This window comes from Tenrec ecaudatus, chromosome 10 (genome assembly GCF_050624435.1).
Source record: "Tenrec ecaudatus isolate mTenEca1 chromosome 10, mTenEca1.hap1, whole genome shotgun sequence".
In the NCBI taxonomy this organism is placed as follows: domain Eukaryota; kingdom Metazoa; phylum Chordata; class Mammalia; order Afrosoricida; family Tenrecidae; genus Tenrec; species Tenrec ecaudatus.
In genome coordinates, this window is record NC_134539.1 from 131,353,687 (window position 1) to 131,418,580 (window position 64,894).

The window sequence follows — 64,894 nt, forward strand, 5'->3', positions numbered from 1 at the left end:
AGTTCCAACTCACAGCCGCACTCCCTCATCATGCTGTGTGCACTCGCGTCTCCACGACCACAAGTCTTTCCCGGAGCAGACAGCCTCATGCCCCCCCTCCCCCTGCCTCCCCGCAGAGCAGTGGGAGGGTTTGAACTACTGACCTTATGGTGAGTAGTCCCACAGTGCTACCACACTGAAGCACATTAGAAGGTTCAAATCACAAATTAGCCTAGGGTTCTAGGCTGGTAGGCTAAACCTAGCTTACCAAAACAAAAAGTTTTTGTTGTCATAACTAACTACAAGGATATTTTCCTAAAAAAATGACACGCTTCTGCAGAAACACAACATTTTTATAGACAACCATTTGGCTGACAGTGTCACCTGATACAGTTTGAATCGCCCTATACCAGCAGTTCTCAAACTGTGGGTCGAGACCCATTTGGGGGTCAAACGACCCTTTCACAGAGGTTGCCTGATTCATAACTAGCAAAATTACAGTGATGAAGTAGCAACGGAAATAATTTTATGGTTGGGGACTCACCACCACATGAGGCACTGTATGAAAGGGTTTCAGCATGAGGAAGGTTGAGAACCGCTGACCTACACACACACACACGCACACACACACAGACACGCACGCACACACACATGCACGTGCACGCACGCATGCACGCACACACAGACACACACATGCACACACATGCACGCACAGATACACACACGCACGCGCATACACGCACGCGCATGCACGCACACACATAGATACACACACGCACGCGCACGCACGCACACAGATACACACGCGCACACACACACAGATACACACACGCATGCACACACACACATGCTCCCTAATAATGCCACCGCTCGGAAAACTGGAAGCAGGAAGCAATCTAAGACGATGGTGGATGAGGAGCTGACACCAAGGGCTCAAGTAGAAAGAAAATGTTCTGAAAATGATGATAGCAACAAATGTGCTGACACAAGGGATGATATGTATGTATGGAACGTGATAAGAGCTGTATGAGCCCCCAATAAAGCAATTTAAATAATAATAATACAATGGTGGGCCAAGTGATTCTGAAAACTCCCTGAATATAAGACTTCAAACAAATCTTTTAAAAATACAGTGTTCTCCTCGGTCAAGGGAGGCCCAGGAATCTGTATTCTTGGGAAGGCTCTGCAGAGGCAAGTCTGTCCCCTTCACTAACCAGACAAGCAAAGGGATCCTGGTGGAGGGCAGCATCTGGCCTCCACTCACACAGACTCCACCGCCCTGTGGCTGTGGCCCGTGTGTGACGGCAGCTCCTTGTTAACAAAACAGATTAAAAAAAAAAAACACACCCGACTTGAATATCTATAAGGTCTGGAGGTAGAACACCTGTGTAAGCATAAAAACGAAAAAATTTTAAAGTCACAAATCCAAAGAGAGACTCAAAAGTATTTGAAATTTCTAGAAAACGCACTTCCCCAAGAGTAAAAATCCAAGAGGAAAAGGATAGTGTACGGGGAGCAACGTTTGCAGTCCATGTGAGTAAAGGTGAATCTATTTGTATCGACTGTCTTGTCTGTGAAAGCAATCAACTCCACCAGGAAGTCCCCTGGTTCTAATCGGCTAACAAAGAGCTTAAACGTGGACCCAGCACAATGTTTTGTAGATAAATCGTTAACAGAAAATGTTTGACCTGGTCAGAAAGCTTGACGATGTAAATTAAAGCAACGTGCGACTGACACGTTTGTATAGTCTGTAATGCATATTTGCATCTGCACAAATACCCAGGGTAGGTCCAAAGGTATTGCGAACCGAACCGTCGAAACAAAAAACAGCAAAGCGTGAAGTCATTGTTTCTCCGTCTAGGTCGCTGCCCCTCTGAAGGCCGGGTCTCCATCTCTCCAGCCCAGAGGTCTGGCTACTTGGTCAGGGCTGTCGGGTGGAGCATGGAAGGAAGGCCTCCCAGTGTAATTCTGATGGACAGTCGGCTGCTGCTCAGAGTGTGAGTGGGGACACGGTCACGATGGAAACCTTCCTGGCGTGACTTCCCTGGCCTTTTTCTTTTTAAATTTAAAAAAATTATATTTATTATTTTTTCCTGACCTTTTTCTCACCAATACAGCTTTCAATTTTTCTTAAAACTTCTATCTAATAAGCCCCCCAAATCATCCTGTGCTTCAAGAAAATCTATCAAAATGACCCTTCGGCGACCCCCACCCCGTGAGCTGACCTTTCTGCCTTGAGTTGAACCGGCCCAGCAGACCCCCTCAGACCCTCCGGTTGTGACTGGGCCTTTCTTTTAAAGGGACCCTCACGAGACTCAAAGGCCCACTCCCTGCCACAAAGGCTGTCTCCTGCAGAGCTGCTGGTGGTTTCAAACTGCCACCAGGCCAATCGGAGCCCGACACCTAACCACTACATCACCAGGGCTCCTAATAAGACTGAGACCAATGTTTTACCAAAAGACCTCGTCTGCCGCCATCCACTGATCGCCGAGGCATGTTGAAACATGCTTTGCACGGAACAAACCTATGCGTGTGTGAACTGGGGCCCAAGGGGCAGTATGTCCTGACTACATTTGTAGAATATGATTCGGTATTCCCTCCCTTTTTTTACGAAGAAAAAGCAGCAAGGTGCTCAATTTAAAAACTATGCTTCTGAACGTCCCTCACAGCGACTTAGAAGTGAGCGGATGTCAAGTCACGGGCCGGGGACTGCGGGGGGGCGCTCTTTAGAGGGGATAACTCAGCCAGAAGCAGCGCAGTTGCCCCACCTCACCTTTCCCCAGGGGCCATGCTAGATCTTGGGCAGGCAGCCCCTCAGGATGGGAGCTGTGCACTAGCGATGGCAGGGTAAGGCTCTGAGCCCGTGTGATGGTGTGCCCACCAGACTGGCCCTAGAGCGCTAGGTCTGCATCTCTTTTACATGAAAGAAAAATAAACCCCGACCTTGTTTCAGTCAATGCTATATATATATAGTTGACCCCAAACTTACCTGAGACGTACGTCAAACCTCTGTGGAAGTGTGATGGGGAATTTTCACTTTCTGTTCTATGGTGTGGGGCCCTGGTGGGTTGTGGGTAAGAATTGGGCTGCTATCTGCAAGGCTGGAAGCTTGAAACCACCAGCTGCCTCCTGGGAGAAAGAGCGACAGTCTCAGAATCTCACAAGTGCTGCTATATCCTGTCCTAGGAGGTCACTATGAGTCGGCACCATTCAACGGCAGTGAGAGAGAGATGCTGTGGGGTGTGTGTGTATGTGTGTACCCATGCATTACCTATTTGGGCACTGCAGTGCCAGCCCCCACCCTCCTCACTAGCTATATGAGCTTGGGCCATCAATTAACTCCTGAGTCTGTTTTCTCATCTGTAAAATGGGCACGATAATTACAGAATTTATCTCATGGATTTGCTGGGGAGAGTAAATGAGCTAAAGCCAGTAAAATGCTTGGCAGGGTGCCTGGCTTACAGTGATTACTGTACTATTTCATGCTATCGTGCTGGCACTAGCGTGGCAGACCCAATTAGGAAGACCAGGACATGCTGTTGAATTAGAAAAATAAATAAACAAAGCATATTGAGAAATTGGCACGGGCGGCTGAGCCCTTTTGTGGAACATTGCTTTTAGTTCTACCGCCATATGCCTGTTTACGCACTCCCAGACTCGAGCGGGCCTGGCTATCGGAACATCAGTCGTCCTCGTTTCTGGGCAGCTGAAGAAGGGCCGGGATGGCTCTGTATTTGTGGCGAACAGTGTCCAAAAGGTAGCGGAAGAACCCTTCGGAGAGCAATGTGACTGTGCACACCCCAATTTCACGCAGCAGGCCTGCTCCTGGGAACTGCCCCAGGAAATCATTCAAATGGAGGGAAAATTGGGAGCCATAAAGACACACCTGGCAGCACTATTTATAACAGAGGTGCAAATGAGAACCACGCAAGTGATTTCCACGAGGGTGATGAGGATTAAATTATCCGCTCAGTGGAACATGGGGCAGCCATAATGAGCGAGATGATGGTCGTGCACACCATCAGCAACCACACAATCACAAGCTCGAGCCTGGTCTGAGAGGGAAAGAACTGCAGTAGGATGTAAAATCAGATGTGCACCCAATTCCAGCAGAGCAAGACCCTGACCTGCAATTGCAGGAGAACCATAAAGGGACAGCAGCTTCGTTTGGGGGGAGGGATGGGGAGACACTTTTTGTGGGCGTTTCCTCCGCTCCCCCGCTCTTTCATTTAAAATGCTGTTTAATGTTTATCAATAGAGCTGCTTGGGGGATTTTTTTTTCCTGCTTTAAAAATCAGGTCGGTAGAGAAGGAGGAAAAGAGAGGAAGAGAGAGAAGAAGGGACATGGGGCAAGAGAAAGTCACAAATGACGTGAAATGTACTGCAAACTGCTCCTGCGGGGCCACCCCAGGGCTTGCTCTGGGGCGCAGAGTGAGCTGCTGGACCCAAGGACTTGCCGGAGGTGGTGCGTGGGCTCCAATTCAGGGCGACTTTGGTAGCAGCGCAGGGGTTCCGCAGGGGGCCGCACTCTGCAAGTCAGCAGTCCGCCAGAGGGACATGAGTAACCGAAACCCCCAGGGGCTGTCCTACCCCGTCCTGTAGGGCTGCCACGAGTCCGCACACACTGGGCAGTGAGTCTGTTTATTACGGAGGCAGACAGGATCAGGAATGCCCTTGATTGACAGAAAACACAGAACAGAATTCCAAACTCTCACAGAATCCAGATTTTCTGGATCACGGAGGCTGGCTCCCCACGCAGCAGGACTGCTCTGAGGTCGTCCTAAGGTAAAAGCATCCCCCATGTTTTAAACCCACACCTTTCGCAACAAGGCCTTGGAGCACTGGGGGAACGGGGCCAGGGAGTGTGAGGGACCGCAGGGGAAGCCCTTCGAAATGGAGGGCGGGAAGAAGAATCCCACAAAGCGGAGAACACAGTCCTAGTCACTCCACTGATTGTGCAGCAACGACTGAGTCGGTGAGGTTCTGTTGTGGACACGAGCAGTCTCAACAAACAACTGGAGCAAGATGCATATTAAAAAACAAAAGGCCCTGCGCTCTGATCGGAGCCTCCTGGGAAAATGGATCGTGCTTGGTATGGATGAGTGCTGGCGGGCTGGCAGGGGTCAAGGCTGGGCAAGTTCCCCGAGGGCCGCGTGGCACAGGGTGGCCACACAAAGGGCAGTCCTCAGTCTCAGAGTCAGCAATTCCTCTTCTTGGTTCTATCCTAAACCGATGGGAATCATCGGTCCAGTGCATGGAAACATTTTCAGAAAAGGTTCACCACATCACCTTTACACCAATCAAGTTAGCCAGCTTCATCACACAGAAATCCCCCGCCAGCAGATGGTTGGCCCTGTGCAGGTGTGTCACTGTGATGGCGGACAGTGAAGTAAGGACCAAGCCCCAGAGCTGAGCCCCAGGACAGAGATAATCCCTTGGACGAAGATGAAGGTGCCCAGGGCAAGATACGGGTGACTGTGTTTGCTACAGATTAATAGGTAAGCACAAGTAAGCCCATACTTGCTTTGCTTATTGGGCAATCAGACACAGCCTAACCCATTCACACTGTTGTGACTGGAAGGAGCCATGTCCCCTTGTCCTTCATGACCCTGGGGAGTCAGAGGAAAGGCTGGCAAGCAGGTGGGACAAGATGACAGCAATCAGGGCTCCCCAAACTGGACTGATTGGGGGAAGCATTTAAAAACGAGATTCCTAGACTCTTCCTCTAGGAGCTTCTGAGTCACCTGGTGAGGGTGGGACCAGTCTGAGTCACCAAAGGTGATCTGTGCCACCCCCACTGGCCCTGGCTTCCGCCCAGCCCCTCTGCAGAGGCCTCGTGAGATGCCCAGCAGGGAGACCGGAGAGCTCAAGTGGCATGAGGGCTGGCAGCGGGGCGACACTTGAGTGGGCCTGGGCTTATCTGCTGGCACACCTGCCCCGGCTTGTGCTCACTTCTGGAATATCAAGATCGGGGAAGGCTTGGGCTAAGCCTGCCCCAGGGTCGCACAGGCCACCCTGCTAATGCCCCAGGGGTAGGGGGCATAATGCGGACAACTGCACCCCCTCTCTCCTGGCCCAGCTCTCCAGGGCCCGATCCTCTCCAGGCTCCTGCTTCTGCCCACAGTCCTATACTGCCAGCTCTGGGATCTCTCTCTACCCAGCTATCGACCCGGCACTGAGTGCAGGGCCGAGGCAGGTTTCATTGCTGTCTGTCTGCCCAGTGCAGGGTTTGGCAAACCGTTAGTGTTTGCTAAATATTTCACGAATAAAGGAGAGGTAGTAATGCTTACCATGTTACCACAGGGTCACAGAAGGACTGCCAGTCACACCCACTCGGCACACGGGGATTGCACGTGCTCACCCAGGGCAGAAGACTCATGCGGGGTCACCCAGCAATAAGGATTGCGGCAGTAAGCATCGCATGAATCTAGGCACCGTGATGCCTTCTGACACGCTAACAAACGCAAGTGATGGAGCCTCTTCCCAGGAAAATGCCCCTCCTGCGGGCGCGCACACACACGCGCACACACACACGCAGCCTATGATTCCCAGGTTAAGTGTATTCGCCCTTACCACGTAGATCAACCTTGGGAACATTATGGTGAGAGACATAAGCCAGACACAACAGGACCGGCCTTGTGTGATCCCACTTACAGGAAATCTCTAGAACAAGCAAATGCACAGAGAACCAGGGGCTGGTGGTCTCTCAAACAGCTCAGCAGACACCAGAGAGAGCAACATAAAGGTGGCCTTGGAAGCAGCAGTCAAGAAAAGGACGCGTTGCCGTGGGAAACCTGCTGCATTAGATCTCTTGAGAGTGTTAGGAACAACGACGTGACTTTGAGGACTAAGGGGCACCGACCCAAGCCCTGGTGCTTCCAATCATTTCATGAGCCTGGAAAAGGCGGATAATGGATGAGGGAAGCAGAAGGCGGATGCCTTTGAAGCACGGTGTGGTGAAGACGGAAGACACCAGGCAGCCTGGCGGGGTAGTGGCTATGCACGGGGCTAACTGCAAGGTCAGCAGTTTGAAACCACCAGCCGCTCCTCGGGAGGAAGACAAGCTTTCTACTCCCGTAGAAACCCCTGCGGTTAGTCTTGGAAACTCACAGGGACAGTCCTGCCCTCCCGAGAGGGTCGCTGAGTCAGCATCCACGCCAGGGCTGGGCTGCCAGAACAATCAGATCAGTCTCAGAAAAAGCACAGCCAGGACACTCCCTAGAAGCAAGCAGGCAAGGTTCACATACGTCGGGCATGTTCTCAGGGGCCCAGTCTCTGGAGAAGGGCATTATGCTTGGGAGAGGGTCAGTGAAAAATGGGAAGGCACCCTTCCCCAGCCCCCTGCATGCACACACACACACACACACCCTTCATGAGACACACACACACACACACACACCCTTCGTGAGACAGACTCACATGGTGGCCCCAACACACACACACACACACACACACACACACCCTTCATGAGACACACTCACATGGTGGCCCCAACAATGGGTTCAAATAGAATAGAAGGTATGGCACAGGCAAACCAATGGATTACCTAATGCGGCTCTTCTAGTCAACTCCCACCAAGTGACCTTTTCCTGATAGGGAAGAGGGGCCGGGGAGGTACTGCTAAGATTCAGTCGTGAAGGCTGAGCAGGACTCCTTATTGAGTGCCACCCTACTGCATCCTCTCAGAAGCCAGATGTGGGACACTCACAACCAGCTAGTTAGGAGTGGAACTCCGCCTCTGGCCCCCGAGATCTGTGCACAGGGCACCTCCATGACCTAGACGGCAGCTGTGGTATTGGAGCAGCGGCAGCAGAACCAGGAGCCAGGGCATGAGACCGAGTGGTGGCCTGCCCAGCCCAGAGTAAAACTCTGGGGCCAAGGGCGGCTTGTGGAGTGGGCACTTACTTGGGGGAGCTGGGCTTGAATGCCTTTGGGTGGGGGCTTATGGTGGAGTGGCATGCCCTTTGGGCATTTATTAGCAGCCCTGAAAGAACTGTGTAACCTGTCTGACCGAACAACTGCATCCTGAACATTTTTCACCCAGATAAGACAGACCAGTCAATCCAGGCTGCAGTTGGGTTTATTAAAAACATAAATAACACCTTGCCACTACTTGACAGGTCAAATGACAGAGGGTTGATTGCTGCGTCCACCTGAATCCCCCCTCCTTGTGCTCAATGGGTGGCCTGGGGGCAGAGAGTAGGGTGGCAGGGACTTGGGAGGATCGGTGGGGGTCCTGGCTGCCAGAAGAGAGGGGGTGAGGCTTGCTCTGATCTTCCCCACGGTTCTTGGCAGCAGGCTTCGGGGCTGGAGACACATGTGGCATTGCCAGCAGATGCTTCTCTGTGCTCTTGTGTACTGCAGGGACTAGAAGTCAGAGAACTACATTTCCCAGAGTCTCTTGCCAAGAAGGATCGGCTTTAGAGTCTGTGGATGCGATGCTAGCCACTGGCCAACTCTTGGCCTTTGGCAGACAGCAACCATGAGCTGTTGCTGCATGTTCTGCGCATTTCTCACTGGTCGCCGGCTTGAGTGTTGCTGGCATGAGAATCCTGCAACTTTCTGCGTCCTGACCACTGGGGATAGCTTTTCTTTCGCATGCCTCCACTCCCACCTCATTCCTGTGTTAAATCTCTTCCTGCAGGAGGTACCTAGAAGGGATTTGACTCATGACCCTCCAGAGGGTATTCCTTATGGAAAGATTTCCAAACACTATCCTTTATTCAGAACAACAACAACAAAAGGCTCACAGAAGGCTAGGCAGGGGCTAGGCTGACCCCAGCTGTGGGGTGCACCTGCCTCCTGGCCTTGAGTCTTGAGATACTGGGTGGACTCCAGTCTGCAGACCGTAAATGTGCTCCATGCATCTCACTGGTCCCCTCCGCCTGGGGATGCCAGGATCAGGTCAAGATCACCTAGGAAGAGGTGGCACCTGCTGGCGGTGGGGAGATGTGTGTAGTGGTCTACAGACCCCCAGGGCCTCTAGACCCTGCTTGGTACAGACACGGGGCAGGGGGTGGTGTCAACTTCCCGGCACACGGGAGGAGCTTTTCAGCTGCCAGGCCTCTTGGAGTCGAGGCAGGAGGGTCAGCAACAGGGAGTCCAGCACAGCCAGCCCATCCCAGGAGCAGCGGAGACCCCTGGAAATTCAAGAGGCCTGAATGTGACCGCTGTACCTTACCACTTCCAGTCCCTGCCCCTCCAGCAGTGCCAAGTCCCTGGCATCCAGAGCCCCGCTGTCCCCATATCCCCTCCCTTCCTCTGGTTTCCACCTGTAGCTGGGACTCTTAAGATCCCCATCCCCCACACCTGTGATCCAGCAGCAAGAAGCCCTGCTCTTGCATCTCCTGCACCTCCTTGCTTGTCCCAAACACATCCCACAGAGTCAGCTGGGCCTCAAACTGCTGCCAGTGCTGGGGAGACAAGAAGCGTCAGAGGGGCAAGGGACCTGAGGCCTGACAACTCATCTAGGGGTACGGTGGGAGGAGTGGGAGAGTCAAGTCCAGCATGGGGAGCTTGGCAGCTAACTCAGCGGTTCACGCACTGCTCCACCGGGCCTCCCAGCCATGGGGCCAGCAGTGGGGGGCAAAGTCCCCCCATTCCATGTCCACGCTCAGCTCCCAGCCAAGGTGTCTCCTCCACTCTTCCCCACTGTCCCCTGCCAGCCAGCTCTCCACGTTTCTGCACTTTCTACATGAGTTTCCGTGCTGCCTGCACCGGCTGTCAATCTCCCTCACACAGCTGAGAAAACGGAGCTCCAAGAGGGGAAAGGAGGCTAGGTGCCTGCCCAGTGGGGCAGCACAGCTGGGCCTTGAACCCGGCTCGCTGAAGTGCTAGCCCTGGCTTCTCACCATGCCCTCGCAGGCCTGTGGCTGACAGCCCCCAGCTGACTGGGAGTTGGGGGAGGGGGGCAGGGGTGGTGAGAGGAAGGAGGGAATGTGCCAGACTGAGGAGGAGAAGGTGGTGAGCCTGAGCCCCGCCCCCTTACCTGGTGGGTGAGCCCCACGTCTGTGCAGAGCCCCATGGCCAACACTTCCTCCAGCCTGGATGGAAAATCAGCAAGGTTTTGGGAGCGCCTGGGCTTCCCCCCTTCCAGTCCAGCACCAGATGTGGGTACGAGGAGCTTCTGGGGCCACATAGCAAAGGGGAACAAAGGTGGATGTACAAACGGGATGGTCCTGGAAGTGTGGAGGACCCTGGGTGAGGAAGCTGTCCTCAGATACTCACAGCTCCAGCTCACCCAGTGGGACCCGCTTCCGGGTGCCATGCCCAAACAGTTTGACTTCCTTCATCCAGTTGTCGGGCTCCAGGGTCTGGATCCGAGCCTCCCGGATGTGGCCTCCGGCCCCCTGGGGCAGGAATCGCCCATGGGCCCCTGACAACCAGGAGCAACTGTTAATAGCAGCCCACACTGGGCACTTCCCCCAAGGCGCTCAGTGGGGTCTAGGGACCCACAGGGTAAACATGTCATAAAGAAGAGACACGTCTGGAGTCAGGTGGGGCCTAGCCATTTGGACGACCCAAGCCCCCGGTGCCAGGCTCCGTGTTCAGCATTGTAATGAAGTGCCATCCTCTGAGGTAGGTATTATTTCTTGCTACACTGGGCATGAGGACATGGAGGCATGGGGAGATTAAGTATGTGCGAGACCACACAGCCAGCAAGTGACAGGCCCATGACACATCTCTCCATGTCACCCTTTAGTTGGTCCACTGCCTCGTGGGGGTGGGAGGAGGCGGGTAGACTCACCAGGCCCGATGCCAAGGTATTGAGCACACTGCCAGTATTGCCAATTGTGGGTGCTGAGCGCCCCCTGTCGGGAGGCAGGGGCCAGTCAGTGTAGCCCATCCTCCTCTCCCATTCCCGAAGAGCTAGCAGACAGCCCACCAGCCACACAGCTCAGTCCAGCACCCACATTGCGGGCGAAGTTGGAGACCTCATATTGGCGGAAGCCAGCTTCCCGAAGGATTACGCGTCCCTTGTGGTACATCTCAGCAGCGAGCTCGGGGTCAGGGGCGGGCAGGGCCCCCTGCTGCACCTGGGCAAAGAGTGCAGTGCCCCGCTCCAGGGTCAGCTGGTAGAGGGAGATGTGGTCATCACAGTGGCGCAGCAGCTCCTGCAGCTGTCCCAGCCATGGCCCCACACGCTGCACTGGGAGTCCCAGCATCAGGTCCACAGAGACACGCCCAGGGAAGAGGCGCCGGGCCTCCGCCAGGGTCCGCAGAGCATCGCAGGCTGTGTGAGTGCGCCCCAGCAGCCGGAGCTCGGCATCATCCAGGGACTGGGGAGAGACAGAGAGCAGGCTGGGTGCAAGCCAGGGACAGCTTAACAGGCTGAAGACTCAGAATCAGGGGAAAGAAGCGGCTGAGCGGGGGACAGGGAGGCAAGCAGACAGGCTGGTGTAGCCAGGATGAAGGGGCACCATGTGCCGAGCGACTTATTTAGTCCTGAATAATCCCGGATATCGTCCCATTCGACAGATGAGGCTGAGGCTCACAACCTGCCCACTGGCAAAGTCAGGGCTGGAATTTAGCACGGTCCTACTGATGCTGGTGACGCAGCAGTTAAAGCACTCAGTCGCTAACCCAAAGGCCAGTGGTTGGGACCCAGCAGCCTCTCGGAGGGAGAAATCAAATGATCTACTGCACCGAGTTAATTCTCGCTGCACAAGACCTTTGTAGACTATTGGAGCACTCGGAGGACTAAGGTGAGCCTGACCGGGGTCATGGTATCTTCAGTGGCCTCACATGCGTGTGAAAGCCAGTGAATAAGGAAGACTGCAGATGAATGGGTGGGTTCACGCGTGTGAATCATGGTGCTATCGAAGGCTACTGAAAGTACCAGGGACGGCCTGAAAAAACAAGTATGGAAGGACAGTCGGAATGCTCCTTAGAAGCAAGGGCGGCAAGACTCTGGGCACATTTCATCCAGAGAGACCAGCCTCCGGAGAAGGCCATCATGCTGGGTGAAAAAGATTCCACAGACGGGCAGTGGTGGCCACTAGGAGCTCGGGATAAATGGGAAGGTGGCGTGGGTGGAGCAGAGTTTCCCTCCAGTTTACACAGGCTTGTTATGAACTGGTTTGGCCTCAGCAGCGCCTAACAACACAGCACTGTGGAAACTCAGCAACTGTGACCCGAGGAAGACAGGCTGAGGTCTGGGTACACTGGGGCGGGGTGGGTGATGGCTACCTGGAGGCCGATGGACAGCCTGTTGACCCCTGCGGTCCCAAACGCTGCCAGTCTGGAGCCTGGGGACGAGGTGGGGTTAGCCTCCAAGGTGACCTCCGTGTCTGCAGGCAGGTGGGCTGCCTGTGCCACGGCCTCGAGGACCGCTCCCACAGTGTGGGGACTGGCCAGGCTGGGGGTGCCCCCACCGAAGAACACTGATTCCACCCTGGGGGGAGAGGTTGAAGATGACACCTGGGCTATCCACCCCCAAAGACTTCCCAAGGCCTCACTGCTCCTAGCACCTACCGCCGCACCCCGCTAATCCGCAGCAGTGTCTGAGCCTCGGTCACCAGACAGCTCCTGACCGCCGCCTCCTCCACTCCGCGGGCGATGTACTTGTTGAAGTTGCAGTAGCTGCAGCGCTTCTCGCAGTACGGCCACTGGGGGCAGTGTAGGCGCAGGGTGAGGGGCGCCCCCAGCCTTTCCACTCGCGCGATACGCCCCTCCCCATTTTACACCCAGCAGCAGGAGCTCCGACGCCAGCTTCGGGTCCGGTCACCAGGTTGCCAGGGCGCCGGGGCCCATGCCAATGCTCTGCAGGCACGTGGGCTCACGGCGCGATGCGCAGCCACCTGGCTTCCGGGCCGCCGCAACCGCAAGCCCCGCCCCAAACTCCGCCCCCATACTCACGTGCACGTACAGCGCCGCGCGCTGACCCGGGCTGAGCCCCGCCCCCACGCCCACGTGCGCGTACAGCGCCGCGCGCCGGCCCGGGCTGAGCCCCGCCCCCACGCTCACGTGCGCGTACAGCGCCGCGCGCTTGACGGGCCTGAGCCCCGCCCCCACGCTCACGTGCGCGTACAGCGCCGCGCGCCGGCCGGGCCTGAGCCCCGCCCCCACACTCACGTGCACGTACAGCGCCGCGCGCTGGCCCGGGGCTACGGGGCGCCGGCGTTCGCCCGCTCCGTCCGCTCGGTGGCGCCTCGGGGCAGCTCTGGCCGCTGCCCCCCAGCCGCGCGCCCGGACCCCGGGGAGCATCATGACCTTGGGTGCGGCGTGGGGAGGCCTGGTGCTCCGGGCAAAAGTCGAGTCCAAGTCGCGCCCAGGGCACGAGGGTGTCGCCGGGCTGGGCCGCACCGCGGAAGGAGGCCGGACGGCGTGACCGCGCGCGCTCCGCCCTTGGCGGCAGGAAGACGGAACAGGCCCAAGCCTCGGGATGCGGCGCCACCTCGTGGACACCGGCGTCCCCGCCGCAACCTCCGGCCCCTCCTCCCCTCCCCCTCCCCGCTCCAACCCACAGGCCTGCGGTGGGTGGACTCCCCTGCCTTTTAGCACCCTATCCCGAGCCAGTTCTGCGGCCCATCCAGGAACTCTGTTCCTTCAAAATGCCCGACGCAGAGCTGGAGACGCGGGTGAATAACCCGCACCTTGTGGGAGCTGAGTGCCCTGTGTTAAGAGCCCAGGGCAGGTTGGAGGGAAGAGGGCGCTTGCAGCAATACCGCTAGGGGACGAGTTTGGCCTGGGGCTGCGCCTGATGGAGGGGAGTGAGAGGTGCAAGCGGGAGGCTGGGAAAGTTGATCCCCAAAGAGCTGTCCGATGCAGTGACACGATGGACCATGGGATTCCGTTAGCATCCGCCAGCTAGGTTCTGATCTCAGCTGCACGGCCTTGGGGAAGTCACGGAGCTTGGGCTGGTTTCCTTATTTGTGACGTGGGGCTAATGTCTATAGGGCTGTTGGAAAGATTCCAAGGGAAAAATGTAATATTGAAGCATCTGTCATAGTGGCTGGCACCCGGAGTGCCCTGGATACATGGCATTCCTTAAACGTGAAGCAGAGGGGCAGAGACAAAAAGGAAGGCCCTCCACGAGATGGACTGGCACAGTAGCTGCCATGGGTTCGGGCCTAGGAACGATTGTCAGGATAGTGCAGGTTCTGGTCTGTTGTGCACAGGGTCGCTATAGGTCTGAACCACCTGATGGCACCTGACCACAACAAAGAGGTCTGCTGTGCTGGGGGCAGACAGGATAGTAGGTAAGGGCTGCAGGCAGGAGAGCAGTCCTCATCTCTGACCTGGAAACTCAACACATACGTGCCTCGTGGAACTCAGCTGTTTTCATTCCTGAACTCAAGCTGTCCCCACTGCCATCAAGTTGATGCCAACTCATATGGACCTTATAGGGCACTATACATCTTTATAGGAGACTGCCCCGTCTCTCCCCCTGGGGGAAGAAGCTGGTGGGTTTGAACTGTTCACCTAGTGGTTAGCAACCCAGCCACCAGAGGGGTCAAGCTAAAGCCTGCTCTACCTGCCCATCAGGGAAGCGCCAGGTACAGGGTTTCTTTTGAAGTTACTGAAAATGTTCTAAAATTGATGTAGAGACGATTGTGCATTAGAATGTGAATATACTAAAACCGCTGCATGGTACACTTTCAATAGGAAGGTCAAGTGGGATGTGCATTTCTCAAGTGGGATGTGCATCTCTCAGGCTGTTGCATAGTTTAAAAATACTTCTTGCCTAACTTACCTGCCAACAATATGAGAAAGAATTAAATGAGAACATCTGAGTCACTAACTTGTGGATTGTTAATTGTGGTCTTAACCAGGATCCTTGAGTTTGAATTGGTCATTAGAATGATAATGCTTTTTGAATTTAATTACCAAGAAAATCACTGGGGGGGGGGGGGTTAAGCCTAAACCTGACAGGTGTGAATTGTGGCCCTGCTTTGAGTATTGCCCCTTTGTATGGCCAGCACCCTTGCTTGACTTTGTAAACTTCTTTCAAATGAGAAAACATTAAAAAAACTTTTTTTTAATGAAAAAAAAAAAGAATTAAATGAGAATAGCTTAGCCTTTTTGAACATTGGGTGGACATCTCAAAGGGAAGGGAGCCCCAAATCAGTTGCTGCTCAGCCAGTGCATAGCAACCCCATGTGCCAGAATGGAACTGGGCTCCATAGGGGTCTTAATGGCTGGGATTTTTTTTGGGGGGGGGGTGGGTACAAATAGATCATCATGTCTTTCTTCCAAGACGCCTCTGGCTAGCGTTTGGTCACCATCTGAGTGCATTGACTATTTGACAACCAGAGACTCACAAAGGGATACAGTGATGATTAAACTGAGTAGGCTCAAGGCAGTCCAACTCGGCTCATGAAGGCAGCGTGGAGTCCTGCTTCAAAGCGGTGCTGGACCTTTGAGAAGGCACAATGAGCAAGGCTTCCCGACCCGGGTGGGAAATGTGTGTGGAGACCCTCAGTGGTGGAGACATTCAGGCATGTCTCCCAGGGATACTCTGGGGATTTGACCCTTATGAATCTTGTGAGAGATGAATGTGTAGACAACAGGATGGCACTGGACTGGCGGCAAGAGGCGGAAATCATATTGTGTTAGAAGCCTGGGAACGAGTGTAAGGAATGGGTATGTTCAGCAGAGGCATCGAATGCCTCCATGAGCCCTCTCACCAAAGGGCCTGCTTTACTGCCGTGCACAAAATAAGGCTACATACATCTTTAACATTCACTTTTGTTTTTGTTAAATCAACCTTTGTAACAGTCGAGAGAATAGAATAGATTTCACTACCAGGAGTCGAATTCTGAGCAGCCCGGTCATGACAGAGCAGACCGCTTCCACAGAGGGTTGCCTGGCTGGAGTCTCTGGAGTCAGTTTGCCAGGCCTTCCTCTTATAGCTGCGAGCTTCTGGGTTAGTGGTCAGTCGGGAACCCTTGGGACCAATGGGTACATCCAAGTGACTAATGCCCTCATCGACAAGAATATTGTTATTCGTGTGCAAGAACGGAGAAAGTGTTCTACAACTGAGTGTGCTAGGTGGCTCAATGATTGAAGTGTATGATCTGTGAATTAAATGCCAATAAACATTGGGGGCAGGGGCGATAAGAAGATTGTTATTAGGCGGCGTGGAGTCAGTCCTGATCATCCAACTCCATGTGCAGTTCTCTAGCCTGTAAACTTCATGAAGACAGCCAGCCTCTTTCCTGCGGAGCCGCTGGATGGCTTTGAACTGCCAACCTTTGGGTTCTCAGGCAAGGGCTTAACCATTGTCACCGGGGTGCCTCTGACAAGGAACAGGTCGTCTGGAGATGCCAGCTTCCCTTCCGTTCTCTTCCCATTTCCAGCACACCAGCAAGACCCGCCAAAGCCCACAGAGAAGCCCTTTATGCGGGATCCCAGAGCCCCGCCACCATCACTTTCCAGCCTTTACAACTTCAGGTGCCGCTCCATCTCCTCTCGGAGTTTGAATTTCTGGATCTGGAGGAGAGTGGGAGCAGTGAGAGCCAGGCTGGATATCTCTGCTAGAGCCAGAGTGAGAGCCACCTGCTCAATCCGGGCCCCGCAGTCAGCCTGGACCGATGGCTTTCTCTGGCTTTTAGGGCTAAAGCCATGGAAGTCCAGGGCAAAGGGGAATGGGTGGAGGAGCTGGTCACCCCCACCCGTTCCTGCCCATCCCTGAGGGAGTCATGGGCCTGGCTGGCCTTCTGTGTTCAGGGGCCCCGGCCCCCCTCCCCTCAGTCTCCTCTGCCTCACCCACCTTTCCTGAGATGGTGAGGGGGTATTGATTGACGAACACAATGTACCGGGGAATCTTGAAGTGAGAGATCTGCAGACAGAGTGGTGGTGGGGGGGCACCCATGAGGGTAGGCAGGGTCCCGGACATGGGGCGGGGCAGGAGGCTGGGCTAGGCTGGATTGAGAGTTGGACTGGAGATGGGAGAGCAGAAGCCCTGCTTCACTGTGCTTGGGTGTGGAGGAGAGATGGAAGAAGATCTGAGACCAGTGGGCAGGGTGTGAGGGTGGGGGGCAGGCAGAGGGTCCCACCTTCCCTTTGCAGAAGTTCCTGATCTCTTCCGCAGTGGCTTTCTCCCCACTCTTCAGCCGCAGGCAGGCACACACCTCCTCACCCAGCCTCGCGTCTTTCACGCCCACCACCTGCCAGATCAGACCCACACTCCTGCTCTGAGGTGGGGTGGAGGGGTTCCCCCAGGGCTGGGCACCTCAACACACCCACGGCTACTGCTCTGGCATGGGTGGCGGGGCTCCCCCTGGCTAAGCGTCTTACCTGTGCTTCTTGTACCTGAGGATGCTTGTGAAAGAAGTTCTCGATCTCAGCGGGGTAGATGTTCTCCCCGCCCCGAATGATCATGTCCTTGGAGCGGCCCACGATGCTGCAGAAGCCACCCTCGTCCATCGTAGCAATGTCTCTGCAAGGGAAGCTCGGACGTGGCTCCCTCCCTCTCGGCCTCAGCGGGCACGTGCACACAGGCGTGAGCCCGCTCTGCCAGGTGCAGCTGAACTAGCCATCTGCCCTTTAGAACTGAGTCTTGGTGAAACAGATCAACCCGTGCTGCTCCCACCCCCTCGATCTTGGTAAACCCTCTCCCTGCCATTGAGCCGATGCCCACTCACAGCCCCCCTGTAAGAACTGCCTTTGCGGCTTTACGAGGCTGTAGCTCTTTACAGGAGCGGAAAGCCCGCTTTCTCCCATCTCTGAGAACAGATCTCTAGTTTCTCATGGTCGGACCATTCAGGTCAAAGTTTCCCGTGGCCCCCTCCCTGCCACAGCCACGCCCTCTCCCATAACCACTGGCCAAACCCTAGCTTCTGGGAGTGATTGGGAGCATCCTGTTTAGAATCCTCCGCTTCCACCAGACCTGTGGAGGAGGAGCGGGGCCCACCTCCCCCTGCGGTGGATGGCGGCTGGGCGACCAGTGCCTGGAGATCACAATGACACTTCAGTCCCCACACACATGAAGTGTGATACTACAGTGGGGCCCCGGCCGTGTGTCCTGTCCCAGCGCTCAGCTGGGCTCTGTGCCCCCACCATGAGCCCTCCCTCTGAGACTAGCCCTGCCCCTGACTGACAATGAAACCCCCAGACATGCAGGGCCGGCCACTCGCTCTCCACACAGCTCTCCCTGCCCTCAAGTCATCTTCTCAGTTCAGCCCTGGGCCCCAGCCACCCCTCCAGCCCGGCCCACATCCTCACCCTGTCTGGTACCACTTATCCTGCCCGATGACCTCCTGGGTCTTCTGGGGCTCGTTCCAGTAGCCCAGCATGACACAGTAGCCGCGGACCCACAGTTCCCCCGGCGAGTTCAACCCCATCACTGCCCCGGTCTCAGGGTTCACAATCTGGGCCTGGGACAGGATGGTGTTGGTCAGGCCTCCCACCCTCTCCTGAGGGGACGGGCGGCCTTAGGAAGAGGAAGGAGGCCCAGGTTAGGGGTTCGGAGGCAGCAGAGCAGGTGGGGAATGAGCAAGGAGCTGCTGTGGAGGCAAGTCTGTGGAGGTCTGGTGTGGGAAACAAAGATTTCTCCCAAGTCGTCTCCCCCAAATATATGTTAGACTTAGGACACTGTTGGCAGCTGATGGTAAATGATTGTCAAGTTACCTCCCTGAAGGCAGTCACCGGTCAGACTACCCTCTGGTCCCACCACAGGTAGCACTGCCTCCTTGATGTTAATGACAATGGGCTACTTCTCCCTAAAGACTTAGGACCATTAGTCTGGTCCTTGTAGGTGGGGTTCACACCCTACTGATAATGGTTTCTATGGAGATCCAGAGAACAGGTCAAACCTGCTCAGTGACATCCAAAGTTAGGCTGCCATCCTGAATCTAGGATCCGCCCTTCTTGTCACATGTATACTCCCCCAATCCCTCCCCTTCCTATTGCGTGTATGTCCCTAGATTGTCCCCCTCTCGTTTCTGTATAACCTATAGTGCAATCCCTTCCTGTGACGTATATCTTTACCTGTCATTAGGGGGCTTGCATGCCCGCCAAGGTATATAAGCCTGGGTTAGCAATGCTCCCCTCTTGGCCTCTTCTTGGCTCCCTGGTCCCTCACTCCCCCAGTCCTTGCTCCCCTGTTGTCTTTCTCCTTGTCCTACCCCCCCCCCACGTGGCGCACCAAGCAGGGCTGAGGTGAGCCTGTGATCATGAGCTACGTCCGACTCCTTTATTTCCATCTCTATTTTACCTCTCATGCGCTCTATGACATTATAATATATATATATATATCTCAACCGTACAATTGTGACTATCGAACCTGCGATTAGTTGTGAGGGGCTGGCCCTCCCCTCACAGTCTGGGTCAGCCGAGGGATGGCAGTCTCCTGTCACTGCCCAGTAGGCAGGGGACAAGGAAGATGGAGAGGGTAGGTAGCATGGCAGCACTCATGGCCGCGAGAGAAAATCCCCAAACCCATACTCCCTGCCACCCCTTTAGGGCAGGGCAGACGCCCCTGTGAGTTTCTGGGACTGTGACTCTACTGGAACAGAAAGCCCCTTCTCTCCCCAGTGGGGAAAGTGGCTGGTGGCTTTGTGTGGTTGGCCTTTGGGATCACAACCCAAGACATAAGCGCTATACCACCAGAGCTCCAGGGAGGACACGGACACGGACACGGCCGCGTGTAACCTCCAGTGGGCCCAGAAAGGCTTAGCCTGTGACTCAGGGTCTGCAGCTGTGAAGTGGGGAGACCCATGCCCACCCTGCCTTCCTGACAGGTGGGCATCCTCCCAGGAGTGGCAAGGACAGGAGGGCAGCTGCCAGGGACTGGGGCCACCATACATTTAGTCCTCCCGGGACTGGGCAGCAAGGGCCAGGAGAGACTCTCACTAGGAGAGAGGGGGCCAGGGGACAAGAGGGTTGGGGCAGAACCCAGAGTGGGCCGGCAGAGACACACCTGTGTGCATGCAGACAGAGAGGTGCTCTGGGCCGGCCTTTGAGGAGTGAGAGACCCCCAAAGGGACAGGCTGGGCGTGAAACATTTGGTGATGAGCTGATACCTCAGCCAGGGCTGCTCTGGAGAGGGAGGCGGCCGGGTAGGGAAAATTGCCTCACTCTGCGAGGCTGCCCTGGCTGCCCCGAAACAGACAGTAGGCTTGGCAAAAACACACCCCAGACAGGAAGGGAAGCTGGGGAGAAGTTAGCTGGCGCTGGCTCAGGCCCACTGCTCCAACCTTCTCCCTGTCTGTCTGACGCCTTGGCCCAGAGAGAGGGGAGGCGAGGCTTGGCATCTCGAGAGAGCCGTGGGGACCCAGAGGTGGGGGTGGGGGGTGGGAGAGCTTACCCCCAGGCTTACCTCCGTGTGAGCCATGACCCGGCCCACACTCTTGGCCTTTTGCTCCACTGTGTCCTCAGGGAAGCTCATGAAGGTCACGGGACTATTCTCCGTTGTCCCATAGGCAACCTGGAGGGTGAGAGGAGGGCACGTGGAGGGAACTCAGAGGGAAGGGTGAGCCCCCTCCCCCCCCCATGGGGAGAAGGCAGAGGGGAGGGCAGCTTAATGGTGGACACAGAGATGCTAGTGGCTGAGGTCAAGGGCCAGGGGTCAGAGGAGTCAGGACATGGCAAAGGTCAGATCCCCGAGGGCCCAGAAGCCAGAGAGGAAACAGAACCAGGAAGCTGTTCCCTGGGGACTGGGCTCTCAGTGTCTGTGGCTCCCAGGCTTACTAACGCCCCCCCTGACCCCACCCCCATTCCAGCCCAGGCTTCCTGAGCCCCCTTCCCGATTTCAGAATTTCAGGCCACAACATCCCTCCTGCCCCTTCCAATCTGAAGGTCTTGTAACCTTGATGAGAAAACCAGCTTGCCTTGGCCCGGCTGGCGGCCAGCGGCAGGAACCCCCCACCTCCAACTCTGGGACAGATGCCTGACCTTGGGGGTGGTGCCTTCACCACAGTAGCTCTGGAGTGTTTCCTGAGAATTTATTTCCATCAAAATAAAAATACAGCCAAAGCGGGGATTTAAAAAGCTGGTGTCACCCCCGGACCTCGCCACCACCCACCCCACCCCCCACATATACCCCACCCCACCCCCCCACATGTACCCCACCCCACCCCCCAATATACACTTCTCGTGGTTGGAACATCCTGAGTAACAGAGAAGACAGAAGTCAACCCTGGAGGAGCCCAAGTACCACCGGGAATGCTCTGACCCCCCTGGGGAGGCAGGGGGCAAAGGGGCTTGGAAGGATAAGAGCAGCAGCAGCCTGTGGGGCCAGTCTCCACATCCCTGGGTCCTGGGGGGGAGGGCCTGGCTGCCCTGTGCTCTAACTTCCGGCCTCCTCCCCCTTCCATTCAACAAAAACACCAGACTCTTTGTCTGAGCCCCTCCGCCCCTGCCCAAGTCCCCCTGTGTCAGCTGGCATGGAGTTGGCACAGTCGGGTCAGGCTCTGCCTTTGAGTCTTGGTCTCACAACCCCAACACCGACAATACCCTGTACCAGGCATGCAGAGGTATGCCACCCTCCCCACCTTTCCACAGGAATCTGCACACTGGAGCTGACCAGTGGGCATAGAGGCCTGGCCGGCGGGGGCCGACTGCCCAGAACCTAGGTAGCCAGGACCCCACCCACTCACCCCTCCCACTGTCCTAGAGCCACTACCCGCTGCAGCCTCCGCCAAGCACACCTCGGCGCCACTGGAAACTCCACCTAGAGACCCCTCGGGGTGGGTCTGACCACTGGGGGTGGGGTGGGGGCGGCCAATTGCCCTGACTTGAGCCTGTGGTCTCCAGGTATATTTATGAATGATGGGGGTCACCCCCCCCCCTTCAGCCCTAAAGATAAAAAGGTGGGGTATGTAGGCGGTAGTGGAATCTGCAGCCACTGCTGGGAGAAGGCCAGGAGCTTGCCTGTGGTGGGGAAGGCGCTCCCCCTCATCTGATGGCTGACCTTGGGGTGCCTAGCCAGAGCACTGCCATCCTCAGCCGCCACACAAGAGCCCCATTAAAGTGGGCCCGGACAGGACTCTTGTCTCGCCCTACTTCCTCCCTCCCCTGGCCAGGGCATCTGGCCGAGGTTGGAGGGGGTGTGTGTGGGGGTGGTGGGGGTGGTAATGGAGGCTCAGACTTGAGCAAACAAATAAGTTCAGGCTCAGGGAACACCTCCCCCCCTCCGGTTTGAACTCAGGTTTCTAGACACACCCCTATCCCCCCCCCCCAGTCTATCCCTCTGCAGAAAGGGGAAAAAAAGGCAGGGGCAGGAGCGGGGGGGGGGGGAGAGAAACTGGACCTGAGTTGTTTGTGGGGCTCCAATCCTGCCTCGCCAGGCCAGCAGCTGGAGGAGGAAGGCTGCTCCCCACCCCTCGCCCCCCAAGGCCTGGGTGCATCTCTGGGCATGAGGGGGTTAAGCCCAGTGGCCCTGATGCTCCACGTAAGAGCTGGCTCGGGCGGCCGGCTGCGGTCAGGGCTGAGGTATAAGTAGAGCCAAAGACCCAAGGCTAAGGACTCGCCGCTGCCCACCAGGTCACTGTCCACTGCTGCCCCAGCCCCAAGCTGCGGCTATGGACCGTCCGGTGCTCCTGCTCAGCCTTGGCCTCCTGGCCAGCCTGCTGCCGGCGCTGGCCGCCTGCCCCCAGAACTGTCACTGCCACGGAGACTTGCAGCATGTCATCTGCGACAAGGTGGGGCTGCAGAAGATCCCTAAGGTGTCAGAGAAGACCAAGCTGCTGAACGTACAGCGCAACCACTTCCCCGTGCTGGCCGCCAACTCGTTCCGGGCCATGCCGAACCTGGTGTCCCTGCACCTGCAGCACTGCCAGGTCCGAGAGGTGGCCGCCGGCGCCTTCCGGGGCCTGAAGCAGCTCATCTACCTGTACCTGTCCCACAATGATATCCGGGTGCTACACGCCGGCGCCTTCGACGACCTGACGGAGCTCACCTACCTCTACCTGGACCACAATAAGGTGACCGAGCTGCCCCGGGGGCTGCTCTCCCCCCTCGTCAACCTCTTCATCCTGCAGCTCAACAACAACAAGATCCGAGACATACGGGCCGGCGCCTTCCAGGGCGCCAAGGACCTGCGCTGGCTCTACCTGTCTGAGAATGCCCTCAGCTCCCTGCAGCCCGGCACCCTGGACGACGTGGAGAACCTCGCCAAGTTCCACCTGGACCGGAACCAGCTGTCCAGCTACCCCTCCACTGCCCTCAGCAAGCTGCGGGTGGTGGAGGAGCTGAAGCTGTCGCACAACCCCCTGAAGACCATCCCCGACCACGCCTTCCAGTCCTTCGGCAGGTACCTGGAGACCCTCTGGCTGGACAACACCAACCTGGAAAAGGTAAGCTCTGCACAGCAGTGCTCTGCCTAGCTCCATGCCCCCCTGGAGCCAGGCACCCTGCCCCTCTGGTTATCTTTAAGGGGAGCAGAGAGCCCCTAGGGCAAAGGGCTCTGCCACCTCTGTTGCTCACCTTGTCACACCTCAGCAATCTCTGTCCTGACTGCCCTGCTTCTAGTCTCAGCACCCCGGCTCCCCCCACCTCCTACCACCAGGATTCACAACTTATCAAAGGAACCGGGTCTGTCCGGGCCCCACAAGGAGCCCCTCCAGGAGGGATCTATAGTGTTCCCAAGCCTCCACTATGGGCAGCGGCCACCTCTTCCTGTTAGGCCTTCTGCCCCTCCCCGCTGTTCCCACCCCCCACATCCCACCCCGTCTCCAGTAACCCTCCCATCCCATAAAGGAAGGTTTGTTTATTGAAGAGCCTTCCAGAGGCAACGGGCGAATCAGGGCCACAAAGAGACCCTGTTCCTTGTGGGGGCTGTGCATGTGTGTCCAGGTGGAGTCAGGGGGCTGGGGGAGGGGGGAGGAGGGCGCAGATAGCAGAGACAGATGCTCTTCCACGCTCCTTAGGGGCCTGGCAGTCTGATATTGCAGACCTCTGCCCTGCTCCCGGTGCTCCTTAGGGCCTTGTAAACAGAGGGGTGGAGTCAGGGCTTTGGGACACGGGTTCACCCAGGCTCCAGGCTCCAGGCCTGAGGGACCCATGAAGGAGCCAAGCAAGTCAAGACTCATTGTCAACCCAGGACCCCAGGTATCTCCCCAGGGAAGCCCAGCAGGCCCTCCCATTCCCCCGACCCCTGTCTGGCCTCTGTTCACCCCAGTCAGTCACTGGACCATCTCCTAGCTGTATCCTCAACCCCAGCAGCTAACAGGTCAGTCTACCTACTGTAGGGCAGAGCCCTCCTTGGGACTGGAAAATTTTCCCTTGTACCAGAGACTCTGACCAGGACGTCTAGGTAGGGGCCAGGGCCAGGTGGCAGGCACAGTCTGCGGACTGTCTGTTACCCATGGAAGCTCCCACAGCAAGGGCACAGGCATGGTAATGGGCACCACCAACCTTGGTTTGGGTGGGGAACCTGCCTGGCCTGCCTTTCTTCATCCCTGGCCCCCTCCCTATGGAAGCCAGAGACCCCTGTTTCCCTCCAGTGTCAGAGTGGTCTTCCAGGAGGCAGCAGAGTTGGGGATCTGGAGCAGGGGGACGGTCGGGCAGGAACTGTGGCGCCAGAGCCAAGAAGCGGGCACCAATGGAATATTTCCTCTGGAGCAGTCCATCCAACGTGACCCAAATCTCCACCAGGGGGGTTCCACAAATAGCGGCTGGCAGGCAGTGAGGGGAAGTCCCAGCCCCTGGGGCTGTGGGGAGCCCGGGCCCACTGCCCACTCTACCCAACACTGACCAGGTTCTCCATGTGCCAGCCGGGGCGGCTGGAGCCAAGCCCTGGCTGCCTCCCAGGGTGTGTGTGGGTGGGTGCCCAGGGAAGAACACTGACTGCTGGTGGCAGCGACTGTTGACTGACTGGTGGGATGCTAGGGACTTAGCTTCTGAGAGCCTCCAGTCTAGCTTCTGAGGCTCTGCCTGTGGGCCATTTCGAAGGGGCGAGTCCCTGAGTAGTGGGGCAGACAGTCAGCGTGTCCGGCTGCCAACCGGAAGGTTGGAGGGTGGAGCCTGCCAAGAAGCACCTCAGAGGAAAGCCCTGGCATTCTACTGCCCCAAAGTCAGCCATGGAAAAGCCCCGTTCCACTCTGAGACGCACGGGCCACCTCCCACGAGTCAGGGGGCACCCACCAGCAACTGCTTTCCTATCGCCAAGGGTGCTTGTGTGATGGCCAGCTCCTCTGGGCTTTGAAAATGCAAGTCCCTCAAGCAGCCACGTCCAGGGCTGGACCCCGCTCCTCTGAGGCCCCAGGGCAGGGGTTCACTCAGGCCTGTCTTGCTCCCAGTTCTCAGATGGGGCCTTCCTGGGTGTGACCACACTGAAACATGCCCATCTGGAGAACAACCGCTTGAGCCAGCTCCCCCCCAGCTTCCCCTTCGACAGCTTGGAGTCCCTCACCATCACCAACAATCCCTGGAGGTGTACCTGCCAGCTCCAGCGCCTTCGGCGGTGAGGACCATCCCCCCTACCCCCTCCCACCCCCCTCCTGGACAGAGTGCAGACGCCTGTCCCTGCACTACGAGCCTGCTCGACACACCTCCTAGACCTGGTCCCTGGTAGGTGTGGGACCTGAGGGGCCCCCATGGGTAAAAAGAGGGTGACAAGACTGTCCAGGGCCCATATCCGCCTCATCTCGGGGTTCTTGTCCCAGTACGCCCTCATCTCCTCCCGGCCTGATGACACTCTTCTCTCCCCAGGTGGCTGGAGGCCAAGGCCTCCCGCCCAGATGCCACCTGCAGCTCACCTTCCAAGTTCAGGGGCCAGCACATTCGGGACACGGCCGCCTTCCGCAGCTGCAAGTTCCCCACCAAGCGGTCCAAGAAAGCTGGCCGCCACTAAACAGGTGGGCAGATCTCCCCCTCTCCCCCTTGGAGAGCCCGGTGGCCAGCAGACCCTAGGCCTTCCATGTCTGCAGGGAGAGGGGGCTGACTGGGGATTCTGCTGAGAGAAGAAGTGTCCACCACCACCACCAACCCCACACACCAAGCGACCCCTGGCTCTACTTCGGTTGGGCATGTCCTAGCCCAGGGTCCTGTGGCCACAGTGGGTCCTGCTGCCCTAGTAAGTGGCCTCTGTATCCTCCCAAAGAGACTCACGATCCCCCCTTCTCCCTGCAGAGCAGTCCACACATAGATGTCCTGTCAGGGAGGCCTCGGGCACTCCAGTGCATACCCAGCTCCCCTCAGACAGTGGCCAGGAGAGGCCACAGCACCATTCTTCCTGGGCCCACCATCAAGGCACCTTGCAGAGAAGCTGTTGCTGACACCACCACCTCCACCACCCGAGTCCCTCGGACCCAGACAGGGTGGGCATCAGGATGGCCACCCATCTGGAACTGTCCTGCCCTCTGTCCCTCTCTCCCGCCACTTGGAAACCAACATGAGCTCCATGACCCCCACTCCCTGCTTGTGTGTCCTCCCCACCAACCCTGACTCCTATCAGATAAATGGATGTGTGTATTTGCTCCGTCACCCAGCTCCAGCATGGGCCCACTGTGGCCGAGGGCAGACTGTCTGTCCACGTTGGATTTTGTAACTGGTGGCTGGCCCGGGCCTCCCTTCTCCTGTCAGTCAGACCTCACTGCAGGGCAGCTGACCGCAGCTGTCACTCACCACCAGCTCCTTCATGTTCATCTTGCTGACGAGGGTTCGAATCAACTCTGGGGGTGCAGGGGACCCACCAATCACACCTGAATCAGAAAAAGGGCTGATACAATCCCCTCTGCAGGCCAGTGCCCTCCCCACTCACCTATAGCCCATCCTAGGAAAGGCCAGGGCTCTCTCTCCCCAACCCTGGACTGACCATCAGCCTGGGCCTGCCCTCTCCACACTGGGCATTTGCCACTCCCCCCATCCACACCCCATATCTCAGACATCCTTTCCCATCCCCTACCTGGCAGCCTATCTAGCTCACCCAGACCATTTTGAGGGGCGGGGAGAGTCCCAGGCAAAATAGAACCAGCAGCCCCCTTCCCTCTCTGACCACCCCAGGCCCCACCCCACCTCCACGCAAGGTCGAGATGTCATAACTGGCGAAGTCCGGCTGGTTCAGAACATCCACGAACATAGTGGGGGTGCCATACAGGAAGGAGCCTCTGCACAGGGGGCGGCATCTCAAAATTAGACTGGGCAGTAGAGGGGAATGCTTTTTCACACACCCCCCACCTGTACCTACAGCCGGGGTCCAGGTGAAAGTTCATGGGGGGCAGAACCAGGCCCTTTCTGGGGGTCCCCAGCTATGTCTGTCGCTAGTCCTCCTTGCTGAAGGAAGGAAGCGTCTTGGTCAGGGCCCAGGGGCCCAGTGAGGACGGGAGAGGGTTCCCCAACTAGCAGGGAGCTTGCCCACCAATGCTCACCTCTCTTTGCTAATGGTCTCCAGCGCCATCTTGCCATCGAAGCTGGGTGACGACAGGATGAGGGTGGTACCATGCATCACACTCACCATGGTGCCCGCCACGGAGCCAAGGCAGTGGTACAGGGGACTGGGCAGGACCACCCGCATCTCTTCTGGCGGCTAGAGATGGTGGGAGCAGTCAGAGTTGCAGAAGCCAAGTTCCTCTGGCCAGCAGGGGGTGCCCATCAAACCACCAGCTTCACTCCGTGCAGCCTGGCTTGGGGGCCAGCCAGCCTGGCCTGGGTGCCCTCCCTAGTGCCCCCTCACCTTCAGGTGCATTTTCAGACGCTCCCCGATAATGTTGGAGTTGTTGACGATGTTGTAGTGGGAGAGGGTAGCCCCCTTGGGGCTGCCTGTTGTCCCCTGGCAAGACAAGCAGGGGTCAGCCCGGGCCCCTCCCTCCCCATCTCCTTCCCACCCCGGGCCCCTGGGCAGAAGAGCACTGGACTGGGAGTTGGGAGACTGGGATTCTTAATTCCAATCCATCACCTGGCCACTCAGTGCATTCATGAGAGGCCCGCACTGTGCTCAGTGCTGCAAACGTCAGAAAGGTGTGCAGATGGGGAGCCATGCCCTCTCCCTACTCATAAGGTGACTCAGAGGACTCTGGTCCCTGTGTCCTCGTCATCATGTCTCTCCCCTACCCCCCCAGCTGCACAGCCTTGGGCAAATTCTCTGGTCTCAATTTCTCTCCCCGTGCAGTAAATGAAGAGGTCAAGATCCACCAGCTCAGCTCTCTGCTAGCTGGGTGAATCTGTCCAAACTTCAAGAGCTGGGGGAGGGGTATGTGACCAGGACACCAGTTGCTGACACATCCCTGGGCAAAGCAGACCACGAGGGCGTGGTACCGAGACCTGGACCTGGGTGACTTGGGTCTGGCCTTGGGGGAGTGTCTGCCTGCCCACCCCCCTGACCACCAGTGCCAGCTCCTTGGTCCCCAGGAAGAGTCATAGGACCAGAAGTTCCTTCCTGTGTGGCCTGGCTTGGGGCCTGGCGGCCTCTGCCCTACCGAAGTGAACTGGATATTGATGGGGTCATGGCAGGACAGGAAGCCCTGGGCATAACGGAGGCGGGCCATGTGCTGCTCCAAGCCGCCCGCTGCCACCACCTCCTTCAGGAGCAGGGTCCCCGGCAGGGGGGCGTCTGCCGAGATGACTATGGCCAGGTCTGGGAGCCTGAGGGCGGGGAGGGGGAGGAGGGGGAGAGTCAGGAGCGCTGAACTACGGCCCCTCCCCTGTGCCACCCAGAGACTCACACACCTCGGACTCTTCAAGGCCCCCGGCTGGGCCCCCTCCAGCTCGGGGCAGATCTGCTTCAGGATGTCGTGGTACCTCTGGGTCTTAAACTGCTTGGGGAACACAAGGGCTTTGCACCCCACCTATGGAAGGGGAGTCGCCGGGTGTGGTCAGGCTGGAGACCACGGGCCCTCTCCAATCAATCATTCTCTTCTTCGCGTGCTCCCCCCACACACACATCCAGCTCCCCCACCCCCCTCAACCACATCCTCCAACACACGCACACACATACACACACCCTGGGCAGAGACCCTAACTCATGCCATCCTCAACACACACCCTATGGTCCAAGACAAATCCACACACTTGCCACAGTCCAAGACAGGCACATCATGCCCCAGCACCCCCTCCCCCCAACTCAGAGACACTCAGCCTCTCCACCCACACATGGCCAGAGGGAGGGCAGATTGTGCATGCCCTCCTTCATCCCCCCCCCTCTGTGCCAGGCACCAGCGGCAGCCCTCCTCAGTTGGGGGCGGGTGGGGGGTGGAGGGAGGACCTACCTTCTTGAGGGCGTACTCTAGCTCTTGTGCCTGATAGGCTGGGTTCACAGACACCTGGAAGGGACATGGAGGGCATGTGAGTGTCCTGGGCAGACCCCGTCCCTCCCACTGCCACGCCCCCTCAGGAGACACAATAGCACCCCGTGGGAGGAGCCAGCACCTTTCAGCTATGGGCCTCCTGGTGCAGCACCTTTCAGCTATGGGCCTCCTGGTGGGCCTAGGAGCATACATACACCACCTGGGCTGGCTTGGGTCTGGGGCCCATGATGTCCCTCCCCTTGCCTGGCAGTGCCAAGCCAGCCCCTCCTCACCAGAATGATGCCTGCCTGGGCAGTGGCCAACTGCATGAGCACCCACGTGTATGAGTTAGGTCCCCACATGCCCAGCCGGTCGCCCTTGCAGAGGCCGAGGCTCAGGAGTCCGGAAGCAGCTTTGTCCACCTGGTGTCAACAGAGGGGACACGAGGGTCAGAACGGGGTAGGGGAGGAGACTCACAACTGCTGCCTCAACTGCTCCCTCAACCCAGCAGGGGGTGTTAGAATCCCCGGGGAAAAGGGCAAGGGGTCAGGCTTATGTCCAGGCCTCAGCGGGCCTTTAGTGGAGCCTGGGGCATCCATCGCACAGTGAACGAGCTCACTAGGAGATCCTGCTGTCACAGGCACCCGAGGCCACCTCTGGCTGGGCCCTTCCCTTGGTGTCCTCAGGCAGCCCCACCGAACTCTCCCCCAGCCCTAGCCACCTGTCCTCTCTCTTCCGTGTCCTCCGACTCTCCCAGGTGGAGCAGTCTGGGAGATCTCTCGGTGGCTTTGTCGGTTCAAGGTCAGGACCCACCTCCTCCTTGAGCTGGGCAAAGGTCAACCTGATGTTTTCATGGGCCACAACCAGGGCCTCCCGGTCTGGGACCCGCTGGGCTGTGGCATTCAGACACCAGCCCACGGTCTTGCTGATGAGATGGGTTCTAGTGTGGCCCTGAATGTAGCTGCGGCCTCCGATGGGCAGGGGCGCACTGCGGTCTGCATCTCCGGAACTGGAACTGTGGAGAAAGGGCACGTGATCCGGACTGTGCTAGGTGGGGCCTCCCTGGCACCAAGGAGCTGGCCCAGCTGCTTAGTGGGGTAGACTGCTCACAATGCCTTGCGGGGTGTGGGGGAGGAAAGGGGTGACAATTGGATCATCGTCAAAACTTCTTGCAAGACAAGGACAGCCCTTGACCCATTTTCGGCAACCCCGAGCCTTAGCCACAGGATGTGGGGCAAGGTTGGCCCAAGCTGGATACCAGGAGCCCTCCCTCACCTGCCTGCGAAGGGGAGTGCACTCACACAGACAGGCAGGGTCTTACAAAACATGGCCCTGTCCCCAGACCCATCTCCTGTTCTTTGGGGTCCTTCCTGTGGAAGCAATAAAGCCCTTGCATGGACTCAGAGCTGAGGTCAAGACCTGGGGGGCGGGGGAGTCTCTGGGCTGTCTGGTGGACCCGTTTCTCTCATCTGTGCTTACAGGTCAAAGATAGAATCAGAGATGGATCTGAAGGGCAGGTGGAAGGGCTGCATTTTAACAGGCCCACCATGTGCCAAGCCTGTGGATTAAAAAAACCCTCTGCCTCCAAGCCTTCAATACCTCCCAGACTCAGACCCTGCTCTTAGACGATGCTGCACATTGGAGGAAGCTGGCAGACGCCACATAAACCAGAGCCCCCAGAGCTTTCCAGACTCTGCCCAACACTCGTTACAGAGGGGTCCAAGGGCCAGGGTTCCTCAGCTCTCCCTGGGGCTGCCCCTGCCCTGCAGGGCACCGGCTGGTGCGAGCGGGTCTGGGCAAAGCCTGGGCAGCCCAGAAGACGATTCTATTGTATCTGCCAATAGCTCTTGGAGCCTCCAGACCTCTGCCCAATCTTATCAGGGAAGAATGCACTTCCACCAACGCCCAGGCAGTGCCAGGCCGGCCCTGCATCTTCCTGATGGAGACCTCGTTGTCCTTACCACTCCGATCAGAGAGTCTGGGACAGGGGTCTTGGGGACTTGGCTTGCTCTTCTCCAGCCTGGAGCCGAGGGGCCTGCGTGGCCACGTCTGTGGGGAGCTGGAGGTTCCAGCGAGTGGAGGGCTGTACCGTGGGCAGGCGTCTCCACCCAGCCACTGACTGTCCATTCATCAGACACACACTCGCTGCGCCTGCACACCTGCCAGCCTCTGCCCGGACAGGGAGAGTCACCAGGCTTCCAGCTAATTCCTTCTGGGCAGGGTGGGGGCTGGGGGGTGTCAATTCCAACTCAGGACTGAGCAGCTGCTCCCCAGTGGGTTGGCTCTGCTGTCAGCCTTACAGGATACAGAGCAGCGGGGAGGGCCAACCCCAAGGCTTTTCTGTCCATGTGCTTAGCCGCTGCACCTGCAGGGCGCCTCCCACCGCCCGTGGGGCCAATTCCAACTCACATCAACCCTCTGGGTGGGAGTAGAGCTACACCATAGGGTCCCCAAGGCTGTGGGCATTGTTGGTGTTTTAGGTCAGTTTGTTTATGACTAACAAGTTCATGGCTCACACATCTCAGTAGCCCGGTCACACGCATCAGAGGTAGGCAGCCATCACCACACTCAGTTCCAGCACCGTGTGTTCTTTGCTCTCAGGGTTCGCTCCCCATTCCAACAGCCTCCCCTGCCACGTCCCTTTCTACCGACGCAGGTGCTGTCTCTCCAGGGTAACTACTCTGGAGGCTCCACAGACAGACAAGCACACACGCCAAGACAGTAGAAACGAAGGGTCCGGCAAGGAGGACACGGTGAGGCAGGGAGGAACTCCAGTGGGCACCAAAGCAGACCACGTTAAAAGCTGGGTGAAAAGGGAGACCCATGACAGGGCGTGATGCTGTGACCCGACTCCCATGGCAGCCATCCTCCTGAGCAGTAACCCATCCTCTGTCTGGGGTCTGGTCACCAGGCCTTTCCATCTCCAGTCCACAGTCAGAGGAGATTCCTCAGAGGCTTAATCCACATGGGGGACCCTGCACAGGGGTTTGGGGCTCGGAGGCTGTCATTCTCTCAAGAGGCAGACGGCCGTATCTTCCCCTGATTGCCCAGGCTCGCCCACTCACTCCCTGCCATTGAGTTGATCCCAACTCAAGGCTCAGGTCCTGTGAAAAAGGAGCCGAAGTTCACCCGCAGGGGCTCTGCTGGCAGAGCAGTTACGCACTCGGCGGTTAACGGCAAGGCCAGGAGATCGAGACCACCAGCAGCTCCTCAGGAGAAACACAGGTTTCCTGCTCCCAAGAGTTCCAGTCTCAGGAATCCACAGGGGCTGTTCTACCCTGTGGAACCGCCTTGATGGCCGTGAGCTTGCATCCTCTGGAGATCACCTGGGACTCCCAGAGGAAGCTGTGCCGGTATGCGGAGGCCAAGGCTGAAGGAGTTACTAGCAGGCAGGGGAGGGGAGGGGAGACCAGCAGGTGGGCCACACAGCATCCAATGAGTTAAAAGGGCCCGTGTGGCTCACTGGGTCGAGTGTGGGGCTGCTCACCACAAGGTCGGCAGCTCAAGCCCCCCAGTCCCTCCTTGGGAGGAAGACGAGGCAGTTACGAGGCAGTCTGCTTTTGGAAAGATCCACAGCCCCAGAAACCCTGCGGGGCAGTGCCACTGGTCATGCTGAGTCAGAATGCGCTCCTAGTGAGAATGGTCTCAACAGAGTGAGAAGTGGTGTGTGTGTGGGGGGGAGCTCAGGGGTCAGACTGTCCACCTCTTCCCATTAGGGAAAGGGACCCATTAGCACTTAGACCTGGGTAGGAAGGGTGCTTGGGAAGTGAACCTGGGTGAGATGATCACAAAGTCCAATGTAGCTGCTGACCAGGCACAGCAGCTCTTCGGGGCACATAAGGACAAGCAGGGCCTGGCTTCCTCCTGATCCACAAGAGAAGGTGGGCCCAGAAACTACAGGCCCAGTGGCTTTCCTCACCTATAGGCTCAGGTGCAGTGGCACTGTTCATGATGGACGAGGGAGGACTAGCCCTTGATGTGGGATCTGTGACCACAGAATAATCAGCCAGGGCTCAGCCACCAGCAGGGTTGGTCCTTAGGCCAACTGGTCCCTGCATCTATGTAGCGTCCACTCAGGGTTCTGCATGGCACATGGCAGAAGAGTCAGGGGTAGCCCGTGGGGGCCACACCACTAGTGACCTGGTAGATCTGGAACCTGGGGTGTGGTCAAGCTCACGTGGACCTGGGGGGTCACACGCAGTCCCACACAGCCCATGCAATACCTGGAGGCTTCCAGACTTCCCAGAAGCCTCTGGGAGTCCCAGGTGGGGCAGGCAGTGAAAGTCTGCCGTCTGAAGCCACCAGGAAGCACACTGGAAAACGAGTCCAGGGACCTGCTTCTGACCTCACAGCCTTGCCCACCTCACAGAGCGCCATTCTGCCCCTGGGCGTCTGGGCTCACCAGCAGTCAGAACTGACCCAACAGAGTCCTTAAAAACAAAACCAGACTCATTAGACGTCTTTTTCGCAGCACAGAGGAGCAGAACACAAGTGGGAATCACAAACTCCCATGGTACAATGAAGAAGCCGAGGCACCAAAAGGCCCAGGATGATGAACCAAAAAAATATATATATATACACATATCACCCCAAATTCCTCACAGTGGCCTTATAGGACAGGGTAGAATGCCCTGTGGGTTTCTGAGACTGCAACGCCTCTGGGCAGAACACCCTGTATTCATCCTGGGTTGATGAACAGCCAGACCCAATGCTGAGAATCCAGTAAGATGACCTCAAGCTATGGGCATGCCTGCCCGCCTCCCATCTCAGGGGGGCCAGGCAATCCCAGCTCCCAGGGTTCACGGTTCTTGCTCCTTACCTATCTGATCGTCAGAGCTGGCCTCACCTCACTGTGGTTTTACCCATCCCCAGAAACTGGGCCTGGGAGAGAATGAGGCGGGAGGTGGGAGGGGGGCAGTAGACACAGGTGATTCCTCTTCCAAGGAGTCGAACAAACTCTAGAAACTTCTCTCAAAGCACCGTGCCCCCCCTCTCCCCACGAGAACCACCCCTATTTGGAAAGCCCAGGTGCAAGCAGCAGGGAATCTTCTGCTCTCTCCTTTCCTGCTCCTGCCTGCACACCTGGGCCGGGGGCGGCCACTCGGTGGCTTAAACAGAGCGGCATAGAGCCCTTTGATGACCTGAACGAGACCATTGAGAGACTGGGCTTTCGGCAGCGAAGCTTTCCTTGGGATTTTCTGTGGGTGTGGGTGGGAAGTTTAAGGAAGTAAGGAGAACCAACCATTCCACTTTCTTGCAACTTGAACAAAAGGAAATACTCCAGGACGGCTTTCTTCCCATCTAGATTTCCCCTCTCAATCCCGGGTTTCAAAGCCAAGGGCCCTTGGGAGCCAGGTGGGACCCTGAGAAGCAGAACCGCCAGGTGGGAGCTGGAGGCCTGCTGCCCTCTCCAGTCAGTCCGCCCCAACTCTGGGCACCCTGGGTGTTACGGAGCAGGGCTGACCACAGGGGGTGCTTGGTTGCAGACAGTGACGCACTCACACGGCGGGGGGTCCAAACTCACACAGGTAACATGTGTCTGAAGGCGAACCGACGCAAAAACGTCTCTGGAGAGCTTGGACTCTGCCCCCTGGATGGCCGCTCCCACCAACAGTCATCTTAATGAAGCCGCCAGGGCCTGGCCCTCGGGGGGCCCTGAACAGGCTCAGACTGCCTCAGTCTTTAGCTCAGGAGGCAAGCTCTAAGCAGGGACGGTGTCTGCTTCCACGTAAGATGCTGCTTTGGGCTGACGCTAGTGCTGATGCAGCCACGATTAAACTCCACCAGGGACAGAGTGTACGAACTGTTCCCCTCTGACCAGACTTACAAAAGGCACCTGAGTCACTTCTGCACGGTGCACCTAACAGGCCAAATCAACGCATGTGTCTGTGACCTGCCTTAGAAATCACCCGGGGAAAGGATTCCCCTCAAGTCTGAGTGCAGGGGAGAAAGACCAAATAAATAACGGTGTTTTCTGGTGCACGAGGGGGTTTAGAAGTGGAACCAAGAAACCACAGGATTTCCCCCACAAGCTTGTTGAAAGTCTTCATATATTTACTTCAGGCTTCCCAGCGATGGTTAGCCCATCCTGCCCAGCCAGCTCCAAAGGTGATGACCACCACCACCCCCACTTTGCCAGGCTTGGGCGCATGGGCAGGGCCTGGCACTGTGTGCTTACTGCTGAGAACGTGGCCCACTGAGTGACAGGCTCTGGTCCTGATGCGGGGAATGCTGCTCCCCCAGGAGCCAAGAACACACCTGGTGACTCTATGCCTGCAATTGTGACCTCTGGGAACATCTGCAGGGGCTTGGAATGACAACTGGGAGTGGTCCACTAGGAAACAATGGGCGGGGGGGGGCAGAGGTGGGAGGGGGGCTCAGAGCTGAGTGAGTCTCCTTGGGTGATGCTGCACACAGGGTTTTTGCCAAAACCGTCCCAACTGCGCGGGGGCGAGGGGGCTTTCCTTCTTGTGGGAAAACGGAGATGGAGGAATGGCGCAGCTGGTCTGGGTGCTGCAAAGCAGGGTTGAGTCCAGCAGCCCTCAGGGCCGGACAGACCCAGGACGCTGGCACAGAAACTGCCCGCCCCCTCCCATGACCAAATCTGCCACGAAGTTGGAGGGCGAAGGGGCCACCAAGGTAGGAAAAGATGTCCACGTCACAGACCCAAGCAAAACCACCAGGAGCCGCCGAGGGCCCCAGAGATCAGCAAAGAGGAAAAGTACTTGTATTTCCAGAATGCCAGCTCCTTATTTTCAGACGCTGACCCTCCCCGGCAAAGTGTGTGTGTTTTTACAGAGACAGGCAAGAGAGAGAAATTCCCTTACTGATCCTTAAAACAAACAAACAAACAAACAAACAAACCCAACAGTATTGAGACAATTTCAGTGCACAGCGACACTGACAAACAAACTCAATGCCATGTTGAAGCTGACTCACCGTGACCTACAGAGCAGGGTAGAGCGGCCCCTGTGGGTTCCCCACACACCGAGTGACTCTATGCCTGGCGCTTCGACCTCTGTAACTCTTTGCGGGCGTCGGAAGCCTGTCATTCTCCCTGGCGACACTTTAGAACAAAGTAAAACTGTCTGACGGGGTTTCCAAAGCTGTGCTCTTTATGAAACTGCTGTCCCACCTTCCTCCCACGGGGACGGGGATCAATGAAAAGCCATGGCCTGTCAGTTCCCAATGGAGTGCTTTCACCACTGGGCCACCAGGGCGCCTTGTCCCACTGTGATGGGTGACACGCAGGGGCCTCTCTGCACGTGGCCCATCCACAGCGCCCCCGAGGCCCTCCAGGAGCTGCCGCAGCAAAGAGGAGAGGTGAGGGGCCCTCTGGGAACCGCACGACACAGAGACACCCCCCCCCACCACCTGGAGCGTCCTTGAGCAGCTGTGCCCCTCCTGCTTCCCTCTTGATGCCCTCTAGGAACTGCTGGTCCTGGGCCGGACTCTTCATGGCCTCTGCCTGGACCTCCAACCTGGAGCTCTCCGCCTGCCCTCAGCTTCCCGTGCACTTCTCCCAGCGCCGCACGTGATGGCAGGGGCGCCTCGTGCATAAGCCCCTGGTTTGGCCCCTGCCACACGTTTGGTTTGTCACCACGTCAGGTGCCATGGGGCCCGCACCCCCTCTGCGGTGCCTTCCTTTAGTTTGGACAGAGGTGCCACCCAGAACGACTGGTTGCCCTGCTCATGACACTGAGCAGGAGATAGGCCTGACAGCCTTGTACCCAGGGCCTACGGAAGGTCTGGTGGGTAAGACAAGTGTCCTGAGTGCCGCCTGAAGGGGGTGCCACCGAGCAGCTCCTACAAGCCATCCCAGTTTCTGTCACCCGCGGTGGGAGATTGTCCAGTGATGTTCAACGGGTCCGTCTGTATCTGCGAGCCTCGGTGGATCAGGAGACCAGCACAACCGGCCCATCTTCCACAGCACAAGCTGGAACCAGTGGAGTGGGAAGTGAACAGGTTTGGCTCGCCGTTTTGAGACGCTGCGGCGGGAAAGCCATCTAAAGATGGGCACCGCGCGCGGGGGTGATGTTTTGGCCAGGCATGGTTTCAGGACTTCCCAGCGGCACCACTGCCCATAGATGTGCCTCTGCCTCGCGCTGCCCTTCCCTGTGCCATCTTAGAGCAGGAACTGGACAGAGAGCCAGTCAGGCCTGGGAACCCCAGTGCAACTCAGGACACTGCTGTGCCATTCCAGGGCCGATGCTGCTGCTAGAGGCTGGATGCCATTGTGGGCACAGGGATTCACAGTTCTAACCTGGTCAGGCCGAGACCACACTCTGGAGAGGCCTCCAAAGGCAGGGTGGGTCACATGCCTGCTGGGGTCTGAGCAAACAGGCGTGGTTCGACAGGCTGTGGATCTGGGAGGTCAGGATCTCCCAGAACTCTGGGCTGGGCGTGCCCCCCTCTCTCCACCTGGGGTTCATCTTTCACCGTAGATACTTGACACTCAAGGACAAGCTGCAGAGTCTCTCCTGATGTCTGAGGACTGCTCCCACCTGGCAACACATCCAAAGACCCTGAGACAAAATCAGGACACGCTTGCTTCCAAGGAGCACCCCAGTTGTGTACCTGGCAGTAGAGACTTGTCCGTTCTTCCGATAGTCCATGACGTGGGCAATTGCTTCACAAAGACCATCGTGAGAGGCATCAGCATGGCTTCGGTCTGCTCTTCCCGGGTCTCTGCCCAGCTTTCACCCGCCTGTAAGAGGCTTGGCAGCTCTACAGTGGGAGTCGGGCGCACTGTCATCCTCAAGATGACGCTATCTTCAGGTGAAGTTCAAGGGATGACCCAATTTCCAAGCATTTACACTTGTCAACATTTAATCTCGTCAGGAGGCAGCACGTGATGGAGAACGGCTGGCCCTGAAGAAAGACCACCAAGTTGCACGGACAGTCTTGATGAGAAGCCAGGGTCCTGGCCTTGCTGGAAGGCCAACTGAAATGTTCCCACAAAGGGGCGCCATGCTGGGCACACTCGGTCACCTGTGCCAAGAAGCTTGGGAGGCAGCTCCCGGCCAACTGATGGGAAGAGACCCCTGTTTGTGCCCCTCCCAAAGACGATCCACCAGAGCTGCAGGGGCTGTGTGGAGTACTTTAATATCACACACAAGAAACGTTTCCCTAGAGGCAATTAAACAGCATTCGCCATAGGACACCAACACGGAAATGCCAGGATTCAGAAAAGGACACGGAACAAGGGACAGCGCTGCCGATATCAGGTGGATCGTGGCTGAAAGCAGAGCACAGAAAGATGCTTACCTGTGTCTGATTGTCTCTGCGCAGGCAAGCCTGTGGACGAAATGGAAATCCCAGGATACTCAAATGTGCTCCTGTGGAAATGTGCACCCAGATGACGAGGAAGGGGGTCAAATACAACAAACGGATACTGTGTGGTTTGGAATCAGGAGTTGGATGGGCCAGGGTTGTCTCCTTTCACCGGATTTATTCCAGGCGAGTTGTGAACATACAATCCAAGAGGCTGGGTTCATGGAGAACACAGTATCAGGATTGAAAGACGTCTCACCAGTGACCTGACATACATACGAGAATGGGATAGATGCCTGCTGAAGGTGAAGAGGACTCAGCATACCCACCGAAGCAGGTCAGAGACCACATTTAGTTTGGATGACAGTCAACATACAGAAAGCAGAAACCCTCACACCTGGACCTATGAACGACATCACGATTTAGGGAGAAGATACAGGTGTTTCCAAGCATTTTGTTTTACTTGGATCCATGATCCATGTCCGTAGGAGCAGCCCAAGAAATCGGATGGCATCCTGCATTGAGCAAATCTGCTGTCAGAGATGTCCTTGTTAAGTTAATGAGGTCAGATTGGTACAGGGAGTTTGGAGTCATAAAAGATTAAAACAAGCAAGCTGGGCAAATAGTCTTAGAGGAAGAGAGATGTGAGTCAATGAAGCCTGCCCAGGAGCAGAAGCTGAAAGAGACAAGCACCTGCTTCCACAGCGGACACGGAGAGAGGGCTTCCCCCCGAGAGTCAGCACCCTAAATTCCGGCCCCTGTGATGGGGTGAAAATAAGTGTATATAGGTAAGGCCGCCCAGCTGTGGGATTTCTGTGCTTGCAGCACTAGATACGGAAGACCCTGTGGTTACATATTATCTCCAGGTGGGAGCCAGGCCAGCCACTTGCAGGTGGACTTTGCGCCTGCTGGAGGCCGGGAAGCTGCCTAGGAGAAGGAGGGTCGGGGAACTCCCTGAACTATGACTGCTGGCAGGACCCAGGCGTTCAGGGAATGGTGGGAGCATGCCTCAGGATGCGCCCACCAGCAGCTCCTTGGGAGAAAGAGGAAGTTTTCTACTCCAGTAAAGAGTTAGTCTCAGAAACGCACGAGGGCAGTTCTACCCTGTCCTATGAGGTCGCCGTGAGTCAGCGTAGGCTGGATGGCAGCAAGTGAGTGCCTGCCCCGTGATAAGCCTCTGTTGCTTCCCTGGTGAAGGTGGCATGCTAGCCACCGGTAACAAAGCCTTAGAAACAGGACTACAGGCAATATTCTCCTTTGGTTGAAGTTAGCGACTTACTCCCCTCTACCCCTCCAGCAGGTGCAAACAGTCAATGCACTCGGGAGCTGCTAACTAAGAGGTCAGAAAGTCAAGTTCACCCAGAGACACTTAGCAGACAGGCCCAGCAACTGCCAGAGCCCAACTATGCCCTGCCGCACATGGAGTTGGTGGGCATTGGTATCGGCTGGATGGCAGCTGGCTCAGAGGTCTTCCTCTTTTCTGAAACGTGACTCTAGCTCCAGCCCAGGCAGCTTGTGGGGGATGAACCGGGATCGCCCCCATCCCCCTTGCACACCAGCCTGAGGTTCATGATCCAAACACACCAGCACTGCGGCCCACATGCCACTCACCATGCGTGCAGCTACAGCCTGAGAGGGAGTCTCCCTTTCCCTGATTTGTAGAGAGAAGTTCTCGGGCGAGTGCTTGACCCCTAATGGATGGCCAACGCAAGGACAGGGAGGGGCAGTCTTGAGTCACTGGCTTTGAAGTGAAATAGCGGTCTTGATTCTGGAATGAAGGAGCCCCAGTGTAGTGGTTACACACTCGGCTGCGATGCACTACGGTTTCAGAGTCCGAAACCACAAACAGCTGGGTTTTCCACTCCCGTCGCTCTGAGTCAGCATGGACCAGGGTTTGCTTGGGGGCTGATTCTGGAGTAGGGGTGTCTTTCCATATCTTATCTGCATAGACGAATGCCCCATCTGGACCAGCTACAACATGCAACCGCTGCTCACAGGAAATGTGTGTGACCCCCCCCCCCAAAATCTGAATCCCCTTCAAAGCACACCTGGGTGATCACGTTCTGAGTTGATGGTCATGAAAAAGCACAAGAATCACACACTTGGAACGAGTGTTAAAAACGGTCACCAGAAAATGAATAAACAAACTAATTCGTTCAACGGTCATCAGTGAAGAAACTGTTTGGGGTGGGGGGATGGACAAAGAAAAGTGAAAATCGTGAAAAATACCAGGGCAATAGTTTTATAAAGACTGGAGGAAGGCTTGAAGGTGAACAAGCGGCCATCTAGCTCAGAAGCAATAAAGACCACATGGAAGAAGCACACCAGCCTGTGCGATCACGAGGAGCCAAAGGGACCAGGTATAAGGCATCATGCAAAAATATATATATACCATAGTGAATGAAGGGGGAAGTGCAGAGTGGAGACCCAAGGCCACTGGAGATCAACCACTGGAGATCCCCTCATAGAGGGGTTTAGGAGAGGAGATGGGTCAGTCAGGGTGCGATGTAGTACCGATGAAGAACACAGCTTTCCCCCAGATCCTGGATGCTTGGATGCTTCCTCCCCCCAACTACCATGATCCGAATTCTACCTTGCAGGACTGGATAGGGCAGAGGTTGTACACTGGTGGATATGGGAGCTGGAGGCACAGGGAATCCAGGGTGGACGATACCTTCAGGACCCGGGGTGTGAGGGGGGATGCTGGGAGAGTAGAGGGTGAGTGGGTTGGAAAGGGGGAACTGATTACAAGGATCCACATGTGACCTCCTCCCTGGGAGATGGACGGCAGAGAAGGGGGGGAAGGGAGGCTCCAGATAGGGCAAGATATGACAAAATAACAACTTATAAATTATCAAGGGCTCATAAGGGAGGGGGGAAAGGGGAGGGAGGGGGAAAAAAAGAGGACCTGATGCAAAGGGCTTAAGTGGAGAGCAAATGTTTTGAAAATGATTAGGGCAGGGAATGTACGGATGTGCTTTATACAATTGATGTATGTATATGTATGGATTGTGATAAGAGTTGTATGAGCCCCTAATAAAATGTTTAAAAAAAAAAAAAAGACTGGAGGAACCCGTGCCTGGGAGTGAGGGTGGGGTGGGTGTCATCTGTTGTTGAAGCTATTGACTCTGAAGAACGTCTCACACACTCACTCTGTCTCAAAGATTGTCTCAACGTGGATGATGGACTTACATGAAACCTCAGAACCAGAGAAACCTGTTAGGATCTTCCGGATCTTGGGCGTACACTTGAAAAGGGTGCATAGGAAGAGATTATTGATGTGCCAGCCGCGGAGTGCGTGACGCCGCCCTCTGATATGGTCTTCCTACCAGGGTCTCATAAGTCCCCCCCACATGTGAGGTAGGACTGTGCAAAGGAGGTGCTTGGGGCCCCCCACAACCAAACGCACTGCCATAGAGTCTATTCTGACTCATAATGACCCCATGGGGCAGGGAGAGCTGCCCCTGTGGGTTTCCGAGGCTGGACCTCTTGATGAGAGTAGAAAGCCTCATCTTTCTCCCTTGGAGGGGCTGGTGGTTTTGAACTGCTGACCTTGCCATCAGCAGCCCAGTTCATAAACTCACTCCGCCCCTGGGGCTCCTTCTTCTGACACAGAGGCAGAGCTTCTCTGTGCCTCTTCTCCCTCTCAGACTTAAAGGTTGCAGCAAGAAAGATCCTAACCAGCTTGGGTTATACTTTTCAAACACAGTCAAAGGCCCAGAAGATTGAGGTGCGCTGACTAACGTCACAAACCTTGTGTACTTTTGAAAACTAACTTCAATGACAGCCCCTTGTCAGCGAGGGTGGGGTTGGAGGCTAGCGGGTGATGGAGTTTGGAAGCCAGTGGGAAGGCAAGCCACAGGCACAAGAGGACCCAAATGTCTTCATCTAAACCCCAGTGACTGACCAGCCTAGCTGCTTTTGTTGTGAGTGACCCTGACTTCTGGAGACCCCACGTCCTGCACTGCCTGGCCCCAGGCTCTTCCTGCCATCTCTTGTGGGTTGTCTGCTGGTGCAGGCCCCCAGGGGGTTTTCACGGGCTGTTTGGGGGGAGGAAATCTCCAGGCTTTTCTTCCTCTCCCTGCCACCGAGTCGATTGGGACCCTACAGGACAGAGGGGAACTGCCCCTGCTGTAAATCTTTACGGGAGCAGTGCCTCCTCTTCCTCCCAGGGAGTGGCTGGTGAGTTTGGATGCCAGGCCTGTGGTTGGCAGTGTGATGAAGCATAAGCCTACCATGGCATCACTGAAAGCGGATCAGGGTCATAGGCAGGAATTTGAACCGATCCCAAATAGACAGGGCCCTAGGAAATCAGAGCAGAGTTCAGGATGCACTTCAACCAAGTCTCGTGGCCTAAGTAAAAAAAAAAAAAACAGAGAGCATCAGATGGCCAGCCTCCTGGCTCTGCCTGTGTGGGCAGAACCTCCCAAGACAGATAGCAAGGAGACCTCTGCCCTTGAGTCTGGGGGCCACGGCAGTGCATTGAAGTCCTGAGCACAGGCACGCCAAAGCTTCCGATGTCCGGCGACAAGGGGTGGCTGCCGTGTGTGTGTGTGTGTGTGTGTGTGTGTGTGTGTGTGTGTGTGTGTGTGAATTTGCAGGGAATCACACCCAGGCCTCCCATGAGGAAGGCAAGAATGTGCCCACTAGGGAGGCGGGGAGGGAGGGGGAAAATGAAGAGCTGATACCAAAGGCTCAAGGAGAAAGCAAATGTTTTAAGAATGATGATGGCGAAAATGTACACATGTGCTTGACACAATGAATGGATGAATGGATTGTGATAAGAGTTGTATGAGCCCTCAATAAAATGATTTTAAAAAGAATTTGTAATAGAAGTATATACACATTAAAAAATAAAAGAATGCACCCACTACACAACAAGTGCTTTAACCCCCAGATCTCGCTTTCCCAGGAAACTAGCACACGGATGAACTAAGCCCGATGGACATTCTAGCTTTCCAAAACCCTTGAGTTCCAAACGTTGCCATCCTAGAATTCCAACCAGGAGAAGTCTGTGCAGCTAGCTCTGCTCCAACGTGCCCCACTTCCACTTTTCTTTGCTTTGGTAACCAGAGGGGGGGTGGGTTCTCTCAGACAGGCCTGCTCCTCTGCTGGCCCCAGCCAGGCCCACACCCCACCTAGTGTCCAAAGTCAGGCCCTGATCCTGGCTGGGCGGCCAGGAGGAGAAAAGTACTTGCTCCTGATAACCAGGACAGGACGGAGGCCACCTAGGGCGGCGCTTGCCGTGTTGCACCTGCCCTTTAAGACTGGCAACACCAGGAAGGCAGCTCGAGCAAAGCCCCCCCAGCCCCCAGCCCACCCTCACATCCAGGACAGAGAAAGATAGTCCTGGAGGAGCCGTTGTGTAAGCCCGAGTGGATTCTGACCCTCAGTGGCCGGCCCAGGAGGGCGGTAGAGCTGCCCGGGAGGGTTTCCTAGGCGGTGATCGGTCTGAAAACAAGATCCCTACATCTTCCTCCCGCAGAGCTGCGGGTGGGTTGGAACCACCCGTTTGCGTTGGCAGTCAGGACCCTACCCACTGCGCCCCGAGGGCTCTTTCAAAACCACACTCCCCGCTGCGGAACAGATCAGGATTCACCGGGCTCCTTAGAAGACTCCGTGCAGCCATGCTGGCCACGCAGAGGGCAGACACCGAGTTCAGTGACTTGGGGGAGACAGAAAGCCCACCGCCCCACTCAGACCAAACTGCAAAAGGCCCGAACCCCGGGTCCTAGGTGAGCGGCACCAGAGGAAGACTATCACCTCTTGGACCAGAACCAGGGTCTGCGCGGGACGCTGTGCCAGCCTGCGCGGGCCAGGCGGGCTGCTACTTCCCAGAGCACACCCCACAGAGGGGCGGCTGCTGCGCGCTCGGTGGCGCGCCCTTCGTTGGCCTCCTCCCTGGGGGGCTGCCCTCCCCCAGCTCCTCCCGGGCGGGTACCTGAGAGGGCGGGCGCCCAGCCAGCTCGCTTCCCGCCAGCCTCGGGCGCGGACGGCCGGGGCCCCCAGCACCCCGGGGCCCCTCCCGCACAGCCTCTGCAGGCGCAGCATCCCGACGCACACGGCCATGGTTCGCTTGGCCCGAGTCCGGGGCCCGAGTACATATTCAAGTGGGCCGAGGCGGGGCGAGCGGGAGTGGGCGCAGGGGCGGGAGGGTCGCCTCTGCCTATGGGGTGGAGGACTCGGACCAGCGGGGCGGGGCGAGCGAGGAGGCGGCGGCCTGACACCCACTCGGAGAATGGCCCAAGAGTCTGTCTAGGTTCCCAGGCCCGGGGGACAGCCCCTGGCGGGGGTCGCGCCCCAACCCTCGGGAATGGGGAGTCAGGGCCCAAGAGTTTGTGGATTTCACCCGGGCAGGGGGTGGGGAGTTTGGAGCCGGAGCGCGCGACTGCAGGGCCCGGCGGCCAGGCCGAGACCCTCCCTGCGTCCCTTTAGCGCACCGGTCACGTGCGAGCCGGAGTTCTGACCCAGGGAGGGATCCAGAGGAGAGGGCCCTGGGCCTGGGGAGGGAGAGCCGCCCACACAGCAGGCCCCATCGGCCGGCGGGCTGTGGGGCTGAGTTCCACCCCAGAAAGGTCAGTTTACGGAAGGACCCAACTGGGTCCTCCCGTCCCTCTCCGGGCTTTAGGATCCAGCACTGGAACCTTTCTCTGCCTGCCTAGCCCTGACCCAGAGCCATTCTGATTCCTCCTTCCCGCTCAGAGGCTCCGGAGGCCCCCAGGGTAAATGTGGGCTAGGCTGCCTTCTGTAGAGGTGCCAAACCACACCATCTTAGCCTGGCCCTGACCCTTCCTCTAGAGGAGGAGCCAGAGGAGTGAGAGAAATGAGTGGCAGAATGAGAACTCCCCCACCCCCCACCCCAGGCCTTCACCCTGACCCAGGCTTGGTGTAAGCTAGGACACTCTGCCCTCCCTGGTAATGGTGCCTCCCCTGAGGTCACCTGAGCACAACTTCCTCCTCCAGAACCTGAGCTTGACCTCAAGAAGCCCTGGAGCCCTGGCTCCTCCTGGGTCCCTCATACTCTAAATTGCCAGTGTCAGGGAGAAGACAAAGAAGCAGAGAGATTATGAGCCTGGCCTTTCTGCTAGACTGGGATTGGGGTGGGGGGGGGGAGGCTTAGTGGCATCCCTCTTCCTGGCAGACTCAGCCACTAGATTGCTGGGTGATCTTGGGTTAAGCCCTGGCCTGCTCTGGGCCTGTCAAGTGCGGAATGGACACTGAGCTCACAGGCCGTCCTCCTTGATCATTTGAGGTCAGCCCTGGACTTGCCCAAACATTCGGCTTGCCTCACCCATTCCACCTCCAGAAAGTTCCTAGGAAGCGTAAGTGAGTTGCCACCTGCACTCAGAGCCACAGGTCCTAGTTTCAGGACAGACACACACTGTCCATGCCAGGACCTTTAAGGAAATTATCTCTGGTACACCCAGCTAACCTACAAGTTCAGACACGCCTTGGAATATTATTGTCTCCAATTTCAGAGAGGTGTGGCTAGTGGCCTGAGTGCGTCGCTGCCCGAAATGCTGTTACTGTTGAAAAGATTCTGTTGCAAATGACATTATGGCTTTGACGAAGTGCCCAGGCCTCTTAGTCCTCATCTGTGAAATGGGTGCAACACACCTCACGGAGACGCTTGGGTGAGATTGAGGAAGGTGACTCAGATCTGTACTCAGCTGCTTGCCAGGCTTCTTTCCCATGCTCCGTCCTTCCTTCCTTCCTTCCTTCCTTCCTTCCTTCCTTCCTTCCTTCCTTCCTTCCTTCTTTCCTTCGGGTCTACAGTCTGAGACCTCCCACTGTGCAGATGATGCTGGGAAGGAAGGTCCCGGATTGGGGACTACCTAGTCACTGTTTTGGCCAAAGACAGAGACCACGTTGATTCGGGAAACTTCTGCACGCGCAAACCAGAAGAAAATAGTGGGTTTACCACTTCCAAAAGGCTTTGAAAATCCCATGCAAATGAAGCAAGTTATAGTCCTTAAACTGTGTGATAAATAACCGTGTTTTGCCATGATCCCAAACAATGGGTGACGAAGTAAGCAGGTTTTGCCTTGACCACAGGAAACAATTGATGTCTACATTCTCCAAGGGTCACCAAACCCTCCTACCCTGAAGTCCCAGACTCCATTGTTCCCCTGATGGCCTTGCTGTGGCTTTCTGAGTCAGACCAGTTCCACTGACTATCTTTAAAAGGAATTTGTACTGCAAGGGAAACGACTGTGACATTTTGGATTTTTGACAAACTGAATCTTAAATTATGTTTCTAGGATTTTGAATAACAGCAGGCTAACTGTGTTACCTCCTCTCCCACGGTCGCCATTGTTGTGTGGAAAGACTCTGCCCCCATAGGTTTCCTAGACTGTAATATTTATAGGGTGAGCCCTGGTGGCACAGTGGTTGCGAGTTGGTTGCTGTGATCCCAAAGGTCAGCAGTTTGAAGCCAGCAGCTACACGGGAGAAAGATGGAGCTTTCTAGTGCCGCAGAGTGACCGTTGCAGAAACCACACAAGCAGTTCTGCCCTGTCCTCATAGGGTCACTGTGATTGGATGGCAGTGAGTTGGGTAGAGTCTTTATAGGAGCAGATCAGCAGGTTCCTCCTCCCTGGGGCATTGGTAGGTGGGCAGTCAGGTGGGCAACCAGCCCATAGTCAGAGCTCCTCCTCCTGTGTGCCCTCTCACTGCCAAGGAGCCCACGATGACTTATATAGACCAGGCAGAAGTGCCCTGTAAGTTTCGGAGACAAGTCCCGTCTTTCTTCCTCTGAGCGCCTGGTGACTCTGAACTTCCAAACTGTGTGGCTCTCAGCCCAATGCATAACCACTACGCCACCTGGACTCCTGTCTTTTGTGTTGGGTATTGCAAACTTTTCTTAGAAGGTGGGACTCTTGTTCCTTTCTGCAAAGCCTTAAGGCAGTGGTTCTCAACCTGTGGGTCATGACCCCTTTGGGGGGGTCAAAGGACCCTTTCACAGACAGTTCTGAAGTAGTAATGAAAAATAATTTTATAGTTAGGGGTCACCACCACACGAGGAACTGTATTAAAGGGTCGCAGCATGAGGAAGGTAGAGAACCACTGCCTTAAGGGATCTGGGAGGGACTGGGTCCTTGGAGGGAAAGGAAGGACCGGGAGGAAGAGAAGGGAAGAGGATCATGGTAGTAGTTCCCAGTGAGCCAAATGTCCGGGCTCAGCATGAGGGAGTGGGGAGCAGGACTCACCAGCCATCCCCCTCTCTCTCCCAAACCTCAACTCGGGCCAAGTGTAACTGCTGTGCACTGCAAGTGCTTTGTGCTTTTCACTGAACCAGTGACCACCCAAGAAAGCCCAACACCATTGCCAATATCCTCTCTTCAACAGAAACCCTGGTGGCATAGTGGTTAGGTATTGGGATGCTAACCACAAGGTCAGCAGTTTGAAACCTCCAACCTACTCTGCTAGAGGAAGGTGGAGCTTTCCACTCCCCTAGAGTTACAGACTCTGAAACCCACAGAGGCAGATCTACCGTGCCCTAGAGGACTGTTTGCTATGGATGGCAGTGACAGCCCAGAACCCACTGGCAGAGTCCCCACGTAGATTAAGGCTAGACTGAATGCTTTCTGATCTTTCACTGAAACTGTAGATAATCTTTCCCTCGGGCAGAGTGCCTTTGAAAATAGATTCCCTCCACCTCTCTCCAGCCAGTGGAGAGGGGCTTGCCTGGATGTGTTCCTGATGGGGGTCACCATCCTGGGGACGGCACAGGGGCTCAAATAGTCATGAGGCATGCCCCTGACTGCTTTGGTGGAAAGGCCCTGGACCAATCTGACAAGCCCTCTGTGTACGGGTCCCCATCATGGTCCTACTTCTTCTGTAGTCCCACCTATGAGTGACGTATCGATCTGTCACCTGTCATGAATTTGTGACAGTTTCCTTTGTTCTATGCCTTATTGATTTAGCTTCCCAACTGAGACTCCTTGGGCGCCGCTTTGACCTTCTGCTATTGGCCTCCCTTATCTCGATGGTGTGTCTGGGTCTCTTTTAAGACTTAATGAGCGTTCTTCTTAAATAATATTGGAGATGGAGGTCTCTTTTGTATCCTAAAACAAACCTAGGTTGGTAGGGTGGGGTGGAGGTGGGGGTGGAGCTAGGGAGAATTAAAAAACCACCCTAAACACCATTCATTTATTTTTAAAAAATTCTTGGCATCAGTCTATAAATAAAATACACTTGATTCCAGGGACACAGCACAATGTAAATGATCTTAACCTTAGACTTCAAGAGGGAAGGCGGCAGCTAATACCCTCCCTGTACCCAAAGATCTTATGGATGATGGGCTCCGAAATAGAGCTATAAAGGCCATGTCTGCATCTATCAAAGTAACCATAAAGCTGTAGCAGGAAGACCTGAAGGGGGAAGAACACAGTCCCGGCTCGCTGCCATCCATTCAATTCTGACGCATAGCAACCCTACGGGCAGAGCAGAACGGCCCCTCTGGTTTCCAACGCTGTAAACCTCTAAAGGAGCATAAAGCCTCATCATTCTTCCTCAGAGCAGCTGGTGGATTTGAACTGCTGGCCTTCGGTTATCAGCTCCACATGTAACCAGGGCACCTTTGAAGAGGGAAAAGCAGGGTGTAAATCATTACCTGTCAAGCAGAAAACAAAGAAATAGCAGGATCAGTATATTGTTTAAAAGGCAGTGGCAACAGTTAAACCAGAAACCGTTTAAATCATTGACAGTCAGTCCCTTTGGGACTTGGGCTTGGGAGGAAGGTTGGAGCAGAGAACAGCTGCTTTTTATTAAAAACCCTTTTCCTATTTCATTTTTCTAACACAGTGTGCATAGTTTGCCTCCAAAGAAAGTCTCAAAGGGCCATTGATCAGGTACAGAGACTGGCCTCTCCCAGCCGTTTGGCACTGGACACCGGGGGTGGGGGGGTGGGGTGGGGGTAGGTGGGTGCAAAGTTCACCTTTTCTTTCAGTTAACCTTCAGCAAATTGGCTCTCTCCTTCCTCATTTTTCTTTTTTAATCGCTTCCTCATTGTGTAATTGGCAGGTTGCTTTCTCTCTTTGTGTTTTCGTGTCATTTCTCAAGACTGGCTGCTCTCTCGTGGCCCGGGTTCTTCACCCCTCCCTCCCTTAAACCAAAGAGTTTTGCAATTCCCCTTACTAAAGAGGGAGAATCTGTTTCTCCCAGCGGAGATTGAGTCGGGTCACGTGACGGGCTTTGGCCAATGGGATTCTAGCAGCTCTGTCGCCCAGCAGAGGCTTGAGGCAAAACCAAACCCAACAGACGCGTGTCTATCCAGTTCATTCCAACTCCAGGGGTCCCCTTGTGTGTTTGAGTGGGGCCACCCCACCGAGTTTTCTTGCCTCCAGTCCACGTGATAGACCTCCAGCCCTTTCTTCCACGGGGTTTTAGGTTCTAGGTTAGACCTAGGGATGCCCGACCACCGTGCACTTCTTCCTGTATTCTTGCTCTCTGGCAGGTGATAGGGACGGAAAGGGGATTTCGGGAGTAAATAATGAAGGGAGGTGGGGATAAGGGGGTGTAAAAGCACTGGAAGGGATTGTGATCGCACAACTCATTTTAAAGGCGATTTGATCATGGGGGCGGGGAAATGCTCTGAAATCGATGTGGTAATAATGATTGTAATGATTCTCCTTGATATGACAGAACTGTGTGATAAATAAATTATGTGCCAATAAAACTGTTGGGGGGGGGCGAAATTTAAGAAGGTTGGGAGTTCTCGTCTACCACAAGGTGCTTCCTAGGAAAAGTCTGGTGGTGATTTGCTGAAAAAAACCAGCCACTGAAGCCCTATGTAGCTCTCCTCTAACACACGAGCTGGATTCACGTCCATGGCAACCGATTTCTTGCCCTCTGCTCTTCGAAAGACATGCCCAAGACAGTCCCCTGGTGCCAGGAGGAAGGTAAGAGACACATATGAGAGCCTACTTACTCCCCCCACCCCCCCACCAAAGGCGTTCCACGACAGCGGTCCCCAGCCCCGCCCACTATCTTTGACATCGGATGCAGCCTAGACGCGTAGCCAAGATCCACAGAGCCCCTGACTGCAGCCCAGCCCACAATGGACCCGCTTCTGTGCTGCTGGCATTTGTTGGTGGTTCATGATGCAAAAGTAGATGATACAAGCACCTGTCGTTGAGCAACATGGGCAGGCAGCCAGTAACTTGTACTTGAAGACTAAGGGAGTGCTCCTCCTGAAGCCTGCGTTTCCCACCTTGATAGCTTTCGAAGAACTGAAACGGCAGAGTCACTGAGACACCCTCAACTCACTGTTGAGTCCATTCTGACTCATAGGAACCTCACAGGGCAGGGGAGAACTGCCCCTGTGGGTTTCCCAGACTGCAACTCTTTGTGGGAGTAGAAAGCCTCATCTTTCTCCCTCAGAGTGGCTGGTGGTTTTGAACTGCTAACCTTGCGGCTAGCAGCCCAATGCATAACCACTACGCCACCAGGGCTCCTGACTGAGACATAGCAAGCATTAAAGAGTTATTCAAATATCACCTAAATGGGCCCTCCCCCGATTATCTTCTTATTAGAAAACTCAAATGGTACAGAAAAGTTGAAGAAATGTTTCAAATACCCACCTCGATTCCAGCATTAACTTTTTTAGTACCGTTCCTAAAGCTATTGAAGCCATTTTTTAAAAATTGCTACTGTAACATATGACCCACAACCTCACTGGCTTAAAGCATTGTGGGTTTATGTAGGTCGCATGTCCTGTGGGGTCTCACTGGCCTAAAATCACAGTGTCACAAACCTTTAGGGAGGCTAGAAAGGACTGTATTTCCAACTTCCATAGGTCTCCCTCAGGGCCGCCTCAAGGATGGTGGAAACTTCATCTCACAGACCTAGGACATGTGATCAGGGGGGACCAGCCCCTGGAGAAGGACAGTCGTGCTTGGTAATGAAGATGGCCAACGAGAGAGAGGAAGACCGTCCATGAGATGGACTGACACAGTGTGGCTGGAGCCCGGGGCTCAAACGCAACCACTGAGGCAGTCGGTGTACTGGGCAACAGTGTTTCGGTCTGTTGTACCTGGGGTCACGAGGAATGAGCACCTCACAATGACAGAGTTCACCCACATTCCCGGGGTCATGGTCCCTGCTCCTATCATCAGCACCAGCAGTAGCTCGTCCAGGCCTCCTGTCCCATCTCTGATCCGCCTTTCTAGCCGCCTACCGCTTTTAAGATTCGTGTGCTTAAATCGAAGGTGACGCTGTTGGTAAGCGAGGGACTGACATCCTCAAGGTCCTAGATTCAAACCCACCAACCGCTTCCCTAGAGGAAAATGAGGCCTGATCCCGTAAGGATTTACACTCCCCGGGCCCCTCCCTAGGGGTGGCATGGACTGAGTGTCGGTGAGTTTGGGGTTCCTTCCTTGAACAATGCTTGATCGTCTCTCCATTTCCCGGTTCAGACTCTTAATCGCCTCTGCAAAGCCCCGTTTCTGGGTAACGTAGTCACATTGGGGATTAGGATGCAGGCATCACTGAGCGGGAGAGGGAACTATAACACTAACCACACGTATTCATCTTCTGTTTTGTTCAAAGTCAACTGCAGCTGTGAGGGCCCCCAAACGCCCTGCCATCCAGCCCTTTCTAACTCACAGAGAACGGTCCCTGTGGGCCTCAGAACTGCGATTCTCTCCAGGAGCAGAAAGCCTCGCCTTTCTCTCACACAGCTGACCCTGTGGTTAGAGCCCCGGGTGTAGTGCACGATGCTCCTGGGCTCCTGCAGCGATCAGCATACTGACCCCTAAACACTTCAACGTTCCTGTGATTCGGTGGAGTCCAACATGCTAAAGTGGAGGTTGCCAAACAAGCGGGCGACCGTCCCATCAATGACGTGGACCTGTGCTCTCAAGCAAGGGGTGACTGTGAGGATGGGCAGGGCCGGGCAGTCTCTCCCTCTGTCGTTCAAGGGTCACTGTGAGTCAGACTCGCTCAACAGCACCGACAACACAGTGTATATTGTGTAGTGCTTTTGAGATAGAATTCACATACTTCCCCCCTCCCCCCCAAAAGGCACAGTTCCTAAGTCTATCTTGCTGATTTTTCTGACCAATGGCTATACTTGTGTGTAATCGAAGAGCCTATCAAATTCTCAGCATTAGCATGACCCCCTAAAGTGACCACACATCCCTCCCCAGGAGGTGGCCATCACCCAGACAATCACTATTGTGAATCTGCCCAGCATAGACTTGCTTGACCTGTTCTAGAACCTTATCACCATCTGCCTAAGCAGAGCGATGTCCAGTAAGGAATGACCCATGACAGAGAGGCAAGGAGAAAGGAGAGACTCTGCTGGCCGCCACATAAGAGAGAGAGGAGGGGGCCAAGAAGGGAGCCTGCATTCTCAAAGAACAGGTGGTAGTCAGTTGGGACGGGGTCCATCCACCTCACCAATCAGATCCAGTAGCCAATACCAAGGAGAATAAAACCAAAAACGAAAAGCAGAGACTGGTAACAACTGTTCTAAAAATAAATGTTTTTGATTTTCAGACTGAAACTAAAAAGATGGAACTTGCTCTGAACTCTTCTGTAGATAAAACTGTTAGGATTAAAAAAAAATTTTTTTTTAATCACAACCAATAGTGAATAAGACAGGGTGTCTGCCTGCCTTCAGGGAGCCCGTGTCCAGGGACTGCATCAAGTCTGACTGACAAGGTCACAGGCCAAGCCGCTGACCGAGAGGTGAGGGCTTTCAGGCCTGGGCTTTATATCAGGAGTCTTCCAGAAGCTGTGCTGTGCCCCAGCCAACCCATCTTGCCTTCTGTCCTGCTTGATGTTCCGGTGGCGCCTTTCCTCCTGGCTGCGAGAGGGGCCTTTCCGGCGTCACACAGACACAAGCAAAGATGCAGGGCGAGCTTTGATTAGCGAGGAAAGTCTTTCCCTGAAGCTCCCGCAGATGCCCGCCCAGATCATCACCGCGACGGCTGTACCTGTCAAAATACTAAAGCAACGCAGGACAAAGAGGGTGCCACCAGCATGGTCCAGCCGAAAAGCACCGGGGCGCTGTCAGCTGCCAGCAGGAGGAGCCGGCTTGCAGCCAGAATGATCAGGCACGTTTTCCTAACACATGCCATTTGGGCCCGGCTTTGAGGGGCAGGAGTGGGCATTCCACACAGACATTCCACAAGTCGCTCTCCCGGAGCTGCAGATTCAGTGCTGTCCTCTGAAATAAATTCTTCCAGGGGGAGGGGCAGGTGTCCACGTAGTTGGGATTGGGGCCGGCCCCTCAGCCCTCTCCACTGGTTCCCTACTCCACGCCATCATGTTGCATTCACATCTTAGAGCACTGGGTTGAAGTCTGGTACCTCTTTCCCTGTAGAGATATAAACAATACCCTCCCCTTGGGTGGGTTAGTGTCCTGTGCCCCCGCTACCCATTTCTTTTTATTTTTTTTCGTTCCCCTCCTTTTTAGTTGGCTACCATATGTATCCCTGTATTTGGTCTGGTCCCTGCCATACTACCTGGTCCTCACCCCAGGAATGTTTGTATACAGTAACTTTTTCCGCTATGCCCCTTTTGCATTTTTTTAAGCTTACCTCAGCGGACTCATGGTGCACTTGTCTTTTTGTGCTTGGCTTACTTCGCCTAGCATGATTTCTGCCAGTTCTTCTCATGCAGCGATGTGCTTCATACGTTCATCACTGCTTTTTAGCGGTGCGTAGTACTCCATTGTATGTATATACCACAGTTTTTTAATCCACTCATCAGTTGATGGAAATTTGGGTTGTTTCCAACTCCTTGCAATTGTGAACTGTGCTGCAATGAACATTGGAGCACAGATGTCTGGCCGTGGTTTGTTTCTTGCCTCTTCTGGGTATATGCCCCGTAGGGGGATTGCTGGATTGTATGGGAACTCGATTTCCATCTGTTTTAGACATCACCAGATCAATTTCCATAGTGGCTGTACATACTTACAGGTCCACCAGCAGTGGAAGAGAGTTCCTGTCTCCCCACAGCCCCTCCAACACTTGCTGCTTTCTGATTTTTTGAATTGGGCTATCTTTGAGGGTGTTAGGTGGTACCTCATTGTTGTTTTAATTTGCATTTCTCTTATGGCTAAAGATCGGGAACATTTTCTCATATGTTTATTGGTCATTCGCATTTCTGCCCCTGTGAAATTTCTGTTCAGGTCCTTTGCTCACCTCCTCAGTGGGCAATTAGTTGTTTGTTTGTTTTTTTTCCTTTTGGAAGCTAGCAGAGTATTGTAGATTTTAGTAATAAGGCCTTTGTCTGATGTGTCATTTCTAAAGATGTTTTCCCAGTCGGTGGGCTCTCTAATTACTCTCTTGGTGAATTCTTTCGATGTACACAGGTGTTTTATGTTCAGTATATCCCATTTGTCAATTTGTGCCTCCTCTGTGTGCGTGTCCTTCCCTATTTCTGATAGCTTATGTATCCCCTGTGCCAAAGTTCTCAAGTTGGTCCCAATTCCCTCATTGATGGCCCTAATACTTGGGGTTTAACTTCAAGGTCTCTGATCCACCTTGAGTTTATTCTTGTGCATGGAGTGAGATAAGGGTCTTGCTTCATTTTTCTGCAGGTAGATATCCATTTTTTCCAGCACTATTTGTTAAAGAGGACATCTGCTTCCCATTGGATATTTTTTGGGTCCTTATCAAAGATCAGTTGTCTGTGTGCTGATGTTTTTATTTGTGGGTTTTCACTTCTTTTCCATTGGTCTGAGTATCTGTCCTTGTACCAATACCATGCGGTATTGACAACTGTGGCTGTAGAGTGTGTGCTAAAGTCAGGTAAAGCAAGCCCTCCCACTGTGTCCTTCTTCTTGAGAAGTTCTCTGCTAATTCTGGGCTTCTTTCCTCTCCATATAGAGTTGATAATCAGTTTTTCCATTTCTTGGCAGAAAGATGAGGGTAATTGTATCGGGATTGCATTAAACTTACATAGTGCCTTGGGCAGAGCTGACATCTTGACTATATTGAGTCTTCCAATCCACGAGCATGGGATATTCTTCCATTTGTTGAGGTCGCTCTTGGTTTCTTATAATAGTGTTCTGTAGTTTTCCCCGTATAGATCTTTTGTTTTTTTAGTCAGGTATATCCCTAGATATTTCAGTTTGTGCTTGGCTATTGTGAAGGGTACCACCTTTTTTAATCTCCTCTTCTGTGGTCTAATCCGATGTGTATAACAGTCTGGTGGACTTCTGTTTGTTGATCTTGTATCCTGCCACTCTGCCAAACTTCTCTATTGCTTCCAGTACTCCCCTTGTGGAACTTTTGTGATTTTCCATATAAAATCATATCATCTGCAAATAACAATATTTTCACCTCTTCTTTCCCCAGACAAATACCTTTGATATCTCTTCTTTGCCTTATGCTGTTAGCTAAAACATCCAGCATGATATTAAATAAGAGTGGGGACAAAGGGCATCCTGGTCTGGTCCCCTTTTTCAGTCGGATTGTGTTAGTCTTTTCTCCATTGACTACCATGTAGGCTGTTGGTTTTCCATTTATAGCTTGTATTGTCTTGAGGAATTTTCCTTCTATTCCTATCTTCTCAACTGTCTTAAACAGGAATTGGTGTTGGATGTTGTCGAATACTTTTTCTGCATCTATTGATATTATCATGTGGTTCTTATAGTTTTTCATGTCAATGTGGCGAATGATACTAATGGTCTTTCATATGTTGAACCATCCCTGCATCCCTGCATCCCTGGTATGAATCCCAGATGGTCATGGTGAATCATTTGTTTTATATACTTTTGTATTCTGTTGGCTAGTATTCTGTTAAGGATTTTTGCATCGATGTTCATTAGGGATATTGGTCTGTAGTTCTCGATTCTTGTGGGATCCTTGCCCGGTTTGGGTATCAGAGTTATACTAGCTTCATAGAAGGAATTCGGGAGTTTGCTATCTTTTTCTATGTTCTGGAAAAGTTTGTGTAGGATTGGTATTAGTTCTTTCCTAAATGCTTGGTAGAATTCTCCAGTGTAGCCATCTGGTCCAGGGGATTTTTTGTTGGTAATCCCTTGATAACCTTTTCTACTTTTTCTATTGCTATGGGTCTGTTGAGATTCTTGACGTCCACCGAGAATAGTCTAGGGAGGGATTGTTTTTCCAAGAATTTGTCCATGTCTTCCAAATTGTTGGATTCATTGGAGTACAATCCTTCGTAGTACTGTGTAACTATCCTTTTGATTTCATTAGGGTCTGTTGTAATGACCCCTCTTTCATCCCTTATTCTTGCTATTGAGATTTGTTCCCTCCTTTCTCTGGTTAGGTTTGCCAGTGGTCTATCAATTCTCTTTATCCTTTCAAAGAACCAACTTTTAGCAGTATTAATTTTTCCCATAGTTTTCTTATTTTCCCTCTCCTGGATCTCTGCCCTGATTTTTAGAATTTCTTTTCTTTTGCTATTAGTGGTGTTGTCCTTCTGACTCTGCTCTAGTTTTTGTAAATTTTGTGTCAGCGTATCAATCATGAGTCTCTCTTCCTTTCTCAGGTGTGCATGTATTGTTATGAAACTTCCTCTGATGACTGCCTTTGCTGTGTCCCATAAGTTTTGGTATGTTGTGTGCTCATTCTTGTTGGTTTCTAGAAATTTCCTAATTTCATCTCTGATCTGCACCAGTATGCACTCCTTTTGCTGTAGAGTGTTATTCATCCTTCAATTGTTTTCTCTTTTTTCCGTCTTCCTTTTGTTGATTTCCAGCTTTATGGCACAGTGGTCAGAGAGAGAGGTGTGTATTATTTTCATGTGCTTAAATTTATGTAGATTTTTCTTATGCTCCAGCATGTGGTCTCTCTTCAAATATGTGCCATGTGGACTTGAAAAGAATGATTTTTTTTGTATTTGGATGAAAAGCTCTGTAAATATCTATCAGGTGAAATTGTCTGATTGTGGTGCTTAGCTCTCTAGCCTCCTTGTTGAGTTTCTTTCCCTGTGGTCTATCTTTCTCAGAGAGTGGTGTGTTGAAGTCACCCACTATAATTGGTGAGTCTGTGATTTCTTTTTTAATCTTTTGGAGTGTTTGGTTGACGTATTCAGCAGGTCTCTCATTCAGGGAATATATGTTTACAATGCTTAGTGGTTCTTCACCTACCATTCCCTTGAGCATTATATAGTGTCCCTCCTTATCTCTTTTTATGGTTTGCACTTTGAGGTCAATTTTATCCAAGATTAGAATTGCAACCCCTGCTTTTTTTGTATTGCTGTTTACTTGGAAGGACTTTCTCCAGCCTTTGATTCTCAGACTATTTTTGTCTGTAGACTTGAGATGTGTCTCCTGTAGACAGCAGATTAATGACTTGTGTTTTCTAAGCCAGTCTGCTAGCCTCCGTTTTTTAATGCCTGAGTTCAGGCCATTGATATTCAGGGTTATTATCTCTACGGACTTTGTGATGTCATCTTATGCCTTTTGTGTTGGGTGTTTTTATTCTCATTAATGTGTTGTGCATGTGTGTGTGTGCATCATTCTTGACTTCTTTCCATCCTTAAGCCAATGCTATCTTGGGGTCTGATTTCTCTTTGTTGCCCTCTGGGTGTTGTTGTTCTCTGTGGCAGTCTCTAATTTATGCTTGGTGAGTGTTGTTCTTCTGCCCATATTGGGTCAGCAAGGAGCTTTTGTAGGGCTGGGTTTATTCTATATTCTTTGAGTGTTTCCTTGTCTGAGAATACCCTTACTTCTCCACTTATCTTGATCGATAATTTGGCTGTGTAGCGTATTCTTGAGTTTGCATTGTTTTCCTTCAATTTTTGGAGATCTTCTTCTTCATAGTTTCTGCTGATAGGTCTGAGCATATTCTTATTTGGGAGCCTTAAACGTATTTGCTTGTTTCTCCCTAGCTGCTCTCATGATTTTCTCCTTTTCCTCAAAGTTGGATAGTTTAACTATTATGTGCCTTGGTGACTTCTTCTTGGGATTCAATCTAGCTGACTCTTGTTCTTTCAGCCTCCTGAATGGTTGCCTGGTTTTCATTCATTAAGCTGGGGAAATTTTCCTCCAAGAATTCTCTCACTATTGTTGCAGATGACTTCTTTGTTGTGTCTTCCTCCAGTAATCAAATAATTCTAATGTTGTTCCTCTTCATAGCATCAGATATAGTTCTTAAGTTTTCTTCAATTTCTCTGATTATCTTAAAAGATTTTGTTCGCGTTTGTTAAAGTCTGCTTGGCTGTCCTCCAAGTCACTGGTGCGTTTCTCTGCTTCCTCCAGTTGATTCTCAAAATCTGTGTGTCTGCTACTGTTTTTTGTTATTTCTTCCCTAAGCTCTTGTATTTCCCTTTGGTGTATGGACTTTATCTCCTCTATCATTTCATCCTTTTTCTGTATTGTTTCCCTCATATCCTATATGATCCAAGCAGCATTCTGAAAATTTCTATCTGTGGTAGATCAATGGCTACTCCTTCTATGCCTGTCATTATGTTCAGGACATCTTCTGCCATTGCCTTTTGTTTCTCCTGTCTTTTTCCTTGAGGTCGTTGGTGCTGATGGCTGTTTGCATTGTGTTGTTTTAGAGGAGCCAGGTGCAATTTTCCAGGGAGTTGAAGAGTACTGGCTCTCTCTGGGAAACTTGTAGAAATGCTTCTTCGAACTGTCTACAGCTAATTTCAATATGGAATTAGCCTACCACTTTATTCCCCTGTGGCTTCCCTCTCAGGGGAGTGCTCCAGAAGGCTGGTGGGTTGCCTGCTTTGGTGTAGAATACCGCGAATGTTGGGCAGAATTGCCTTGGCCAGGTAGATCACTGCGGAGGTTCAGCAGAGGTTACTGCAGCAGCTTGGAATGTTTGCGAGTGTTGGCTGAGCTGTCTTTGGCTGTGTGAGGCACTAAGGTAGGCGGGAGAAAGTTCCCTCAGTCACATGGGACAACAGAGGAAAAATAAGAACTCCCCTAGGCACACAGGCATGAATTCCCTGGTAAGAAGCTGGGCGACGGATCTTCTGGTGCAGGTCAGCAGGGCTTTCCCCAGCCTAGGGCCATGCTGCACAGGGTGGAGCTCACCTAACTGGGTGGGGGGCAGGGGCACATGCCCCAGGCTAAGGGGAGTGGTTTGGAGATTGGCAGTGGAGTGTGAGAGAGCAGGATAAGAGACTAGGAGGGGGAATATTTAAAAATAAGCCCACTGAGACTGTGGGGGCATAGAGAGAAGAGAGGGAAACAAAGTAACAATGTAGCTGAGCCTCCATCCCTGCCCGTGGAGCTGCTAGGGTTTAGGCAGAGGCAAGTTGTGGCTATGTTGAGATTAAGCTCCTGTGCTGGCTCCAAATGGTCCTGGCTCCAGCCAAGACTGCGGCGGGGCTAAGGTCAAGCCCTAGCCGGCCTCCACTGGGGTAAGCTAAAAGCCTCCAGCCCCTCAAAACCGTGTGGATCTGTGCCTACTTATCTTTATGATGCTCCTCCTGTAACCTGGCAGTGTTGAATTTCCCTCTTTGTAACTCTTCTGGGCTGATTTCTGAGGAGTCCCTCTGGTGTGTGTTACTTCGTTGCCATCTTCCCCTACAACCTCCATCCCTTTTCTTAGGCTAATGAAAACATAGACACAAATACAAATATTTCTCTACCCACCCCATTACAAAAAAAAAAAAAAGGTGATCTTAGGGGACAGCTAATACATTCTAAGTTAGAACCATAGATTAGATTGAAATATTGATCGATATTTGTTGATTTTCAGAATTGCCCTCTGGTTATTTGAGTGATTTCTTGCATTTGGGAAATAAACAAGCATGTATTTAGGGATAAAGGGATATTGTGTCTGTAATACACCCTTAGTTAAGAAAAAATAGATCTGACAGTAAAGGAAGGATAAGTTAAAATGCTATCAGTTGGAAAATCTAGGTGAAGCTTATCCAGGATTTTTTCTTCTTCTTTTTGGCAAATTTTCTGGAAACCTGAAATACTGTCACACCATGCATCTTACTTCGCGTCTTCTTCACCTATTAGGGCAATAACAGAAGTCCCAGAAGTGCATGACTTAAGTAACAGGAAAAATGTATTTCTCAGTGTGTTGTTGTCATTAGGTGCCATTGAATTACTCCTGAATCATAGTGATTTCTGTACAACAGAACTAAACCATGCCTTGTCCCGCACCATCTGCACCCTCCTGAGTACAGGGGAGCCCATAATTACAGCCACTGTGTCCAACATCGTGCTGAGGGCCTTCGTCTTGTTCACTGACGCTCTACTTTACCAAGTAGAAGATCCCCCTCCTGGGATTGGCTCCTCCTCCTGCCGCAAGTCCGTGAGGCGAAGGAAGTCTCACCATCCTCATCTCTAAGAAGCATTCTGTGACACTGCTTCTTCTAAGACCAGTTTGTTTGTTCTTCTGGTAGTCCGTCCATAGTCCGTCTATTCAATATTCTTCACCAACATGATCATTCAAAAGCATCAAGCCTCCAGTCTTCCTTATTAATGATCTAGTTTTTGCATGTTATGTGAGGCAATCAAAAATTGCTTGGGTCGAGCTAACCTTAATTCTCAAAATGACCCTGTATTGGACATGATTCTCTAGAGAGACAAACCAGATTGCTAGTAATTATATATAAAGATATTTATAAAGATAGATATATAATACAAGAAATAAACCGTTAAATTATATACAGATAGATAATACAAGAAATTAACAGTTAAATTATAAAGCAGTGAGACACTAGCAGTCCTTCAAGGCTTGAGAGCTGCCAGTTGCCAGTCCCCTTCTGTAGAGAGAGCTGGGCTATATATACCCAGGCAGCAAACAGCAAGGCAGGTCCCCAACTGTCATCAACTGTCAGTCCCCAACTCCAGAGATGAACATTCCAATCGTGTGGGCTTAAAAGGACCTCAACTTACAGCGACACAGTCCACAGGCTAGGCATCCCACAGGTAGTGTACCCCTTTAAACTGAGGCACAGAACAACCAAGGTGAGGCTCACCGAGCCATTCAGTTAATCCTACCCTTCAGTTAATCCTCTGCCCTTCAGTTAATCCTACTTGTGTTTATCAGCCAGGCTGGCACAATAAACTATAGCTGACCCCTTTGCATTTGAAAACCTGAGACAGGTCCTTTGCCCAGTGCAATATGCTTGCTGCTTCTGTGGTCATTGACTGTGGGTCCAAGCAAAATGAAACCCTTGACAATTTCAGTGGTTTGGGTTTTTGCTTTGCGTTTATCATGATGTAGTTTATTGGCCCACTTTTGGGAATTTTGTTTTTATGTTAGGTGTAATCCATATGAAATGTATTCTTTGGTCTTCATCCATTAGTCATGAAAATTCAAGTCCTCTTCATTTTCAGCAAGCCAGGTTGTGTCATCTGGGAGTGAATAAGTATGGTGAAAGGATACAACCCTAACCTACACCCTTTCTTATCCTCCACCAGGCAATGTCCACTCATTCTGTTGAAATGACGCCTCTTGGTCTATGGACAGCAGGGGTGCTCCATACATCAATGGCGATCTACTAGCCGATCGCAAATATAGTGGGTAGATTGCATGGCATTAAAAATATATTCCATCTGGTGTGCTCCACATGCACAGTTTCTGTTGATGCTGTTGACAAAAGGTATTGCCAAGAAATAGGTCATTGGTCTTGCAAAATTCTATCATTACATCTCTGGCTTCATTTCTATTACCAAGACCATGTGTTCCAGCCAGTCACCGATCTTGTTTCCAACTTGTGCTTTCTAATCACCAGCAATTTTAAATGCATCTTATTATATGTTTGATCTTATTTTCCAATCACTGACTTTTTCTTCTTTGTTTCCAAGTTATGTATACCAATCACTCATACTTATTAAGGAATCTGAATTGCCTGTTTGATCAATTTCAAACTGCAGAAACTGGTGAAAATCTTTAACGTCTTCATCTTTGGCATTAGCGGTTAATGTGTAAATTTGACTAAAAGTCTGATGAACGGATCTTTCTTGTAGACATGTGAATATTATCTTATTGCTGACAGCATTGTATTTGGGGGAACATCTTGAAATGTTCCTTGTAATGATGAATGTCATGCTATTCCTCTTCGTTGTCATCTGAGCAGAGTAAACCATTTGATTCTGATGCAAAGTGGCCAATACTAGTCCGTTTTGACTCATTCGCGCATCGACTATCTTTAAGCATCCCACTTTTTCTTGACCACTTCCAATGTTCCTGGATTCATACTTCATCATTCCACATTTCGATTTTGAATGGATGTTTACAGCTGTTTCTTCTCTTCTCATTTGGGGCTGTGCCACATTAGCAAATGAAGGTCCTGAAAGCTTTACTCCCTTCTGGTCACTAAGGTCATCACTGTTTTGAGAAGACAGCCCTTCCCCAGACAGAGTTAAGTGCCCTCCATCCCTAGGGACACCTCTCCTGGCACTATCATCAGATGTTTCACTGCCTTTCATGAAGTTTTCACCGGCCATTTTTTTAAGGAAAAAAAGTGCTAGGTTATTCTTCATAGTCTTCCTTAGTTTGGAAGCTCTGTTGAAACCTGTCCGCGCTGGGTGACCCTGCTGGTGTTTGAAACATTGGTGGCATCGCTTCCACCATCACAGCAACATGCAAGCCACCGCAGAATAACAGACAGACAGACAAGGAGAGGCAAAGCAATGTTCCTATTCTTTCTAACTGTTCTCAGAAAACCAAACTCACTGCCATTGAGTCCATTCTGATGAATAGCGACCCTAGAAGACAGGGAAGAACTGCCCTTTGGGGTTTCTGAGACTGTAACTATTTACAGGAGTAGAAAGCCTCGTCTTTCCCCCTCAAAGGGACTGGTGGTTTTGAACTGCTGACCTTGTAGGTAGCAACCCAACACTCTCCCCACTAATCCACTGGAGCTCCTTGTGCCAATTCTAGGTGAAGCCTTTCTCTCTCTGCAGGCCCTGGAGGAAGGCCCTTGTCTCTTCAGCTTCTACTTTGTGGGTCCTTGGAGATCCCCACATGTCCTGGCATCTATCTTCTTGTGGCTGTTGCCAGCTGCCATGGAGTCAGTTCCGACCCATAGCCATCCTGTGCCCATCAGAACGAAACACTGCACAGCCCAGCGCCAGCCTCACAATTGTTCCCTTGCCTGAGCCCAGTGTCGCAGCCACAGCGTCCATCCGTCTCCTTGAGGGCTTTCCTCTTTTGCGCTGTCCCTCCAAGCACGATGTCCTTCTCCAGGGACTGGTTTCTTCAGGATACATGGCCAAAGTATGTGAGAAGAAATCCCCTCATCTTTGTCTCTAAGGAGCAATCTGGCTGCACTTCTTCGATGATGGAGTTGTCTGTCCTCTTAGCAATCCCTGGTCCTTTCAATAATCTTCGCCAACACCGCAACTCAGAAGCATTGGTTCTTCTTCGGTCTTCCTTGTTCAATGTCCAACTTTCACATGCATATGAGGCGACGGGAAATACCAAGTCTTCCAAATAATATCCTTGCTTTTCAATACTCTATAAAGAGGTCTGGTACATCATATTTGCCCAATCAATACATCTTTTGATCTCTTGCATTCTGTTTCCATGAGCTTTGATTGTGGAGCCAAGGAAGACAAAATTCTTGGGAACTTTAACTTTTGTTCCATTTATCATGATGTCGCCTATTGGTTCAGTTGTGAAGATTTGGATTATCATCACATTGAGTCATAATCCATACTGAAGGTTACAGTCCTTTATCAGCAAGTGCTTCACTTTCAGACGTGCCATCTGCATATCAAACGTTGTTAATAAGCTTTCCTTCAATCCTGATGCCCCATTCTTTTTCATATAATCCAGTCTTTCTGGTTATTGGTTGAGACTACAGATTGAACAAGTATGGTGAGAGGATACAACCTTGATGCACACCTTTCCTGATTTTAATCCCTTGTTCTGCTCACACAACTGCCTCTTCATCCTTGTACAGGTTCTACATGAACACAAGTATTTTGGAATTCCCATTCTTCTCGACCTTATCCATAGTTTACTATGGTCCACACCATCTAATGCCTTTGCATAATTAATAAGACACCAGTAAACATCTCTCTGGTATTCTTTGCTTTGAGTCAAGACCCACCTGACATCAGCAATGATCTCCCTCATTGTAGGTCCTCTTCTGAGTCCGGCCTGCACCTCTGGTGGGTCTTTGTCAAGGTACTGCTGCAACTGCTGTTGGGTGACCACACGCACATTGCTAGCACTGAGGCTGGTCTATAGTTTGAGCATCCGCTGGGCCCCCTTTCCTGGGAACTGGTACAGACATGGAAGTCTTCCAGTCAGTTGACCAGGTAGCTGTCATCCAAACTTCCTGGCATAGACGAGTGAGTACTTCATCAGTTTTTGGCACAGACAGTCTTGGGTGTATGATTTGCCCCGGGCTCCAGGGAAATAGAGTTTATTGTAAAGAAACAGGATTTGGAATGAAAAACTTTGCCTTGACCACCAGCAGCTGTGTGACTGACCACAAACTACTACTTCTGCCTGAGTTTCGTTTATCCAGTTTGTTCCTCCATGAAAGGGGGATGAGAAGAGACTGGGCCCCATAATTTCTGTGTACACACGAACAAAATGAGATCGAGGCCTATAGAGGTTGCCAAGTGCCAATGTACCACAACTGCATCTCACGTACCGACTCTCTCGTGATCA

The 64,894-nt window shown here is 53.7% G+C and overlaps 3 protein-coding genes across 3 annotated transcripts; 1 reads left to right on the plus strand and 2 right to left on the minus strand.

Annotated features, from left to right (window-relative positions):
• Positions 1-8,681: 8,681 nt before the first annotated feature.
• Positions 8,682-13,353, minus strand: RSAD1 (radical S-adenosyl methionine domain containing 1). Its single transcript, XM_075561626.1, has 9 exons — positions 13,054-13,353; positions 12,454-12,587; positions 12,169-12,373; positions 10,893-11,258; positions 10,727-10,790; positions 10,207-10,354; positions 9,968-10,022; positions 9,289-9,392; positions 8,682-9,119 (listed from the first exon to the last, which is right to left on the minus strand). Exons 1-9 carry the CDS (start codon positions 13,186-13,188, stop codon positions 9,002-9,004), a joined length of 1,329 nt encoding a protein of 442 aa, XP_075417741.1. The 5' UTR covers positions 13,189-13,353; the 3' UTR covers positions 8,682-9,001.
• A 1,630-nt stretch (positions 13,354-14,983) lies between these two features.
• On the minus strand, positions 14,984-44,489 carry ACSF2 (acyl-CoA synthetase family member 2). Its single transcript, XM_075561627.1, has 16 exons — positions 44,302-44,489; positions 29,901-30,102; positions 29,381-29,509; positions 29,070-29,123; positions 28,531-28,649; positions 28,281-28,446; positions 27,539-27,634; positions 27,234-27,391; positions 26,881-26,972; positions 26,491-26,567; positions 20,243-20,350; positions 18,148-18,299; positions 17,221-17,362; positions 16,980-17,090; positions 16,694-16,762; positions 14,984-16,413 (listed from the first exon to the last, which is right to left on the minus strand). The coding sequence occupies exons 1-16, from the start codon at positions 44,427-44,429 to the stop codon at positions 16,363-16,365; spliced, it is 1,854 nt and encodes a 617-aa protein (XP_075417742.1). The 5' UTR covers positions 44,430-44,489; the 3' UTR covers positions 14,984-16,362.
• Positions 22,413-25,846, plus strand: CHAD (chondroadherin). The gene is made up of 3 exons (XM_075561628.1): positions 22,413-23,219; positions 25,164-25,327; positions 25,576-25,846. The coding sequence occupies exons 1-3, from the start codon at positions 22,446-22,448 to the stop codon at positions 25,715-25,717; spliced, it is 1,080 nt and encodes a 359-aa protein (XP_075417743.1). The 5' UTR covers positions 22,413-22,445; the 3' UTR covers positions 25,718-25,846.
• Positions 44,490-64,894: the final 20,405 nt, after the last annotated feature.

What these genes read in the sequence shown, in the direction of transcription:
- RSAD1 (XM_075561626.1), bottom strand. Translation starts at nt 13,188, where the DNA reads ATGATGCTCCCCGGGGTCCGGGCGCGCGGCTGGGGGGCAGCGGCCAGA. An exon ending in CGGATTAGCGGGGTGCGGCG is followed by an intron (nt 12,374 to 12,453) that starts GTAGGTGCTAGG and finishes CTCTCCCCCCAG; the next exon opens with GGTGGAATCAGTGTTCTTCG. An exon ending in ATACCTTGGCATCGGGCCTG is followed by an intron (nt 10,355 to 10,726) that starts GTGAGTCTACCC and finishes CCTGGTTGTCAG; the next exon opens with GGGCCCATGGGCGATTCCTG.
- CHAD (XM_075561628.1), top strand. Translation starts at nt 22,446, where the DNA reads ATGGACCGTCCGGTGCTCCTGCTCAGCCTTGGCCTCCTGGCCAGCCTG. An exon ending in ACAACACCAACCTGGAAAAG is followed by an intron (nt 23,220 to 25,163) that starts GTAAGCTCTGCA and finishes TCTTGCTCCCAG; the next exon opens with TTCTCAGATGGGGCCTTCCT. An exon ending in CAGCTCCAGCGCCTTCGGCG is followed by an intron (nt 25,328 to 25,575) that starts GTGAGGACCATC and finishes TTCTCTCCCCAG; the next exon opens with GTGGCTGGAGGCCAAGGCCT.
- ACSF2 (XM_075561627.1), bottom strand. Translation starts at nt 44,429, where the DNA reads ATGGCCGTGTGCGTCGGGATGCTGCGCCTGCAGAGGCTGTGCGGGAGG. An exon ending in GGGGCCTTGAAGAGTCCGAG is followed by an intron (nt 28,447 to 28,530) that starts GTGTGTGAGTCT and finishes CCCCGCCCTCAG; the next exon opens with GCTCCCAGACCTGGCCATAG. An exon ending in TGAACATGAAGGAGCTGGTG is followed by an intron (nt 20,351 to 26,490) that starts GTGAGTGACAGC and finishes CTCACCCTCCAG; the next exon opens with GTTGCCTATGGGACAACGGA.